Genomic DNA, 72,089 nt, shown 5'->3' with positions numbered 1-72,089 from the left:
TGAGCCCTTTCCTGTGACAACTTCAAGTTGTCCACCACAAGATTCCAGATCCGCTGCAACCTATCCACCACAGAATCCACCCCAGGGCAGTCAGAAGGTTCCACATGACCCGAAGAAAAACGAGGGTGGAAACCAGAGTTGCAGAAAAACGGCGAAACCAAAGTGGCGGAACTAGCCCGATTATTAAGGGCAAACTCAGCTAACGGCAAGAAGGTCACCCAATCGTCCTGATCGGCAGAGACAAAACACCTCAAATAAGCCTCCAAAGTCTGATTAGTTCGCTCCGTCTGTCCATTAGTCTGAGGATGGAAAGCAGACGAAAACGACAAGTCAATGCCCATCCTACTACAAAAGGATCGCCAGAATCTGGAAACGAACTGGGATCCTCTGTCTGACACAATATTCTCAGGGATGCCGTGCAAACGAACCACGTTCTGGAAAAAAACAGGAACCAGATCGGAAGAGGAAGGCAGCTTAGGCAGAGGAACCAAATGGACCATCTTGGAGAAGCGATCACATATAACCCAGATAACAGACATGCCTTGAGACACCGGAAGATCAGAAATGAAATCCATGGAGATATGTGTCCAAGGTCTCTTAGGGACAGGCAAGGGCAAGAGCAAGCCGCTGGCACGAGAACAGCAAGGCTTAGCTCGAGCACAAGTCCCACAGGACTGTACAAATGACCGCACATCCCTAGACAAGGAAGGCCACCAAAAGGATCTGGCCACCAGATCTCTGGTGCCAAAAATTCCTGGGTGACCTGCCAACACCGAGGAATGAACCTCGGAAATGACTCTGCTGGTCCACTTATCAGGCACAAACAGTCTGTCAGGTGGACAAGAATCAGGCCTATCAGTCTGAAATCTCTGCAACACACGTCGCAGATCTGGAGAAATAGCTGACAAGATAATACCATCTTTAAGAATACCAACAGGTTCAGCGACTCCAGGAGCATCAGGCACAAAGCTCCTGGAAAGAGCATCGGCCTTCACATTCTTTGAACCTGGTAAATACGAGACAACAAAGTCAAAACGGGAGAAAAACAATGACCAGCGGGCCTGTCTAGGATTCAGGCGTTTAGCAGACTCGAGATACATCAGATTTTTGTGATCAGTTAAGACCACCACACGATGCTTAGCACCCTCGAGCCAATGACGCCACTCCTCAAATGCCCATTTCATGGCCAACAACTCCCGATTGCCCACATCATAATTTCGCTCCGCAGGCGAAAACTTCCTAGAGAAAAAGGCGCAAGGTCTCATAACAGAGCAACCAGGGCCTCTCTGCGACAAAACGGCCCCTGCTCCAATCTCTGAAGCATCCACCTCAACTTGAAAGGGAAGCGAGACATCAGGCTGGCACAAAACAGGCGCCGAAGTAAATCGACGTTTCAACTCCTGGAAAGCCTCCACGGCAGCAGGAGCCCAATTAACCACATCGGAGCCCTTCTTGGTCATATCCGTCAAAGGTTTCACAATGCTAGAAAAGTTAGCGATAAAACGACGGTAGAAGTTAGCGAAACCCAAGAACTTCTGAAGACTCTTAACTGACGAGGGCTGAGTCCAATCAAGAATAGCTCGGACCTTGACTGGGTCCATCTCCACAGCAGAAGGGGAAAAAATGAACCCCAAAAAGGGAACCTTCTGTACACCAAAAAGACACTTTGAGCCCTTGACAAACAAAGAATTCTCACGCAAAATTTTAAAGACCATCCTGACCTGCTCCACATGCGAGTCCCAATCATCAGAAAAAACCAGAATATCATCCAGATAAACGATCAAAAATTTATCCAGATAGTTCCGGAAAATGTCATGCATAAAGGACTGAAAAACTGAAGGGGCATTAGAGAGCCCAAAAGGCATCACCAAGTACTCAAAATGACCCTCGGGCGTATTGAATGCGGTTTTCCATTCATCGCCCTGCCTAATGCGCACAAGGTTGTACGCACCACGAAGGTCTATCTTGGTAAACCACTTGGCACCCTTAATCCGGGCAAACAAGTCAGACAACAGCGGCAAAGGATACTGAAATTTGACAGTGATCTTATTTAAAAGCCGATAGTCAATACAAGGCCTCAAAGATCCGTCCTTTTTAGCCACAAAAAAGAATCCCGCACCAAGAGGGGAAGAAGACGGACGGATGTGTCCTTTCTCCAGAGACTCCTTGATATATGAACGCATAGCGGTATGTTCAGGTATCGACAGATTAAACAGTCTTCCCTTAGGAAACTTACTGCCAGGAATCAAATCTATTGCACAGTCACATTCCCTATGAGGAGGCAATGCACTTGACCTAGACTCGCTGAAGACATCCTGATAATCAGACAAATACTCCGGAACTTCCGAAGGCGTAGAAGAAGCAATAGACACAGGCAGGGAATCCTCATGAATACCAAGACAGCCCCAACTAGACACTGACATAGCCTTCCAGTCAAGGACTGGATTATGGGTCTGTAACCATGGCAGCCCCAAAACAACCAAATCATGCATTTTATGTAGAACGAGAAAACGTATCACCTCGCGGTGTTCAGGAGTCATGCACATGGTAACCTGTGTCCAATACTGCGGCTTATTTTCTGCCAATGGCGTAGCATCAATACCCCTAAGAGGGATAGGATTTTCTAATGGTTCAAGAATAAAACCACAGCGCTTAGCAAATGAGAGATCCATAAGACTCAGGGCAGCACCTGAATCTACAAACGCCATGACAGGATAAGATGACAATGAGCAAATCAAAGTTACAGACAGAATAAACTTAGGATGCAAATTACCAACGGTGACAGGACTAACAACCTTAGATATACGTTTAGAGCATGCTGAGATAACATGTGTAGAATCACCACAGTAGTAGCACAAGCCATTCCGGCGTCTATGAATTTTCCTCTCATTTCTAGTCAGGATTCTATCACATTGCATCAAATCAGGTGTCCGTTCAGACAACACCATGAGGGAATTTGCGGTTTTTCTATCACATTGCATCACATCAGGTGTCTGTTCAGACAACAACATGAGGGAATTTGCGGTTTTGCGCTCCCGCAACCGCCGGTCAATTTGAATAGCCAGGGACATGGTATCATTCAGACCTGTGGGAATGGGAAAACCCACCATAACATTCTTAATGGCCTCAGAAAGGCCATTTCTAAAATTAGCGGCCAGTGCACACTCGTTCCAATGTGTCAGCACGGACCATTTCCGAAATTTTTGGCAATACACCTCAGCCTCGTCCTGGCCCTGAGACATAGCCAGCAAGGCTTTCTCTGCCTGAATCTCAAGATTGGGTTCCTCATAAAGTAAACCGAGCGCCAGAAAAAACGCATCAATATCAGCCAATGCCGGATCTCCTGGCGCCAGCGAAAAAGCCCAATCTTGAGGGTCACCCCGTAAGAATGAAATAACAATTTTTACTTGTTGAGCAGAGTCTCCAGAGGAACAAGGTTTCAGGGAAAAAAACAATTTACAATTATTCCTGAAATTCCTAAACTTAAATCGGTCTCCTGAAAACAGTTCAGGAATCGGAATCTTGGGTTCAGACCTAGGATTTCTGGTAACATAATCTTGTATACCCTGCACACGAGCGGCAAGCTGGTCCACACTTGTAATCAAGGTCTGGACATTCATGTCTGCAGCAAGCTTAAGCCACTCTGAGGTAAAGGGGAAAAGAAAAAAAAAAAAAGAAAAATGAGAGAGAAAAAAAAAAAAAACTCAAAATTTTCTTTCTTATAATCCCACTTCTGCAATGCAATAAACATTTAATACTGGCCTGGCATACTGTTATGACCCCAGTGGACAGGGTCTCAGAGGAACGTGTAAGTCTGCGAGATACAAAAATCCAGCTCATAGGGCTGTGGTAACTGGGTTGACCAAATAGCTACTCCTAACGCCAACACTAGAAGTAGCCGGGGATCATGCCTACGGTGATCGCTAGATGACTCGCGCCAGCCGGAGAATCTAACTACCCCTAGGAGAAGAAAACAAAGACCTCTCTTGCCTCCAGAGAAAGGGACCCCAAAGCAAGAAACAAGCCCCCCACAAATAATAACGGTGAGGTAAGAGGAAATGACAAACACAGAAATTAACCAGGTTCAGCAAAGAGAGGCCAGCTTACTAATAGCAGAATAAAGCAAGATAACTTATCTGGTCAACAAAAACCCTATAAAAATCCACGCTGGAGATTCAAGAACCCCCGAACCGTCTAACGGTCCGGGGGGAGAACACCAGCCCCCTAGAGCTTCCAGCAAAGGTCAGAATACAGATTGGAACAAGCTGGACAAAAATACAAAACAAAACAAAAGCAAAAGCAATGAAGCAGACTTAGCTTGAAAAACAGGAACCAGGATCAGAGGACAAGAGCACAACAGATTAGCTCTGATATCAACGATGCCAGGCATTGAACTGAAGGTCCAGGGAGCTTATATAGCAACGCCCCTAACTAACGGCCCAGGTGAGGATATAGGAAAAAACAGACGCTCCAGAGTCAAATCACTAATGACCACTAGAGGGAGCAAAAAGCAAAATCACAACAGCAATCCCCCGGTGGGTCCCTGTGTAGATCTGGGCCCCCAACCACCCTGTATGGGCAGTACTTGGCAAAATTCACTTGATTCATTCTGTACAGAAAAAAAACAGCATCTCATCAATCATTACATAGTAACATAGTAACATAGTAAGGCCGAAAAAAGACATTTGTCCATCCAGTTCAGCCTATATTCCTATATTCCATCATAATAAATCCCCAGATCTACATCCTTCTACAGAACATAATAATTGTATGATACAATATTGTTCTGCTCCAGGAAGACATCCAGGCCTCTCTTGAACCCCTCGACTGAGTTCGCCATCACCACCTCCTCAGGCAAGCAATTCCAGATTCTCACTGCCCTAACAGTAAAGAATCCTCTTCTATGTTGGTGGAAAAACCTTCTCTCCTCCAGACGCAAAGAATGCCCCCTTGTGCCCGTCACCTTCCTTGGTATAAACAGATCCTCAGCGAGATATTTGTATTGTCCCCTTATATACTTATACATGGTTATTAGATCGCCCCTCAGTCGTCTTTTTTCTAGACTAAATAATCCTAATTTCGCTAATCTATCTGAGTATTGTAGTTCTCCCATCCCCTTTATTAACTTTGTTGCCCTCCTTTGTACTCTCTCTAGTTCCATTATATCCTTCCTGAGCACCGGTGCCCAAAACTGGACACAGTACTCCATGTGCGGTCTAACTAGGGATTTGTACAGAGGCAGTATAATGCTCTCATCATGTGTATCCAGACCTCTTTTAATGCACCCCATGATCCTGTTTGCCTTGGCAGCTGCTGCCTGGCACTGGCTGCTCCAGGTAACCACGCTACCCAGTTTATTATTATATAGAGATATAGGTAAATTTGTGAACGGGGTAATGTAATATTTGTATGCAGGTGAAAAGGGCCCCCCCAAGTAAGTATTACTGGTGGGCCCTTGGCACCCCAGTCCGACACTGCAGGGCGGGGATCAGTTGAAGTGAAGGAGGCCCAACGTGCTTTGGTAGAGTTTGTCAGGAAGACTTGTGGCCTAGCAGCAAGAACCGGAGACCCTCGCTAGGGCCACTGCTATGGGAGGATTCTGCACAATAGTATTCACAGGAATGAGTATTTACCCTTGTTAGAGGGTCATAAGCATAATCCTCAAGAAGCTTCCCCAATGTTTATATATATATATATATATATATATATGTTTAAAGACTCATTGTATGCCATGTAGTATATAACTTACTTGTGATTACATTGTATCATCTTGATAACTGTTATAACTATTGCCATTTCCTGCCATATCTGAGGAAATAAATAGCTCACTGACTGTTCATGCTTTGTGCCACTCTGCGTGTAACATCCAATCACCTACATTACATTTGACGTAGTTGGCAGAATGCAATATTCTATTGCAGACAGTAGATCAGTTGGTGACAGAGTCTGCAAAGGGAAATATACCCCTGGGAGCTATGCTCCGCAACTTTTGGTAGTTCACAGGAAGCAATTTATTATTTTGGAATTGGGTACAGAGGCTGAGAAGCATGCTGAACGAGAAGCATCTGTCATGTGCAGTGCGAAGTCATGAAGTGGCCACCCCTGGGCTAACTGGGCAAAGAAATACGGGATATCTGAGTATTGCGTAGTGTGAATTGCATAGTATCAAGGGGCCCCCCACTAACGTCACAATACTTGTTCTCAAGGCCCGACACAAAGAAAGGTCGGAACGGGAATGCAGCTTCCCACGTACCTTGCCACGCTGCACCGGTCGGTAATCAGAAGAACGCGTGGTTTAATGCTGGACTTGTGGTGAAAGAAGACACATATTGTGGGACTGTCCAACCCGGGAATGAAGAAGGAGAGGGTGTCTGTTAAACCAACACGCCCCATGGTCGAGGAGGCCACTGTGGGGTTCCGAACTCCAGAGAGAAGAAATGAAGACTCCAGATATATTGTTTCCCGAGACACCCATTCCCTGGCCTGAGTTTAATGGACAATGTATTCTGTGCTTGATGGACACGGGTTCCCAGGTGACAACTAAGCCCAAAGAGTACTTTCAGATTCACTACCCCAAACTTGCCTGCTCCAAGTAGGAGTCAACCAATAGACTAGTGCCGGCCAACCAATTACCCATTCTGGTGGCCGGGTTAGTGTGAATGTCTGTACGGGTGTGCGGAAAAGAGCTGGGCCAAAAAGGGATTGTGTTGGTAAAAGGCTCCAGAGGAGAGGAACACATCGTGACCCTGGGGATGAATATGTTGAGGGAAGTAGAGCGGTTTTTGACTTATGGGCCAGACAAACAGAATAAGAGGGTCCCGTGCCACTCATGATTGTACCAGAAAGAAAGTGTTCCAGCAGCTTGTGCAGGTCAGTCAAATTCAGAAGCTACCAGCTGCCTCTCAGAGCCTCGGCAAAGAGTTAATACGCCCGGAAGCTAGAGTGACTTTACCTGCAGGGCAGACTATACTCACTATATCGGTACTGACCCATGTGTCACTAGAAGGAATGGATGTCCAAATTTAACCTATTGAGAGGGACAAAGCGATCTCTGAACTATTGATTGCTCGCACCCTAGCCACCGTTCGGCAAGGACTGGTACCTGTGCATTGCATAAATTTGAGAGGAGCAAGCCTGCAGCTGACTTCCTGGCAAGATGTGGCACAATTTCACATGATGTCGCAAAATATCAATAGGGCCGATGCTATAGAATTAATGCTTGTGGAGTAAGACCCATGGACCTTATCAGTGTCCTCAATGGTATAAAGGATAGAGGTGAGCCACGAGCCAGCCTCCACCTCTTAGAACACATGGAACCAAACCTCATGGAATTCTCCCTGAAACAAGTTGGTCAGAGGATGGGCTGAAGACTGCATTGTCCTCCCTATGGGCCTTTTTGAATTTAACCAGAAGCCTTGTTCCAGCACCTAATGTAAAGATGCCTAGGTGATCTAAATTTTAAAGTGACCCTGATACATCTTGATGACATCATAATTTACTCGCCCCCATTCAAAGATCATCTTATATGGTTGGAGCAGCTTCAGAGGCACAGGCTAGAGGTCAAACCTCAGAAGTGTTACTTGTTTAAAAGGGAGATTGAATATCTTGGCCACACTGTTTCCAGCATCGGAGTCGATCCCACCATGTAGAAGGTGGCTGCAGTGCAAACGTGGCACACTCCTACCGACTTGAAAGAGCTGAGCGTATTCCTAAGGCTGGCTGGTTACTACCACAGATTAATCAAAAACATGTCTAAAATCATGGCACTGCTCAGCAAGTTCCTAAGAGGAATCGCAGGGGTAGCTAAGCGGTAAGCAATCCAGTGGGGTCTTAGACAAGAGAAAGCTTTTCAGACATTGAAGATGTTGTTGACAGATGCCCCCATATTTGCCTATGATGATTTCTCTCAGCCCTTTGTGCTGTATACTGATGGATGCCTGTATGGACTAGGGGCGGTGCTGGCCCAAGTGCAGGAAGGAAGAGAAAGGGTGATTGCTTATGCCAGTCAGTCGCTTAAAGAGTCCAAAAAGAACCCAGACAACTACAGTTCCTTTAAACTGGAGTTGCTGGTGCTGGTGTGGGCTTTGACCGAAAAATTGGCAGATTACTTGTCTGGGTCAGAGATACATGTGTGGACTGACAGAAATCCTCTGGCTCACCTGGAGAATGCAAAGCTGGGTGTGCTGGAGCAAAGATGGGTCACGAGACTGTCCAAGTATAAGATCTCCGATCGGTCTAAATCTCAGAACCCACATGCAGACGCTCTGTCCTGCGTCACTCAAGCAGGTCCGAAGAAAGGTATGGATTAAGAACTCAAAGATGGCAAGATTCCAGACTTCAGGCAGTTTGCCACAACTGTAAAAGTCGCCCAAGAGTCTGGAGAAGAATCCAGACTCATTCAAATTCTGGGTCTTACCAGAGACGAGTGGGTACACCTTCAGCTGTCTGACCCGAAATAGCTGAGCAGAGTAAGTGGGTCACCCTGGTACACATAGGCCTGACCAGGAGGCAAGGGCCACTCTACCTGCAAGCACCGTGCAGATCTTGGGTCAATGGGAATGACTCTTCATGAGAGATGGTTTATTGTATCGAAGAATCCAGTTCCCTTGAGAATTTGACGTCACCTGAAAAGTGGTGGCTCCGGAAGGGTTGGTGGTGCAGTTAGCCAGAGAAGCTGTAAGGTGGCTGCTAAGGTGGCTACCTGATACATAGTTGATGGTGGGTATGTATCACGGAGATGGTTGTCGTCTGTGATGTAAACCTGGAGTAATGCTCTAGTGCAGATAGTACTAAGAAGCTTATTTGTGCATCTGTGTCAGGTTTACAGACAGCCTGAGATGGATGGGTCTGGCTGCCCACATACCCTACCTGTACGTGTGGTTCGCATGATAAAATGGAGTCTGTTTGATTGACACATGGTCTGTGTGTGCATGTGAGAAAACCTCCTGTGTGATGTCTCCAGACTGAACCGGTATGCTGGATACTATCCAGCCTGTGCGTCCTGGACTGTCTCTAAAGTGACTTTGTTGGAACTGTTTACTTTATTTTGCCTTGGCTTGTGGCATAGTTTATTAAGCATTGTAGCAGCTGGTGAGATTCATAAAACTTAACTTTTAATATTTGTACATATAAAACAACTAGGTAGTATAAAATGAAAAACACTTCCTTTTTTTATATAAACATTAATCAGATAAACAGATAGCCACAGTGGTGGACGTGGTGGACAGTATATCTGTATACACACAAGCCCCTGATAGAAAAACTCCGCAAAAAATACCTGGAAATAACAGTGGTCATATATGGTGCTTGCGAAGTACAAGAGGCAATATCAGCATATTAACATATATCAGATGGAAAAAATGTAAAATCTCTCACCCAGTAGAGCACAGTTGCGAACAGAAAGAACTTCCTCATCCAGTATAAGGTCAAGGCTAAAATGTCCACCTCCACACTATTCTGACAATTAGCCGGGTCACCGAGAGACTGACAGGTTTCCCTTCTGTGTCCTTGTGGGGAATGAAGAGGTAGAGTATCCACTGAGGCTGACATTGCTGAGTTAGGGGTAACCGGCAAAAATTTGGGTCAGCCCAACATCGGAACCTAACACTAAGGGAAGAGTTCAATAGTGTAAACATCAGAAACGAGATGCAGGAGCTGGGGGCTGACACCAGGTTTCCCTATTTTATGTTGAGTGGGGACTTATTCTACCGGGTTACTACGGTGAGGGAGGAGATAGTGGCACAATTTTTGGTACCAAAACATGCCAGAGTTTCCTAAATTATCTTGTACTTTAAAAACTCAGCAGGTTCACCTGATATCACATTGTGTGCACATAACCTTGAACTGGTTTCACAAGTCAGATTTATTTTTCTCATACGTGAAGAGTATTTTTTTTTAGCTTGCTGGATCCATTTTTGGTCCATTTTTCTGTTTTAACAACCCTTGCTGGATTCGTATTTCTCATCCGAAATTTAGTTTCTCCTACCCATTAAAGGGAACCTGTCACCTGAATTTGGCGGGACCTGTTTTGGGTCATATGGGCGGGGGTTTCGGGTGTTTGATTCACCCTTTCCTTACCCGCTGGCCGCAATATTGGATTGAAGTTCATGCTGTGTCCTCCGGAGTACACGCCAGCGCAAGGCAAGATTGCCTTGCGCAGGTGTGTACTATGGAGGACAGAGAATGAACTTCAATCCAATATTGCGGCCAGCATGCAGCCAGCGGGTAAGGAAAGGGTGAATCAAACACCCGAAAACCCCGCCCATATGACCCAAAACCGGTCCCGCCAAATTCAGGTGACAGGTTCCCTTTAAACAGTAAAATACAGACAGCACATGAATGCCATCCGTATGCTGTCCATTTTCTTTTCATGAGTCCATTGACTTGCATTGGAAATCAGCAACAGTAAATATGACTGCTGATTCCCTTACAGAAAATATAGGGATTTACTACTATTGTCTAGCTCCACTGCTACTTTGTCTAAGCAATGTTTCTCCGGAAACAATCACTTAGACAATATACTTATTAGCAATGAAAAGGTTGTCAAACCTTTAGGACCAATTTTTTTCTCTGACCTAAATTCTTGTATTTTTTAGCTAAAACTCATTTTTGTAATTGAATTTCATTAAAAATATTATACTGTTAGTGTATTTTATTGTCTCTTGCTGTACTGTCTTCATTTCTAATGGAACAAAATAGTAAAAATGATTTTTAGCCCACAAATACATGCATTTAAGTTTGAAAGATTTTTCTGATGACTTTATCTTTTTTCCTTTTTCTTACTATCTTTGTTTCTGTTTCCTTTATTATTTTTTAATTTCATATTCATGAAACAAAAAGCAGTATAAAATAGAAAAGTGCAAGGATACTGGATTCCTTGTATGGAGAAACATACAGCACTTGTTAGAAAAAGGTACTTACAAAGAAATACAGTATACCAAAGGTACTTGAATGACAAGTCTACAGTAATTGATAGTACAAAGCGCTGGTTTTCACTTTTTATTAAACACACCAGGAACTGAAGAACAAAAGCTGAAAAGGATGAAAATAAAATGAAATTGAAAATAGAAGAAACAAAATGATTTAGGAGATATTGAAAGATATTTCCTTCATTTCTACAGCAAAGGGATACACATTAGTGGAGAAGGAATAAAATGCTGGAAAATGTAAAAACAATTCCCACGTACCTTCTTATAGTCCAGAAAGTCCAGAATTTGGTTAATCTCATACTCTATGTCAAGATTAGTGACTGAAATGGGTTGCCTTGACAGCAGGGAAAAAGTATTGAAGACCAGAAGACATGGAAAGGAGATATGAAAAGCTTAGAGAACTTTACTATCAAAGATAATTTCAGGCCGAAGGTGACCGGATTGATTTGCTGAATAATCTCAAATAAACCAATAAACTTAGAAGCCAGTATGTTGCAATAAGTTTTAAAAAAAATGTTTTTGGTAGAAATCAAAACCTTATGTTAGGGAAAAGGCAACTTTGTCTCAGCGCCGCGGTCTTCTTCACTTTATCTGCAGTTGACCAAACTGAATTGTACCTCAGTACAAGGTGTCCTGAGTGCCCATGACACTGTTCACAGCACGATTAGGCTCTTATCCTTGCCCTGTGACATTGAGATATTTTCCTAAAGACACAAATTGAATTATTAGCTGAAATTGGGCCCAGGAAAGCAAATACAGCCAACTATCTTGATGGGAGGGAGTTAGAGAAAATTCATAAGTATTATTATATAGACTGATTGATTTTCTCTTCAGTTTCTCCATTACTTTGAGGGTGATAAGCAGACAACAAGTCCAAGTTCATATTTTTAGATCCTTGCAGAGTGCCCTCCAGAACCTGAAAACTAATTGCACAACACTGTCAGACATTACACGAGATAGAAGGCTATGGATCCAGAAAATTTCTTTGAAAAATAAGATTCATCTGTGGAACAGATGGAAATGCTGGTAATGGAACAAATGAGCCACTTTGGAAAAACAGTCCACCATGACCCAGGTGGTGTTGAATCTTTGAGCCTCAGGAAGATCTGTCACAAAGTCCACAGAACTTTCAGTCCAAGGTTCTCATGGTATTGGAAGAGGCTGAAGAGGGATTTGAGGTGTTTGACATCAGGTATTGAAGCAAAAATAAGTTCAGGTTCTATTACATGTGAGGACTCATCTTCAAGGGCATTTCAAGCTCTGCATTTTGTTATTATAGGACGGAAGGTGAAGATGAAGTCCATCCATGAGAAGAAGCATGACATTGATTTAGTTATTCCAAAAAGAGGTTGCCATCACTAAAATCTCTACCAGTAAGTTTGTCCTTGATCTAACTGTATAACTTGACATAGAAGATAAAGAGTGTCTTTGTTCTGGAACTGGAGGGCATAACATCCCATAGAATTAGTCCCTTGCAGTAGCGTAGGTACCGGGGGGGCAGAGGGTGTGGGCGCCCTGGGCCCGGTGCTCAGAGGGGGCCCACCCGGAGCTACGATACGGTAGTGTGGAGTGTGGAGCCAAGAGCAGAGCAAAGTCACAGGATGCAGAGCAAGGAGCAAAGCAAGATTGCAGCGTTTGGAGCCGAGAGCAGAACAAAGCTAGATGGTGTGGAGCAAAGAGCAGTGCAAGGTCACAGAGCCACTGGTTGTGGCAAGCAGAGCAGAGAGGGAAAACACAGAGGTACGAACAGCAGAGAAAGGAAGCCAAGACAGGGATACGAATAAACACAGGAACAGAACTAGGCTAAAACAGGACCAAAAATGGGACAAGGCACAGAAACAAGGACACAGGCCACGGTGCGACGCCCCGCTGGGTGGCAGACACGGAAGTCAGAGAACAGAGGTACAGGCCAGGGTACGATGCCCCACTGGGTGGCAGACACAGAAGTAACAGAAACACAGCCAGGAAGCATGCATTGAGCAGGCAGGAGGCATGAAGCACACAGCATGGCCCGGAGCAGAGAGTAAGTAAATGTGTAAGACAGGTGGGGGATGGGAGGCCATGCAGTGATGCCGGCAGGGTTGTTACAGGCGGACAGGTGATATATAATCCAGCTGTCCTCCCATTTGGAGCACAACACAACCCCAGTCTTCCAGCTACCGATGTCTGCGCTTTGTAGGGAGGTAGCCAGTTGCAGCTATTCTCACCAGTTCTCACTCTCCTGTGCTTCACTTGTACACGCTCACTACAGCTTGTTCTGCGTTCTATTCTATCTCTGCAGGGATTACTTCCGGGTCCAGAGCAGGCGCTGGTAAGTCTGCAGCGCTGTAAGTGCTGTGCAAACTGTCAGATCAGCGATCTGTGATGTCCCCCCCGGGACAAAGTAAAAAAGTTTAAAAAAAAATTCCACATGTGTAAAAAAAAAAAAAAAATTCCTAAATAAATAAAAAAAATATATATATTATTCCCATAAATACATTTCTTTATCTAAATAAAAAAAAAAATAAATAAAAGTACACATATTTAGTATCGCCGCGTCCGTAACGACCCAACCTATAAAACTGTCCCACTAGTTAACCCCTTCAGTGAACACCGTAAGAGAAAAAAAAACAGAGGCAAAAAACAACGCTTTATTATCATACCGTCAAACAAAAAGTGGAATAACACGTGATCAAAAAGACGGATATAAATAACCATGGTACCACTGAAAACGTCATCTTGTCCCTCAAAAAATGAGCCGCCATACAGCATCATAAGCAAAAAAATAAAAAAGTTATAGTCCTCAGAATAAAGCGATGCCAAAATAATTATTTTTTCTATAAAATAGCTTTTATCGTATAAAAGTGCCAAAACATAAAAAAATGATATATATGAGGCATCGCTGTAATCGTACTGACCCGAAGAATAAAACTGCTTTATCAATTTTACCAAATGCGGAATGGTATAAACGCCTCCCCCAAAAGAAATTAATGAATAGCTGGTTTTTGGTCATTTTGCCTCACAAAAATCGGAATAAAAAGCGATCAAAAACTGTCACGTGTCGAAAAATGTTACCAATAAAAACATCAGCTCGTCCCACAAAAAACAAGACCTCACATGACTCTGTGGACCAAAATATGGTTAGTTGAAACACACTAGTTATACCCAGATATCCTAATAAAATATACACAAATATAGCATAAAATTATATAATCATACAATCAAGATGCCTGGGGTCACCAAAAATGTGTCAAATGTTGTAGTATAACACTACAAAGAGTTGAAAAAGATCGTGCTTATAGCATGGAAGGGCCAAGAACAATACACAACAGAGAATATGAACAATTAAAACATTTTATTTATTATACGGTATACAACAATATATAATAAAATATATATTAAAACCATCATTTCATATACATGTGTGTAATATTCGTGCCCATACCTATTTGGCTGCCATTATATTTATTATACATATATCCATAAGGACTCAAAATTACTAAGACACTGTAAAAAAATATATATAAAAAATGCTAGTGCAAAAATTATTATGTGTAAGAGTTCCTAATATAATAAAATGCAACAATGTGCATATAAGGAGGGGAACAAGATAAAGTGCTATAAGTGAAAAAAAGTGCTAGGTGCAAAGAGAGCTTATAATTATAGAGTGGTATAATTGACTCCACAATTGAGATCACTTACTTCTGGATATAAAAATCAAGAGATGGACAGCCACTAGGGTATGGAGCACCCCGACGCGCGTTTCGGACGCATATCTCCTTCGTCATGGGGTGTATAAGCCTAATCAGTATCTGGGGTTTTCTTTTTATACTGCCATGATTATGTATGGCGCCGATGTCTGCAGCTGCAGTACATACGGCGCATGCGCGGCCTGAGTAACCCGGAAGTCAGAAACAGCCGCGCCACATGACCGGAAGCACAGGATGTGTACCTGGCGTTGCCAAGGGCACAGAAGCGCAGCAGCCCCGACCTCAGAATCCCGGCGGCGCATGCGCACAACCAGAGATGCGACATGAGCCCAATAAGCCTATAAAGAACAGGGGGAACTACATTATATTCCGCATGGTATATGTTTAATACAAACGGGGCAGAATCTTATAATTATATAAAATAGAGATATGCGTGTTTCTCATGATCCTGTGCGGTTATACGTGAGCATGTATCACGTGATCGCATCACATGGTCGGCACGTAGAATTAATTTAATTATGTGCTGCTCAGCTATATATAACAGAGTGACAGCCTTTTGAAAACATTGCCTAAGCATTTTAAAATGTTCCATAACTGTGATGCTTCTCTCTTGAAAGTTTTTGGTATTGATAAAATTGAGCTAAATGAGAGGGGTGGAAAAATTAGTACACCCCTGGCCAAACTTGAAACCAAATGGATTTGGTTACTTGACACAGTTGCCCTCAAAGGTTTGAACGAGAACCTAAGCTTTGCTCCATTCCTGTGATATTTGCTAGTAATTTTATAATAATATCATTTTATATGCTTCTCTTTTGTACGTAATTGATTGGTTTTTACATGTGTGGTTTTAGGTCTATATTTTCATTCTCTACAATTTTTAATTTTTAATAAAAAAATGTTTTATTACTTTTATCTATGTATATGTATCTGGTGATATAGATGTTAATTACCACTTCCTCTCTTCTTTTATTCTATATGATTAGATTGATACTTACCATCTTTATGTCCGTGCACTGCGGGATTGTTTGTCGGTCCTTTTGTGTGGTCTGGATCATTCGGCTGCTCGATGCTGTATGCGGATTCATTATGGATTCCCCTTGATGGTCGACTGTGTGTGGAGAAACCGTCTCCCCTGTAAAGGATTGGACACTCAGACGTGCAAGCAACTGTATCAATTTTTAAATTAATGATTATAGATATATATAAAAAAAATATGTGACACTCTATAATAGTGCATATAGCACAGTCCTGAAATCTGAAGGTCTATAATTTTTTACTTCTAACTATATGATCTGCCTTGTCTCCTCTATTTTTTGTTTTTTTTGTTTTTTTGTTTTTTCAGCCTAATTGTATAAGATGTGCATGTATTTTTCACGGCTGAATTTTGGTACTATAGCAGCGTGGGTTTTGGTCACGTGACTTGACTCTTTGCTGATGGAATATATTAATATTAGATATACAGTTATATTACTTTTTACTGCAGTTTTGTTATTAGAGCAGCAAAGATTTTGGTTACGTGACATGACTCTTCATTGATGGTATAGATCAATATCAAATGTGGATTACATTCTAAACTTTTTTTGTTTTTTGTGAACTATATATATTTTGTTATATTATTTTGCCGTTTATATTGCCACCTATATTATATAACATGGTCTAATGAGAATGTTGTCACTCTGTTATATATAGCTGAGCAGCACATAATTCTACGTGCCGACCATGTGATGCGATCACGTGATACATGCTCACGTATAACCGCACAGGATCATGAGAAACACGCATATCTCTATTTTATATAATTATAAGATTCTGCCCCGTTTGTATTAAACATATACCATGCGGAATATAATGTAGTTCCCCCTGTTCTTTATAGGCTTATTGGGCTCATGTCGCATCTCTGGTTGTGCGCATGCGCCGCCAGGATTCTGAGGTCAGGGCTGCTGCGCTTCTGTGCCCTTGGCAACGCCAGGTACACATCCTGTGCTTCCGGTCATGTGGCGCGGCTGTTTCTGAATTCTGGGTTACTCAGGCCGCGCATGCGCCGTATGTACTGCAGCTGCAGACATCGGCGCCATACATAATCATGGCAGTATAAACCCCCCCCCCAGATACTGATTAGGCTTATACACCCCCTGACGAAGGAGCTGTGCGTCCGAAACGCGCGTCGGGGTGCTCCATACCCTAGTGGCTGTCCATCTCTTGATTTTTATATCCAGAAGTAAGTGATCTCAATTGTGGAGTCAATTATACCACTCTATAATTATAAGCTCTCTTTGCACCTAGCACTTTTTTCACTTATAGCACTTTATCTTGTTCCCCTCCTTATATGCACATTGTTGCATTTTATTATATTAGGAACTCTTACACATAATAATTTTTGCACTAGCATTTTTTATATATATTTTTTTACAGTGTCTTAGTAATTTTGAGTCCTTATGGATATATGTATAATAAATATAATGGCAGCCAAATAGGTATGGGCACGAATATTACACACATGTATATGAAATGATGGTTTTAATATATATTTTTTTATATATTGTTGTATACCGTATAATAAATAAAAAAATTTAATTGTTCATATTCTCTGTTGTGTATTGTTCTTGGCCCTTCCATGCTATAAGCACGATCTTTTTGGACCAAAATATGGAAAAATTATAGGTCTCAAAATGTGGAGACGTAAAAACTTTTTTGCTATTAAAAGCGTGTGACAGCTGCCAATCATAAAAATCCGCTATAAAAAATGCTATAAAAGTAAATCAAACCCCCCTTTATCACCCGCCTAGTTAGGGAAAAATAATAAAATTAAAAAAATTTATTTATTTCTATTTTCCCATTAGGGTTAGGGCTAGGGTTAGGGCTAGGGTTAGGGCTAGGGTTAGGGTTAGGGCTAGGGTTAGGGCTAGGGTTAGGGCTAGGGTTATGGTTAGGGTTGGGGGTAGGGTTGGAGCTAAAGTTAGGGTTAGGGTTGGGGCTAAAGTTAGGGTTAGGGTTGGATAGAGTAGAAAAACTTGGCACTCAACTTGGTTATATAGATGGTATTGAATATGCTTTTTATTTCAAATAGCAGTCCCAACAAAATAAACGTTTCGGTCTGCCATAGACCTTCTTCAGTAGACCGACTGCTCAAGAGATAGGTGTGAAGTATGTCTCAGGATATAGTATAGATCCTTATTGGAAGGATACTAGTGGATCAAACAAGGACTGTAATAGTCGCTCAACTTTAGTTTTGGAGGATAGGATTGTTCAGAAGGGATAGATTTCCAATTGTGGTATGGCGTGGCTATTGCAGTACCACTCTATAGATAGATATACGCCAGGATAATACATCTAGTGTAGGCAGTGATAGAGTAGGGTAACCCAGTGGGTGAGGGCTTACACTATGTACCATGTATAAATTACGGCCACAAGACGTTATATGCATCAATAGTACTGCGATCCCCAGAATACTATGGAGTATGAGTGGGTCGTGCCATGCAGGAAGCGTACCTAAGTGTAGGGAGTTGCGTACGCCACACAACGCGGTATCCGCCGCTAGTTGCCACGATCTGCCAGCTGGCAGCTAGATGAGTTGAGGCTAAAATTAGGGTTAGGGTTGGGGCTAAATTTAAGGGTAGGGTTGGGGATAAAATTTAGGGTTAGGGTTGGGGCTAAATTTAGGGTTAGGGTTGGGGCTAAATTTAGGGTTAGGGTTAAATTTAGGGTTAGGGTTGGGGCTAAAGTTAGGGTTAGGGTTGGGGCTAAAGTTAGGGTTAGAGTTGGGGCTAAACTTAGGGTTAGGGTTTGGATTACATTTACGGATGGGATTAGGGTTGGGATTAGAGTTAGGGGTGTGTCAGGGTTAGGGGTGTGGTCAGGGTTACCATTGGGATTAAGGTTAGGGGTGTGTTTGGAATAGGGTTTCAGGTAGAATTGGGGAGTTTCCACTGTTCAGGCACATCAGGGGCTCTCCAAACCTGACATTGCGTCCGATCTCAATTCCAGCCAATTCTGTGTTGAAAAAGTAAAACAGTGCTCCTTCCCTTCCGAGCTCTCCCGTGCGCCCAAACAGGGGCTTACCCCAACATATGCGGTATCAGCGCACTCGGGACAAATTGGACAACAAATTTTGGGGTCCAAGTTCTCTTGTTATCCTTGGGAAAATAAAAATTTGGGGGGTTAAAAATCATTTTTGTGGGAAAAAAAGATTTTTTATTTTCATGGCTCTGCGTTGTAAACTGTAGTGAAACACTTGGGGGTTCAAAGTTCTCACAACACATCTAGATAAGTTCCTTGGGAGGTCTAGTTTCCAATATGGGGTCACTTGTTGGGGGTTTCTACTGTTTGGGTACATCAGGGGCTCTGCAAATGCAACGTGACGCCTGCAGACCAATCCATCTAAATCTGCGTTCCAAATGGCGCTCCTTCCCTTCCGAGCTCTGCCATGCGCCCAAACAGTGGTTCCCCCCCACATACGGGGTATCAGCGTACTCAGGACAAATTGAACAACAACTTTTGGGGTCCAATTTCTCCTGTTACCCTTGGAAAAATACAAAACTGGGAGCTGAAAAATAATTTTTGTGAAAAAAAAAATTATTTTCACGGCTCTGCGTTATAAACTGTAGTTAAACACTTGGGGGTTCAAATCTCTCAAAACACATCTAGATAAGTTCCTTAGGGGGTCTACTTTCCAAAATGGTGTCACTTGTGGGTGGTTTTAATGTTTAAGCACATCAGGGGCTCTCCAAACGCAACATGGCGTCCCATCTTAATTCCAGTCAATTTTGCATTGAAAAGTAAAATGGCGCTCCTTCCCTTCCGAGCTCTGCTATGCGCCCAAACAGTGGTTTGCCCCCACATATGGGGTATTGTCGTACTCAGGACAAATTGCACAACAACTTTTGTGGTCTAATTTCTTCTCTTACCCTTGGGAAATTAAAAAATTGGGGGCGAAAAGATCATTTTTGTGAAAAAATATGATTTTTTATTTTTACGGCTCTGCATTATAAACTTCTTTGAAGCACTTGTTGGGTCACAGTGCTCACCACACATCTAGATAAGTTCCTTAAGGGGTCTACTTTCCAAAATGGTGTCACTTGTGGGGGATTTCAATGTTTACGCATATCAGGGGCTCTCCAAACGCAACATGGCATCCCATCTCAATTCCAGTCAATTTTGCATTGAAAAGTAAAATGGCGCTCCTTTCCTTCCGAGCTCTGCCATGCGCCCAAACAGTGGTTTACCCGCACATATAGGGTATCAGCGTACTCAGGACAAATTGTACAACATCTTTTGGGGTCCATTTTCTCCTGTTACCGTTTGTAAAAGGGAAAGGTCTTTAAAGGGATAGTTTATGTTTGTGACGCCACCTGTGGTATTCGGCCAGGGTGACCGACGCTGCTTTAAGGGTTCTGCTGGGGTGATGTTATGGCAGCTAGATGGTATACCTTCCCACAGGTGAAGTATGTCCCCAGGGCTTCCCTGTGTATAGATGGTGGTATGATGAGAGGCGCAGAGAAGAACGAGGACACAAGGTTGCAGTCTCTTTACCTTTACTGAAGAATTCAGCATCCACATTCCAGGGCACTAGATCACGGGGCAGGCAGAGTCCGGTCAGGTTGGAGGCAAGTCCAGAGTTCCCTTGTCCAGGTGGAAATCAGTAGCCTTCCCTTGCGCTGTGGTGGTGTAGTCCCTTACTGCCTATGGCTTCACATAAGGGTGTCACAGATGTGGTGTTTCGTTCTCTCTGTCTCCCATAGAGGATAGGACAATACCCGTATGACTGGTGACTTGAGCCTGTTTATAGGGTCTCTTAGATAACCCGGCTCTGTAGGTGTCACTGTGCCTCCTGGGTGTAGGTGCGGACAGGTAACCTGCAATTAGCTGTCCTGCCAGTCTCTGAAATAAGGCGTAGAGGTCCTTACTCCCTCGGTGTTCCGGCTACCAGGATTTTGTGCTTCAGAAAGAGACAGCTTGACTGTCGATTTCCTTTATGCTCGCTGCAATACAGTTCTGCCTTCCAATGTCTCTTTCTGGGAGCTGCAGCTCTGAGGGCATGCACAGCTTCTTTAACCTACCATCCTCCTCAGACTCTGGTCTGGAACTAACAGAACTCCTGTCTGGAGCTCTGCCAGGAACTAACTAACTTTCCCTACAGACTACCAGTTATATATGGGGAGTGACCTAATAAATAGGAGCAGAAGCTCCCCCTGGTGGTCTGGAGTGTGAAATGTGCTGCATGTTTGTGATACCTGGATGCAGTTATCCTTCCTTGCCTCCAAACGTAGCATCACTCTCCCTGAGGAAAGCAATACCACTGCGACGACCAGGACCCTGGGGTGCCGCATCCTCCATTGCTGGCGTCTGCGGTAATCGTGCAGCACTCGGATGATATCTGAGTGCTGTCTGATGTTTCACATGCACCCATAGACTTGTGTGGGTACGCGTGATCCGATTCTTGGATGCATCTGCATTTGCAGCATGCTGAGATAATAATTGCAGATCTGCACTACGCCATATTATAACATTGGTCCGTGTACTAGCAGATAAAACATGGGATAGCACTCAGCCGTGTTATACGCCAGTGTCGGTATACTCTCAAAAGTAAAAAAATTCCCATTCCTACATTTTCTACTGGAAAATGACCACTATCTCGATGTTTGCGTTATTTTTAATCTTTGGCTGATTGGGTCTCTCCCTTTTCTACAGCTAGTATTACAAATTCAAAATGTTTTCCTCTGCAGGATTGATAAATGGGTTTGTGTCAATGATTTTCCTAACCAAGCACCTATAAAAAATAATAAATCCTCTGCACTTATTTTAATATCTTTCTTTTACTGCTTACAATGATTACTTCTGATTTTGTAATCAATATGAAATCAGACCTTCCAATGTTCCCTAATGGTACAGTATCTGCACTATTATAATCTTAACACCAACACATAATTACTATACAGACACCCCTTTTGCATACTCACTTATGAGAAATGACTTGAGTTACCGTATATCCTGGAGCCCTCGATGCTCTGCCTATAAAACATCATGTTATTGCTCTCATATCGGTATCCTCCCACATAATGCATATTTTAATGTCATTATGTATATTATTGATTCTGTATAAGGGAATAATGGTTGTCTAGAGTTCTATTTTTGTCAACTTGAAAATCTCTACCCAGGGGCACAGACACACCAGCACTCACCATGTATGGTCTATGCATGATATTCTGGTCTTAGCTACCTGAGAACTATGTGTCATTGTTCCTCTAGGCTATAGGATATTGGTGATTGCAAGGTTACATCGTATATGTTCAAACAGGACCCAAAGCCAAGCTTATTATTGCATTAGTCTTACTTGAACAAGAACCTGCATTGTTACAGTGAGTGGTTTGTCTCTTTCATATCTTACAATGAGGTTGTAATGCATAGGTGTGAAGGAGCAGTAATCAATGTAATACAGGATTCACTTGCCTACCATTGCTGTGTGTAACATCTTTGCACAATCCACACCCTTCTTCATAATAATCTCCAGACAATATCGGATTTCCGGGCCCAATAGAAGGAATGGTTTTGCCTTTTAATTGCATCATAAAATTGCGCCCTACATTAATAATGTAGTAATGTGCTGAAAAGGTGACACATATTTCCAAAATAAGAAAGCTTAACAATAGTGTGTGGTTCATTTTTCAATGTTGTTTTTTTGCAACTCTAATGCCGGCGCCAGTGCACGGTTCTCCTTCCTCCTCCATGCAGTAACGCTGACATACTCACTGCCTTGGCCATGTTGTCACCTTCCTGTCGCTTGGCACGTCCTCAGCGTGCTCTCTGCTTCCTGCCCCTGTGCAATGCGACGCTGTGTTTGCAAAGGCGCACCTAGTGCCCGTGCGGTCCCCTGTTCTTAAAGTGGAAGCACGAGTATTGTGTAGATACCCCCAGACATTAGCTGGGAAGTATTTTGTATAAATTGAATACTTTCCAGTAGGGAGGTGCCAAAGCAACGTTAATTACATAAGTGTGTTGGTGTCCTACTAGTGAGTTGTTAGGTCCCCTGGTCCGTGTGTGGCCAGTGCCTAAACCCAAACCCCGGGTCCTTATGCGGCCAGTGCCGGAACTCGAACCCCTAGTCCTTTTGCAGCCAGTGAACGAATCCGAACCCCTGGTACTTGTGCGGCCAGTGCCTGAACCCGCAACCATGATCCTTTTTTTGTGGCCAGGGCCTGAATCTGAAACTGCATCATTGGTACCTGAACCAGTTTCCGAGACCTGTGTGTCTGAACGTGTACCTATCCCTGCATTCCTCGTTGTCGGGACTGTTAACCAGTTCCCGAATCCAGTCCTGTCCTATTTGTGACGCCGTGTCAGTATCCATCCTAACCAAGGAGTACCTGAGGAGTAGTCTGAACGGAGCCTTAGTCCTTGTCCATGTTTGCATGTGTAACCCCTGGGGTCAGCAGCTGCAGTACCAAGGACTGCCTAGCAGTGGTATCTGGTGGCTATCTGCAGCTCAAGCCTGACTCTATCATCAGGAGCTCCAGTGAACACCAGGTAGCCGCTTAGCTACACACCTCTTAGTCAAGTCCGGCCCCATGGCACAGTGGGTCCACAAACCACGTGTGCCACCTGTGTGCATGATAATTTTGCATCTTATAGAGTTTGCATGGGTGTACATTCCCCACACATGTGAATACATACATACATACGAAACAAGTCTACATGACAAAACACAAGTACACACTACCCCTCCAACTTGGCTTTGACCCCATTTATAAGGTCTATCCTCCAGGTACATTCACGCATACCTCCACGACTAGCTAACCATCAACATCTTCTTAGGCATCAGCAACCCTTCCCATCAGGTTTGATCCTAACTGCCAACACCCCCTCATTGTTAAACTCCCCAAATGAATGGGCTAATGATGCACTCAGCTGTAAACTATCCCTGTGACTTGGACTATTCAATGAATGCTAATCCAAAAGTGACCTTAACAATATGTCAGCTCACAATCCTCTCTTTTGACACTACAGAACCTCTTGAGGTATACCTAATGACTATGGGTCTTCAAAAGTAATTCGGACAACCCATACTACAGCTTCTGCGTACCACTCTATCCATCTCGCTGTAAGCTTTCTCCAGCAAGCAGCCACTCTGGTCTCACTTGTCTTGTATCACTTGCATCACTAAGGAACCTGTCTTGGTGTTGGAACTGGACACACTGGACGACCATCGTACACTCTAGTAGGACAGTTCAATCCGGTCTCTGGATGCCATATTTATACAATCACATATTGAAACACATTCTTACTAGAGAAATCCACACTTAAAGACTATGATTGGCATTATGCAACAATGGATTCAAAGAAAAGAGCAGGCTTTGGGATGAGCTCACCCTTTTACACACACCGCCTAACAGCAATAAGGCTACGTTCACATTAGCGTTAAGCTAATGTGCGTCGGGTTTGCGTCGGCGACGCAGCGGCGACGCATGCGTCATGCGCCCCCTATACTTAACATGGGGGACGCATGCGTTTTTTATTGTTGCGTTGTGCCACACATGCGTCTTTTTTGCTGCAAGCGTCGGACCAAGAAAACGCAACAAGTTGCATTTTTCTTGCGTCCGATTTTCGGCAAAAACCGACGCATGCGTCGCAAAACGCAGCGTTTTTGCGTGCGTTTTGCAGCGTTTTTGCGTGCGTTGTGCGTTGCGTCGTCGACGCAGCGGCGCACAACGCTAGTGTGAACTTAGCCTTACAAGTACATATTGTCACTTCAGTGAAAAGAGATTTTAGCAGCTCTTTCATAGCTTACATAACCTTGTGCTGGGCTCAATAGGCGTGTGCTGCATGTGAAATATGAAACACCCATTGAGCAGCATATGGAAAACTAAGGCTGTGACAGGAACAACAGCTCCATAGAAACTCGCAGCGTCCACCAGTGGAAGCAGCAGTGTGTGATCACTCAGCTGACAAGTGATCTCCGAATTGTCAGCATCTCATTGACTGGGCCTGTACTGCAGGTTTTTCAGGTACCTGTGTTTGCTCACTTTTTACACAACAATGTGCGACAAACAAGTAGGCGTCATCTCACAAGCCAGCCAAACTACTAAAAAGCCTCTTAGTACACCGCCGCTCTTTATGAAATCAAGACGCGCTGGCTGAGTGAGTAAGAGCTGTTCCAGGAGACATATTCTCTCAATATGTAAGTAGATGCTTCTTCTGCACAGTTCTAGGCTCAGGCAGAAAGGATTGTTGTATGGGGAGTGTGGTGGTTAGCAGTAGACTAAAGTTACAGAAAAATTCTCCAGTTTTTCTCAAGTTCAATTTTTTCAATTCACATTTCTGTAATATCGTTGAAATTTTATTTTGACAAATATGGGAAAATATGCCTGTGCAGCACAGTTCAGTATATCGGAAACTAATGTTAGTAGGAAAAGGGAATAGTCCTGCTTTGTGTGCTATAATGAAGACTCATTTTATATATTTGCTGTACTGAGAAATATGCCCAGGAAAACTGAGCACTTAAGAGATGTCATATAGAGGTCACAATGTCATTACATGATTACAGCAGCTTTCGTGTAAAGTTTGCAGCACTGGGGTCCTGGGTACAAATCCCACCAAGGACAACATCTTCAACGACTTTGTATGTTCTGGAGTTTGCGTGGGTTTCCTCCAGGTTCTCCGGTTTCCTCCCACACTCCAAAGACATACTGAGAGGGAATTATTTAAACATGCTATGGGATGTAGAGTTTCCCTTTTATATATGTTTGACTTCAAATAAGCGATTGACTAGACATGACTTACAAGGCGACCAAACCGACCAAGCACTACACCTGCATGGAGTTTGTTTCTGCACGATTTTCCCCCTGGATACTTTAGTTTCCTCTCACATTCCAAATATACTTTTAATTGGCTTCCTATGCTATTGGACATAGTGTGTTTTGTAAAAGATGGGGAAATAAATGGTAAGCTCTATTGTGGACAACAACTGATGATAGTCTTAGTACAGCACTACAGAATAAGCTTGTGCTATATACAGTAAGTATTATTATTTATATAATAATAAGTGAATGGTAATTCACCATGTTTGAAGGGACAATTAGATGGAAAAACACTGATCTTATAACTAAGGACAAAATAATATACAACTACTGCAAAGCAAACTGCACTATTTATTAAAACGCATTGATAGAAACCAAACTTATAATAAACTATGTAATAAATGGTGTACTGGACAGTTAAACACTGTCATTCACAGGTCATAATACTACTATACAAAGTACCAAACACTAGTAATCTAGAGTGAAGTTAAGGCAAAACATGGTAATAATAGTAATAATATATTATATTTTCTTCTGTAATAAACTTTTTTAACATACGAAAATTATTTTCTGCCCTGTTCTTACTAGTTAGGTGTGCTGAAGACATAAATATCAGTGAAAGTATTTCTTTCTTAATTCTGAAATCTTTTTCTCTTTCTTTTTGACAGAATTGGTTTATTAAGATGTTCCTTAAAGGGGTTTTCCCACAAAGAAAGTTAATTTTAATCAACATTTTAATCAATAGATCTTGGAATAATAATAAGTTCGACAATTGGATGTATATAAATAAAACTAGATTGTGGCCCGATTCTAACGCATCGGGTATTCTAGAATATGCATGTCCACGTAGTATATGGACAATGATGATTCCAGAATTCGCGGCAGACTGTGCCCGTCGCTGATTGGTCGAGGCAACCATTATGACATCTACGTCGATACTGTGCCCGTCGCTGATTGGTCGAGGCGAATTCGCGGCAGACTGTGCCCGTCGCTGATTGGTCGAGGCGACCTTTATGACATCACCGTCGCCATGCTGTGCCCGTCGCTGATTGGTCGAGGCCCGGCGGCCTCGACCAATCAGAGACGCGGGATTTCCAGGACAGACAGACAGACAGACAGAAAAACCCTTAGACAATTATATATATAGATGTTCCTGTGCTGAGATAATCTTATAAATGTGCCCTTGCTGTGTACTGTGTAATGGCTGTGTCTGACCATACAGGAACATGGTCTGATCATACCACAGCTCCTGGGCAGGGGAGGAAGCAAGAGAGTATACAGACATTGCTACACAGGATCACAGCTGATTCTTTCTATGAGGTAAAACAAACAGGCAGGGAAATGTTTCACAAAAAAATTAGCTATGATCCCCTGCTGTAATATCTGTATACGTTTTGCTTCTCCCCTGTACAGGAGCTGTGATATGATCAGACAATGTTCCTGCACGGTCAGACACAGCCATTACACAGTACACAGCAGGGGCACGTTTATAAGATTATCTCAGCACAGGAACATTTTATTTATACACATACACATCCAATTGTGGAACTTATTATTATTCCAAGATCTATTGATTACAATGTACGCTGTTTATGGGGAAACCCCTTTAAAGAAACGGGCATGCTACATAGTATGGAAAGCCATCTTCAGTTGTAGAGTTCATAGAATATCCTCCATTGCTTAGAGATGTATAATAATTGCTGAATAAAGTAAAAGTAGTGTATGGAAATTCACAAACAGAAATATTTTAGTAAAAGTTGTCTTTACGAAAACATTTATAGAGTAGACAAACCTACTGGAGAAATTTTGTAACACTCCCAACCAAAATGATCATCAATGAAATCTCCACAATGCAACGTGTAAAGACAGGTTTCATCAAGAGCAGGAGGGATGGTAATGTTTTGATGGCTTTGTTCATTAAGAATAAACTTGGAATTTGGTTTGTGACTCATACCATGTTCAAGTATTGGTAACTGTAGCCGCCTTTGTAAATCTGATATATTTGTGCTTTGTTGTGCATTGTATATGATGCATAACATTTGCAGGGGTGTCAGATTCATATTCACTGAGGGCTATGTTAGCATTATGGTTGCCCTCAAAGGGCCGCTCTTAATTGTAAGGGCTCATGCAGGTGTCCGTGCAACACAGTATGAGCACAGACTGCAATGCATGGACTGGCCAGGGCCTGTAAAACAGCCGTCCCTGGGTATTAGGGTTGAGAGAGCTGTCACTGGCTACTATGGATAAGACCTCTGTCCCTGTGTAGTTGGGCTAAGAATGCTGCCCCTGGGTAGTAGGGATAACAACACTGTTACTGGGTAGTAGGGCTAAGAACACTGCCCCTGGGTGGTAGGGATAACAAAGCTGTCCCTGTGTAGTAGGGGTAAGAACTCTGTCCCTCGGTATTAGGGATAAGAGAGCTGTTCATGGGAACTAGGGCTAAGAGCGCTATCCCTGGGTTGTAGTGGTCAGAGAGATGTTCCTGAGTAGTAGGGCTAAGAAAGCTGTCCCTGGGTAGTAGGGCTAAGAGACCTGTCCCTGGGTATTAAAGCTAAGAGACCTGTCCATGGGTAGTAAGGTGAAGAGTACTTTCCCTTGGTAGTAGGGAAAAGAGAACTGTTCCTGGGAAGTAGGGCTAAGAGCGCTCTCCCTGGGTAATAGGGTTAAGAGTTTTGTCTCTGAGTAGCAGGACTAAGAACGCTGTCCCTGGGTGATAGGACTAAGAACTCTGTCCCTGGGTAGTAGGGCTAAGAGTGTTGTCTCTGAGTAGCAGGACTAAGAACACTGTCCCTGGGTAGTAGGGCTAAGAACTCTGTCCCTGGGTAGTAGGGATAAAAGCTGTTCCTGGGAAGTAGGGCTAAGAGCGCTATCCCTGGGTAGTAGTGGTAAGAGAAATGTTCCTGAGTAGTAGGGCTAAGAAAGCGGTTCCTGGGTAGTAGGGCTAAGAGAGCTGTCCCTGGGTAGTAGGGCTAAGAGAGCTGTCCCTGGGTAGTTGGGCTAAGAGAGCTGTACCTGGGTAGTAGGAATAGGAGAGCTGTTCCTGGAAGTAGGGCAAAGAGCACTATTCCTGGGTAGTAGGGCTAAAAAGCTGTTCCTTGGTAGTAGGGCTAAGAGAGCTGTCCCTGGGTAGTAGGACTAAGAGTCCTTGGCCTGTGGGCCTTGAGTTTGACACCCTTGATTTACACTGTGCTACCAAAAGGTACCTACAATTCACAAATAAGGTATAGCATATATAATGTACCCAATCAATCAGATCTTATGATCAGATTGGTTTGTCTAGGCAACACTGCAGTTTCTTTATTGCTGTCAGTTAAAGGAGAACTCTCCCTTTGATAGCAATGATGTGTCTATGTGTAATGAGTGCAGTAAAAATACCACCACCCTCCAAGACAGCACACCACAAAAGTTAAAGGAAATTCAGGACTATAAAGCTCTCAATATACCCTCGTACTCTGGGGACTGTCCCCGTCTTTTTAAATACGACTCATCTTCATACAACGACGTAATGAATAAGGCCTGGATAGGCCGAAATGTCTACGATTTAATATAGTCGCTTTTGTAACGTGCTCTGTTTTTTTCCTGCAATCTGCCCATTTTTTTGATTCTCCACTGAGTTTAATAAATGTTTTTTCTTGCATCACCAAAATTAGAGTGTGCGGTGAATTCTAATTACATTATCAAGTCAATGAATAGTCATCATCACCAATATTCTGCTGTTTTTCCAAGCCACATCCAAAGAATGAGTTCAGTTCTACTTTGTAATGTCGAAATATGTCACATGATCAACCCCACTGACTTATAATAGGGTCAGTCAGGTTCCATTGTGGTGGTCTTCATTTTGACATAGAGAATATCTCTGTATGATTCTCTAGTCTTCCGATCAAATATTAAGGAATTTGTGATTGAGAGAACTGATAAAGTCTCTAATACACTCCCTAAGAAATATTGGCAGAGGGTTTAAAGAGCGGCATTTACTGATGTCCTTTACAAATAGATAAAATAGAAATTTTTCTAATTGAAAAATAACTCTTCATTTGGTGGAAAAAAGTACAAAATGACTTAAAATATCTTTAAAAATTATGGGGCCTGTTCATGAAAGTTTCATCTGCATCAAACACTTTAAAAAGTCGCAGACGTTTAACTCAACACTAAGTTGCACAAAATTTTGCAACTTTTGACATTTTTATACAACTGCCGACCAGCTCCACCAGAAGGCGTAGAGGGCTCCTGAGGATGTCAGGACATAGGAGAGCTAGGTAGACTCATCGGAAGAATACAGTTGCTACTTACAACAATATAAATGCTGTGAATTGCCTTCTACAGGGTTTTGATATATTATTTCCTCATTATAATACTTAATAATGTAATATCCTTTTCAATAATATCTTAGTTTAACTGTTCCAAAGAGCAGTTTTTACTAAACCTATTCTATAGTAAACTATACTGACGGAATATGTAATACAATCAGCCCTGCAGATTTCCAGTTACCAGTAAGAGTAAAGACGCTCCGATTACCCTTTGTACATACAATTAGCCCTACAACACTTGACTGTACATGGAAAGTATTTTGTTACGTGGGCATTCCATGTCATCGCACAGCAAGTCACAGTCTGTGAATGTATGGAGCAGCATCAGATATGGGACATGTCAAGCTAAGCTCTACTGGGAAGAATTGGAGCATTGACCTGTAAAAGACACAATGAAAAGTGTTACATCATCAGTTTCCATATAACACACTGAATGTGTAACAGACGGCTCTTCTCAATTCACTGAGAAATTAGAAGCAGAAGACAACAATTTTGAGAATTAGGGGTTTTTGTCTCACAAAGTTCATTTTAGACCCTTTTCTGGCACTGTCAGTTTATAGAAGATGATTTCCTCTTCCGATGAACAACAATTGTAACCCAGAGCAGCCAGTGGCTACAAAAAGCGATTCTTGCTGCGGAAGACCCAGGACATCCATTAATTACATAGTAATTCACATTAATTACAGTCATCACATGAATTTCAATGAGGACCAAGTAAAATTGAATTTCCTCTTTGGTGGCAATGCAAAAGTGCACACATGCTGACACTGTACCCTAAGGATTACAGCTGATCGGTCAGGGTCACGAACAAGACATCCTGTGACTTATTTATTCTCAAAAAGTGATTGTTCGAGGTAGACAACCTCTTTAAACTGATAACCATTCACACTTACATCTCATGAAAACAACCTACACTGTAAAGGTATGTGCACATGTTCAGGTTTTTTCGCGATAAAAACGCTATAAAAACTCATTAAAAACGCATACATTATGCATCCTATCATTTAGAATGCATTCTGCAATTTTTGTGCACATAATGCGTTTTTTTTCCTTGAAAAAACGCATCGCGGTAAAAAAAGCAGCATGTTCATTAATTTTGCGGTTTTTTCGCATTTTTGCCGCTATTCTATGCATTGGGAAAAAACGCAAAAAAACCCACATCAAAAATGCATCAAAAACGCGGTAAAATCGCTGTAAAAACGCATGCGGATTTCTGGCAGAATTGTCCGTTTTTTGTCAGGAAAATTTCTGCCAGAAATCCTGACGTGTGCACATAGCCTTAAGAAAGGCACCCTCTATCAGGTAATTGCACAGATCTAGTTCCCCACATCCGCAGATGCATTTACCACACAGTATTACATGCTGTCCAAGTTATTTACCATGTAATGCATAGAAAGGCCAAGGGCACCAGGACAGGAGACACTCTAGTGCCCATGTGCTCTATAGTCTATGAATCTAATGGTGACTGTGTCACTCACTCATCTGCATGAAGGGCACAAAGTACAATTACAGGCATATTTACATGGCATAATCTGCTCAAATTGAGTACTAATCTACAATATGGGAAGTCAGACAGCACTTGTGTGTGTCACAATTCCATTGGTCAGTGTGTCTTGGATGCAGTCACTGACAGCTCAGTCGTCCAATCTAGTACAGGGCCGGGTTGAGCTGTCGGTATTTTGAGTGACAGCTCGCCATCTAATCGGAGACTGGTAGATGCTGAGCTTCCATAAGGTGTTCACTGTTCCTAGTGATTACTCACCTACTTACCTAATCTAATAGCTGCCAGTCATAGCTCTCAGCTCTGTGTGGCTTGTCCTTTGTGCCTTGAACTCTGAATTCTAATAATTTGTTGTCAGACCCTGGATTGGTCTATTGACTAACCATTTGTAAAACCCCTACTGTCTTGATGCACCCTGACCTTGGAATTCTGACTCTGTACTGTGACCTGACTATACCGTTTGCCTTACCCCTCTGTATATGACAAGTCCTCTTGGTATCTGACCCCGGACCTCTTGACTACCTAAGCCTCATAGCTTTTCTGTGAGTAGTGACTAGCATCACAGTGTGTTTCTATTTCCATGGAGATATTATTGATATTTGAATTACATGATTGAGTGGATGTGCTGCTGACAAGAATGATTTTTATGTCCACATAAAAGCTGTGATTACATGTCATTTATTTGATTGGGGACATGGAGGCTTAGACTGGCCCACAGGGGAACAGGTGGGCTACTGGCAGGAGTTGGCAGCACATCTCCCTAAATAATCTGCGTATGGTATGTTACACTTAATGCAACATGTATAGGCAAGGGTAGGAGCTCATCATTCATTTAACATTCTAACCATGTTATTATTATATGGAAACATACGCAAATTTGTGAACAAGTATACAGGTAATATTGCATGTAATTTAACAGTGGCCTGCCATAATCAATGTCACTAGTGGATCCTTGACACTCCAGTATGACACTGGGAACATGTATACATGGGGCACTAATCCCTAACAGATGTTTCATGCTGTATCCTCACTCCATATATATGGGTCTTTATTATGCATCTTACCATACTGTATTCTATTAGATTTGTAGTTAATCAGGTGATGTGTACCGCACAGGTGCATTACATACAGATGTAATTCCAAGATGGAATGGAACTTTCCACTTAGTCAGTTGCTCCTTGTCCGAACTATTACTGCTTCCATCTCAAGGAGATATAGATTGGAGACAGCGATTTCTAGATTTCTGAAAACAGCCACAGGCGTCTCTTAATCTTTTATCACCTAAAATACTTCAAAATCAAATAAATATCAAACCAACAATATATATATAAATATTTTTGTAATTGCAGTCCTATCCGGTACATGAACATTGCCATTAAAGATGAGTTCCCATCAAAAAGAAACCTGTGAAAATGAAGACAACGGCCTGAGCAAGGAGCAGATCGAAATACTGGAATATAATTTCACAAAAGTGTGCAAACACCCAGAACATACTACTCTTATGCTTATAGCAGCTGAAGCTGGACTGACAGAGCAGGAGACAGAGGTATACGCAATACTGCTGCAGGGCCATAATGACAATGCTCCATAGTCCCTTAGTATGTCTTTGTAAGTACGTATTTGTATTTTGTATACAGCGCATAGTACAATATATAGCAAAAACTTATACCGCTATGCAACTGAAGATACTAATGAGCACCGACGGTCGGTTACTTGTGTCACAAAGTTCAGTAGCACACTTGCAGCTTATGAAATACTACATCTGCTAATTCATTCTTGTGCAAGGGATTATGAAAGCCAGATTGCATTATGTTTTTCTCATGTAATGGGAGATTGACATATATATATACTCATGCACATGTATATACAGTGTGTATATATATATATATATATATATATATATATATATATATATACATACATACACTGGGGGAAATAAGTATTTGATCCCTTGCTGATTTTGTAAGTTTGCCCACTGACAAAGACACGAACAGTCTATAATTTTATGGGTAGGTTAATTTTAACATTGCGAGATAGAATATCAAAAATAAAACCCAGAAGATCACATTGTATAAATTATATAAATTTATTTGCATTTTGCAGTGAGAAATAAGTGTTTGCTCCGCTACCAACCATTAAGAATTCTAGCTCCTACAGACCAGGTAGGCCGGCGTCACACTGGCGTGTTTTACGGACGTATGAGAGGTGCAGAAAATATGGATTGCATACGGTACAATGATTCTCTATGGCCCTGCTCCTATCTGCCGTATTTTATGGATCCGTATTATACGGTCTTGTACGGCCGTAGAAAATCACAGCATGCTGCGTTTGTCAGCGTATTGCGCAAAAAATCCACCAATGAAAGTCTATGGGGGCGAGAAAATTACGGATTACACACGGACCATGCGTGTGACTTGCGAGTTCTCTAGAAAAGCCGGCAATTCAGTGCGGTGTACAGTAAAATCACACTGACAGAATAGAATAGAATAGGTAGAATAAATGTGTACACATAGAATACACATAGAATAGGTATATATATATATATATATATATATATATATATATATATATATATATATATATATATATATGTCAGTGAGACACATATACACTATGTTCCAAATTATTATGCAAATGACGTTTTTCTTGGATTTTCCTAAATGGTCGGTACAAATGACAGTCAGTCTAATAAAAGTCATCACCCGTTAGATTGTACATCGAATTTTATTGAAGAAACCTCCCAATGATAACAGGATAATCTCCAAAATGAATGAAACCTCACAATGCACTGTTCAAAATTATTAGGCACAGTGGAATTTCTAAACATTTGATTTGTTTTAACCCCTTAGTGACAGAGCCAATTTGGTACTTAATGTCCGAGCCAATTTTTACAATTCTGACCACTGTCACTTTATGAGGTTATAACTCTGGAACGCTTTAACGGATCCCGCTGATTCTGAGACTGTTTTTTCGGGACATATTGTACTTCATGATAGTTGTAACATTTCTTCGATATTACTTGCGATTATTTATGAAAAAATGGAAATATGGTGAACATTTTTTAAATTTTGCAATTTTCAAACTTTGTATTTTTATGCCCTTAAATCAGAGAGATATGTCACACAAAATAGTTAATAAATAACATTTCCCACATGTCTACTTTACATTAGCACAATTTTGGAAACAAATTTTTTTTTGTTAGGGAGTTATAAGGGTTAAAAGTTGACCAGCAATTTCTCATTTTTACAACACAATTTTTTTTTTTAGTCATTTTTTGAAGTCATTTTGAGGGGTCTATATGATAGAAAATAACAAAGTATGACACCATTCTAAAAACTGCACCCCTCAAGGTGCTCAAAACCACACTCAAGAAGTTTATTAACCCTTTACTTGCTTCACAGGAACTGAAACAATGTGGAAGGAAAAAATGAACATTTAACTTTTTTTGCAAACATTTTAATTTAGAACCATTTTTTTTATTTTCACAAGTGTAAAAACAGAAATGTAACCATAAATTTTATTGTGCAATTTCTCCTGAATACGCCAATACCCCATATGTGGGGGTAAACCAATGTGTGGGCGCACCGCAGATCTTGGAAGAGAAGGAGTGCCGTTTCACTTTTTCAATGCAGAATTGGCTGGAATTGAGATCGGATGCCATGCCATGTTTAGAGAGCCCCTGATGTGCCTAAACAGTAGAAACCCCCCACAAGTGACCCCACTTTGGAAACTAGACCCCTTATGGAACTTATCTAGATGTGTGGTGAGCACTTTAAACCCCCAAGTGCTTCACAGAAATTTATAACGTAGAGCCGTGAAAATAAAAAATCCTTTTTTTCCTAAAAAATGATTTTTTAGCCGGCGATTTTTTATTTTCTCTAGGGTAACAGGAGACATTAGACCCCAAAATCTGTTGACCAGTTTGTCCTGAGTACGCTGATACCCCATATGTGGGGGGGGCACTGTTTGGGCACCCATCAGGGCTCGGAAGGGAAGGAGCGCCGCTTGGAATGCAGACTTTGATGGGATGGTCTGCAGGCGTCATGTTGCATTTGCAGAGCTCCTGATGTACCTAAACAGTAGAAACCCCCCACAAGTGACCCCATTTTGGAAACTAGACCCCCCAAAGAGCTTATCTAGATGTGTGGTGAGCACTATGAACCTTAACTGCTTCACAGTATTTTATAATGTAGAGCCATGAAAATAAAAAAAATCATATTTTTTCCACAAAAATGATATTTTCACCCCCAAATTTTTACTTTCACAAGGGTAACAGGAGAAATTGGACCACAAAATTTATTGTGCAATTTATGCTGAGTAGGCTGATACCCCATATTTGGGGGTAAACCACTGTTTGGGCGCATGGCAGAGCTCAGAAGGGAAGGAGCGCCGTTTTGGAATGCAGACTTTGAAATGGTCTGCGGGCGTTATGTTGCGTTTGCAGAGTCCCCGATGTACCTAAACAGTAGAAACCCCCCACAAGTGACCCCATTTCGGAAACTAGACCCCCCAAGGAACTTATCTAGATGTCTGGTGAGAACTTTGAATGCCCAAGTGCTTCACAGAAGTTTATAATGCAGAGTCGTGAAAATAAAAAATATTTTCTTTTTCCACAAAAAAGATTTTTTAGCCCCCAAGTTTTAATTTTCACAAGGGTAACAGGAGAAATTGGACCCCAAAAGTTGTTGTCCAATTTATCCCGAGTATGCTGATGCCTGATATGTGGGGGTAAACCACTGTTTGGGCACACGGCAGAGCTCAGAAGGGAGGGAGCACCATTTGACTTTTTGAGTGCAAAATTGGCTGTTGCGTTTAGAGACCCCCTGATGTACCTAAACATGGAAACCCCCCAATTCTAACTCCAACCCTATCCCCAACACACCCCTAACCCTAATCCCAACCCGATCCATAATCCTAATCACAACTCTAACCCCCAAAACACCCCTAACCCTAATAAAAACCCCAAATGTAACCCTAATGCCAACCCTAATCCAAACCCTAATCCCAACTCTAACCCTAACTTTAGCCCCAACCCTAGCCCTAACCCTAACTTTAGCCCCAACCCTAACCCTAGCTCTAACCCTAATCCTAGCCCTAAACCAAGCCCTAACCCTAACTCTAAGGCTATGTGCACACGTTGCAGATTTTGCTGCGGATCCGCAGCGTTTCCGCAGCTGTGGGTCCGCAGCAGTTTCCCATTAGTTTACAGTACAATGTAAACCTATGGGAAACATAAAACGCTGTGCCCATGCTGCAAAAAAAACACGCGGAAAAGCAGCGGTTTACATTCCGCAGCATGTCAATTCTTTCTGTGGATTCCGCAGCGGTTTTACACCTGCTCCACAATAGAAAACCTCAGGTGTAAAACCACAGGAGAATCCGCACAAAAACCGTGGTACATCCGCGATAAATCCGCAGGAAAAATGCAGCGTTTTGGCCCTGCGGATTTATCAAATCCGCTGCGGAAAAATCCGCAGAGAACCAATCTACGTGTGCACATATCCTAACCCTAACCCTAACCCTACCCCTAACCTTAACCCTAATCCTTCCCCTAACCCTACCCTAACCCTTCCCCTAACCCTACTTGGAAAATAGAACTGCATACATTTTTTTATTTTATTATTTTTTCTTTACTAAGGGGGTGATAAAGGGGGGGGTTATTTACTGTTTTTTTTATTTTGATCACTGTGATAGGATCTCACAGTGACCAAAATAAAACAAGAGGAAGATTCTTCCTCTGCCGGCCGGCAGATCATGGCGGGCGCACTGCGCATGCGCCCGCCATTTTCTTACCGGAGCAAGAAGCTGGAGGACCCAGGGACACCGGTAAGTATAACAGGGTCCCCGAATCCCCCTATTTCTCTGTCCTCTGATGTGCGATCACATCAGAGGACAGAGAATGACATCGCTTTTTTCTTTTTTTTTGCGGTCGCCAGTAAACAGTTAATTACAGGCGATCGTAAAACAGGGGTCGGTAAAAACCGACCCCGATCATGTTTTTTGGGGTCTCAGCTACCCCCGGCAGCCGAGACCCCAAAGATCTTCCGGGTGCCGGGCAGCGGGCGCACTGCACATGCGCCCGCCATTTTTTTCCCAGAAAAAGATGGCGGCGCCCATCAGGAGCCACGAGGAGCACCGGGGGAGATAGGTAAGTATCGGGGGGCGATCGGGAACCCCATTTCTCTGTCCTCCGATGTGCGATAACATCGTAGGACAGAGAAATTAAATGGCAAATCGCGTTTTTTGTTGTTGCGACCGCCGGTAAACGGTTAATTACTGGCGATCGCAACTTGGGGGTCGGTAAACCCCCCCCGAATCATGTTCTCTGGGGTCTCGGCTACCCCTGGCAACCGAGACCCCAGAGAAAATCCGACTCTGGGGGGCGCTATTCACTTTTTCCACAGCGCCGTTAATTAACGGTGCTGTGGTTTAAGTACCCTTAACTGCCGCCGTCAAAAGGCGTATCGGCGGTCGTTAAGGGGTTAAAGAACTGAAAATGCTAATTTGTGGAATTTGCAGCATTAGGAGGTCACATTCACTGAACAAAAAAGCTATTTAACTCCAAAACATCCCAACAGGCCAAGTTACATGTTAACATAGGAGCATTCTTTGATGTCACCTTCGCAATTCTTTCATCCATTGAACTTGTGAGTTTTTGGAGAGTTTCTGCTTGTATTTCTTTGCCTCCCAGAGCTGCTGTTTTGATGAAAACTGCCTCCCACCCTCATAGATCTTTTGCTTGATGATACTCCAAAGGTTCTCTATAGGGTTGAGGTCAGGGGAAGATGGTGGCCACACCATGAGTTTATCTCCTTTTATGCCCATAGCAGCCAATGACTTGGAGGTATTCTTTGCAGCATGACATGGTGCATTGTCATTCATGAAGATGATTTTGCTCCTGAAGGCACGTTTCTGCTTTTTATACTGTGGAAGAAAGTTGTCAGTCAGAAACTCTATATACTTTGCAGAGGTCATTTTCAGACCTTCAGGAACCTTAAAGGGCCATACCAGCTGTTTCCCCATAATTCCGGCCCAAAACATGACTCCTCCACCTCCTTGCTGACATCGCAGCCTTGTTGGGACATGGTGGCCATCTACCAACCATCCACTACTCCATCCATCTGGACCATCCAGGGTTGCTCGACACTCATCTGTAAACAAGACTGTTTGAAAATTAGTCTTCATGTATGCCTGGGCCCACTGCAATCGTTTCTGCTTGTGATCACTGTTTAAGGGTAGCCGAATAGTAGGTTTAAGCACCACAGCTAGCCTTTAAAGGATCCTACACCTTGAAGTTCGAGGGACTCCAGAGGCATCAGCGGCTTCAAATATCTGCTGCTTTGTAATGGTATTTTGGCAGCTGTTCTCTTAATCCAATGAATTTGTCTGGCAGAAGCCTTCCTCATTATGCCTTTATCTGCATGAACTCTGTCTGTGCTCTGTTTCAGTATTATTGAAATCCACCGCACTCCCTGTGTGGAATATCTTAGAAACAAAAGGATTTTTTGAAACTTGCTAATTTATTCAAGTGGAAAACAGAAATCAATCAAATGTGACAGATCACATAATAGGCACTTATTAAACAATCATACAAGCGACTCAGTGTGATTTTCGACCCTCCTGGGTCTTACTCTAAAGTCGCACTTAATCCAGGATTTATGAGTGGCTCTTATGGTAACGAGGATGTTATCCCTGTAGTGTCAAGGGACAGGTACAGTCTTTTTGATACCAAGTATGGCCTAATAGTTGATTTTTCTCTGAGTATGACCTTGTTGAGGAAAAATCTTTAAATGAGAAGGTGTGTCCAAACTTTTGGTCTGTACTGTATATTAAAAGTATTATTATTACAGACTTACCAAAGGGACCTGGTTGATTCATCATGAATGAGAGTACTGGTCACACTTGTAAGGTACGAGATTAGCAAAGGGGTTTTCCAGATATTGATATTGAGGTGCTATCAATCGGTAGAGGCCAGCAACTGTTTGCAGCACTGTCAGAGGTTGGATGTAAACAGTGTATGGAGCTGATCACCAGGAAAAGTTCCCAGGCTCGAGTTCATATGAGTTCATCCAGCAGAGGGCGCATCACCGCAACTCGAGGTAACTATAGGACATTCCCCTGCATTCCATTCATTCACAAAGTTTTACAGACAGGAGCACAGCTGCATTAGCAGAGCTCCTGGGTGTAAAATGATTTAACCCCTTCAGATGGATTTACAGCGTGGGACAAGATTGATCGACGGAAGGTATGGAATATTGTTGTTTGTTTTATTAAACTTTATTTCAGGTGACAAGGGTCTTCAGGGGGATTGAGAGTATAATAAAATATTAAAACACCCTGTGTCTTTATTTCATTAAAATACTTTTTAATAATGTGTGTGTGTTTTATTAACAATTTCATACTATTGGATTAATAATGGATAGGTGTCATAATTGACGCCTCTCCATTATTAACCTGGCTTAATGTCACCTTACAATAGCAAGGTGACATTAACCCTTCATTACCCCATATCCCACCGCTACAGGGAGTGGGAAGAGAGAGGCTAAGTGCCAGAATAGGCACATCTTACAGATGTGCCTTTTCTGGGGTGGCTGGGGGCAGATGTTTGTAGCCGGGGGGGTCCTATAACCATGGTATCTCCCTAGGCTATTAATATCTGCCCTCTGTCACTGGCTTTCCCACTCTGGCGGAGAAAATTGCACGGGAGCCCACGCCAATTTTTTCCGGGATTTAACCCTTTAATTTAATAGCTAGACACCCCAAATTTTACACAGAGACACTTGTTACATTAGTAAAGAGGAATATGTAAAATAAGAAGGGATATGAGATGGTTTACTGTATGTAAACCATGTCTCATATACTGTCGGGTTTGTGAAGGAGAGAGCAAAAGCCGGCAATTGAATTGCTGGCTTTTCTGCTATCTAGCGCTGAATGAAATATAAATATATATATACACTGTGTTCCAAATTATTATGCATATTGGATTTAAGTGTCATAAAAATTTAATTGTTTTGTTTTTCAAATAAACTCATGGATAGTGTTGAGCATTCCGATACCGCAAGTATCGGGTATCGGCCGATACTTGCGGTATCGGAATTCCGATACCGAGATCCGATACTTTTGTGGTATCGGGAATCGGTATCGGATCCATATTACTGTGTAAAATAAATAATTAAAATAAAAAATATTGATATACTCACCTCTCCGGAGGCCCCTGGACATCACCGCTGGTAACCGGCAGCCTTCTTTGCTTAAAATGAGCGCGTTTAGGGCCTTCCATGACGTCACGGCTTTTGATTGGTTGCATGCCGCTCATGTGACCGCCACGCGACCAATCATAAGCCGTGACGTCATTCTCAGGCCCTAAACTCCTCATTCTAGGAATTTAGGACCTGAGAATGACGTCGCAGCTTGTGATTGGTCGCGTGGCGGTCACATGAGCGGCACGCGACCAATCAGAAGCCGTGATGTCATGGAAGGCCCTAAACGCGCTCATTTTAAGCAAAGAAGGCTGCCGGTTACCAGCGGTGATGTCCAGGGGCCTCCGGAGAGGTGAGTATATCAATATTTTTTATTTTAATTCTTTATTTTACACAGTAATATGGATCCCAGGGCCTGAAGGAGAGTTTCCTCTCCTTCAGACCCTGGGAACCATCAGGATACCTTCCGATACTTGGTGTCCCATTGACTTGTATTGGTATCGGGTATCGGTATCGGCGATATCCGATACTTTTCGGGTATCGGCCGATACTATCCGATACCGATACTTTCAAGTATCGGACGGTATCGCTCAACACTACTCATGGATAGTATTGTGTCTCAGGGCTCAATGGATCACTGAAATCAATTGTAAACACATGTGATAATTAGCTTTCCAGGTGATTCTAATTAAAGAAAAACTACTTAAAAGTAATGTTCCACATTATTAAGCAGGCCACAGGTTTCAAGCAATATGGGAAATAAAAAGGATCTCTCTGCTGCTGAAAAGCGTTAAATAGTGCAATGCCTTGGACAAGGTATAAAAACATTAGATATTTCAAGAAAACTTAAGAGTGATCATCATACTGTGAAGAGATTTGTGACTGAAACAGAGCACAAATATATATAATTTGGCCTGCACTCTAACTTTAGATCGGGGTGCTGGTGAGACAGACCGTAAGGTCTAGTATCAGTATTATTGAAATCCACCGCACTCCCTGTGTGGAATATCTAAAGGTACCTTCACACTGAACAACTTAACAACGATAACGATAGCGATCCGTGAGGTTGCAGCGTCCTGGATAGCGATATCGTTGTGTTTGACACGCAGCAGCGATCAGGATCCTGCTGTGATATCGCTGGTCGGAGCTAGAAGGCCAGCACCTTATTTCGTCGCTGGATCTCCCGCTGACATCGCTGGATCGGTGTGTGTGACACCGATCCAGCGATGTCTTCACTGGTAACCAGGGTAAACATCGGGTTACTAAGCGCAGGGCCGCGCTTAGTAACCCGATATTTACCCTGGTTACCATTGTAAATGTAAAAAAAAACAAACACTACATACTCACCTTCTGATGTCTGTCGCGTCCCCCGGCGTCCGCTTCCCTGCACTGTGTCAGCGCCGGCCGGCCGTAAAGCAGAGCACAGCGGTGACGTCACCGCTCTGCTTTAGGGCTGGCGCTGACACAGTGCAGGGAAGCAGACGCCGGGGGACGTGACAGACACCGGAATGTGAGTATGTAGTGTTTGTTTTTTTTTACATTTACAATGGTAACCAGGGTAAACATCGGGTTACTAAGCGCGGCCCTGCGCTTAGTAACCTGATGTTTACCCTGGTTACCCGGGGACTTCGGCATAGTTGGTCGCTGGAGAGCTGTCTGTGTGACACCTCTCCAGCGACCACACAATGACGAAACAGCAACGCTGCAGCGATCGGCATCGTTGTCTATATCGCTGCAGCGTCGCTTAATGTGACGGTACCTTTAGAAACAAAAGGATTTTTTGAAACTTGCTAATTTATTCAAGTGGAAAACAGAAATCAATCAAATGTGACAGATCACATAATAGGCACTTATTAAACAATCGTACAAGCGACTCAGTGTGATTTTCGACCCTCCCGGGTCTTACTCTAAAGTCGCACTTAATCCAGGATTTATGAGTGGCTCTTATGGTAACGAGGATGTTATCCCTGTAGTGTCAAGGGGCAGGTACAGTCTTTTTGATACCAAGTATGGCCTAATAGTTGATTTTTCTCTGAGTATGACCTTGTTGAGGAATAGCAGCGGTGCATCAGCGTCTTGCTGCTGTTTGCATATGCGATTTTAATAGAAAGTTGGTATGTCACTGGAGACAACCTTATTTGCAGGTGCCAATGTATCAGCCTTAAATTGCGGGTAAGTTGTATGTAGTTTAATGGATTTGCCAGTTCTGGATAAAGTCCCACAGGACGCAGGAGCGCTATCCCCCATCCACTAAGGGTATTAAGCCTACATGTCCACCAGCAAGACGCAGATGCGCCGCTGTTACCCCTCTACAAGGCTTTATCCAGAAGCTCATCAAGAGAATGCCAAGAGTGTGCAAAGCTGTCATCAAAGCAAAAGGTGGCTACTTTGAAGAACCTAGAATATAAGACATATTTTCAGCTGTTTCACACTTTTTTGTTAAGTATATAATTCCACTTGTGTTAATTTATAGTTTTGATGCCTTCAGTGTGAACGTACAATTTTCATAGTCATGAAAATACAGAAAAATCTTTAAATGAGAAGGTGTGTCCAAACTTTTGGTCTGTACTGTACATATATCAAACAATTGCACCGTGTTTCCCGAAAATAAGACTTGCCCCGAAAAAAGCTCCTGATCGCAAGCGTTCTTTCTGCTTCCGATCACCATGGGAGCCAACCGATGTTGGGTGGACCTGACAGTGATGCAGATTTGTGTGTGAGAGACCATCCGCTTGCCAACTCTACTGTAATTGTTTGGGGTCTGGTGAGTGAGATTCTTTTGGGGGTAAAGCAATATTAGCAATCAGTCCAAGTTCATAGAGAATAATAATTGTAAATTTAAGTAGGTAATTTAAACCATAGTAAATACACTATGTACCCACCAGTATATGACTGGTGTCTATGGTTCTGCACCATAAAACCAGCAGATAAGAAAATGTGCAACGGAACCAATAACACTGGTCAACAGCATTTTTGGTGCCAAAGATATTTCATCGAATTTAGGGTATTTTTGGGGTGCTGATTCTGAATATGTCATCAGTTTTGCCAGATTGGCTCAAGTTTTTGAGATTTTTGGTATCTTATTTATAGCACTTGTTGGTAAATGCGACGCATCATCTCATTAATTTCTTTGGATTAGTACTTGAACTGAGCAGTTCTCAATATAGTTTTGTGTTAATTAGTGTTCTAAAAGTTTGTTCATAGCTTGATTTTTGCACTAACTTTATGTTGTTGTCTGTTTTCCAGTGAAAAGCATGAACTCATCAAGAAGAAGTTGTCTTAACGATCCAGACTCATTCTGTTACATTTGTGGTGAATACACACTGCCAAAACATAGAAGAAACATAACAGACTTCGTAAAAAAAGTGTAAAAAAAAGTGTATTTTGCCTATTTTGGGGTTATGCTTGGGGACCAAGACAAGTTTTGGGCACCACACATAGTGTGCAAAGCATGTATCGAATTATTACGAAAATGGAGCAAAGGACAAAGAAAAAGCTTCAAATTTGGTGTTCCAATGGTGTGGAGAGAGCCAAAAAATCATCATGATGACTGTTATTTATGGTAAACACAGGTACAGGCACATCTTCACAATGAGGGACAGGCCTTCTTGCAGATTCCATGTTACTCCCATTTTCGTTTCTTATGCTTATTGAATCCTTGCACTTGCACTGCACAGAAATAACAGTCATCATGATGATTTTTTGGCTCTCTCCACACCATTGGAACACCAAATTTGAAGCTTTTTCTTTGTCCTTTGCTCCATTTTCGTAATAATTCGATACATGCTTTGCACACTATGTGTGGTGCCCAAAACTTGTCTTGGTCCCCAAGCATAACCCCAAAATAGGCAAAATACACTTTTTTGACGAAGTCTGTTATGTTTCTTCTATGTTTTGGCAGTGTGTATTCACCACAAATGTAACAGAATGAGTCTGGATCGTTAAGACAACTTCTTCTTGATGAGTTCATGCTTTTCACTGGAAAACAGACAACAACATAAAGTTAGTGCAAAAATCAAGCTATGAACAAACTTTTAGAACACTAATTAACACAAAACTATATTGAGAACTGCTCAGTTCAAGTACTAATCCAAAGAAATTAATGAGATGATGCGTCGCATTTACCAACAAGTGCTATAAATAAGATACCAAAAATGTCAAAAACTTGAGCCAATCTGGCAAAACTGATAGCATATTCAGAATCAGCACCCCAAAAATACCCCAAATTCATTAAAATATTTTGGACACCAGAAAAAAAAATTTTTTTTGTTGACCTGTGTAATAGGACTAACACAAAATTTATTAACAAAATGTAGATAAAATACAATTTATTGAAAAATGCTAATTAAAATGTAAATATATCAATTACCCAGTAGATGGCACCACATAACAACAACTAATTTATCAAATGATAAGACCTACAATTTCCAAAAGGAACTGATACCACATCTATTTGTTATATACATGTTAGGTAAAATTCCTTTTGGAAATTGTATGTCTTATCATCTGATGAATACTCCACTCAGGGTTACTATGGTATTTTATATGGTCATACCTTTTCCTATTTATTTGCTATGTGGTGCCATCTACTGGCTGACTGATATATTTATATTTTAATTTGCAGTTTGAAAAAAATTGCATTTTATCTAAATGTTGTTTGGGGATTGTTGTTCATGGAACATAAGACATCCCCTGAAAAATAAGCCCTGTGGCAAAGAATTAGACCCCATCTTATTTTCGGAGAAACACGGTATTATGGATTTGTTTATACCTTTTATTATTATTTACAGACCCCTGCATATTTCTCCACACACATTGTCTCATAAAATGTTACAAAAATAAAATGTGTCTGGCTGAAGTCATGACTGCCATCTTATCTCCTGAGCTGTGAACCGGGTGGTACCAGCCTTCATGGCTTTTACAAATAACTAAAGGCACTTTCCTCGGATTGTCATGTGGCCCACTTGTCCTACTCATTGAACAGTAGGCTACACATAGGAAATAAACAGATTACACTTACTCGCAAACAGTTAATATGCAGGCAATAGATGCTCTTTGTACAGTTGTATTATCGGGCTGCAGTTTGCTCTTTCTGCCTTTCCCTGGAAGACCTTGAGGATACATAAAGGCATCAATTGTGTCTCTCCTTTCAGTAGGGAGGGAAACTGATACATTAATGGGTAACAGTGGACATCACCCGGCATCCATCCTCACACTGAGATGCTTGTTCCTGTATTGGCATGAAATCTCGTTTTTAGAAAATCGCTGTCTAGCGCTGCATCTTTCTGCAAGCAATGAATGTTTTATTATTAGTTTATCGAACATGCTAAGGGTATATTTATTTCCTTAAATAAATGTTTGCCACCAGCTATATTACAAAAGAAGTAAACAGAGGCATATATAGAAATCATGGGGTCCCATAGCAGAAGTCCTATTTGCCCCCCCTCCCCAAAAAATAGAATATTTGTGGGAGTCACAGAAAAGCACATCTCACAACCCGTTTTGTGACCCCTATAACGTTTGATGACAACAAACACAATATGGTACCCCCACAGTGAATTCTTCCACAGAACACTCAACACATGCAGCAGCACCCGCAAAGTATGATACCAGAACAGTGATCACAACACAGTATGGTGCCCCCACAGTCCCTTGCACACAGTATGATGACCCCGACACAGCCCTCAACACAACAAGATGTCCCTCACACAGCTCTCCATACAGCATTATGGCCCTCCATACAGTATACTAGTTCTCCATACAGTATAGTGGTCCCCACAACCCTCCACAGAGTATAAAGGCCCCTACATAACCTTCCACATAATACCGTATAATGAGCTCCACACAGTATGATATACCCCACACAACCTTCCACAGGGTATGATGCCCCCTACATCACCTTCCATATAATATAATCAGCTCCACACAGTATGATCGACCGCACACAACCCTCCACACGGTATAATGTTCCATTCACATTATAATAACCCCCACTAGCCCTCCAAACAGAATAATGGCCCCTACATAACCCTTGAAACAGTATAAAGGCAGTCACACGGCCCTACAAACAATATAACTGACCCCTCAAAGCCCTTCAAACAGTATAATGGCCCCACATAGCCCATCAAATAGTATAATGGCCCCCACATTGGCTTCCAAACATATACAGTAATGGTCCCCATATAGCCCTCCAAATAGTATAATGGCCTCCCACACAGCCCTCCAAATAGTATAATGGCCTCCCACTTAGCCCTCCAAATAGTATAATGGCCTCCCACACAGCCCTCCAAATAGTATAATGGCCTCCCACTTAGCCCTCCAAATAGTATAATGGCCTCCCACTTAGCCCTCCAAATAGTATAATAGCTCTCACATAGCCCTCCACGTAGTATAATGGCACTCACAAAGTATTCATTGATTAAAAAAACTGAAAAAATACATCTCCCAGATGCCCCCTCCAGTCTCTGCTTCACGTGGTCTGAAGCTCTGCCTAGCTCTGCACGGAAACATCAGACACACAGGGAGAATGATAAAGCATTTATGAATTTCATATATTCACACTTCCATGTGTCGCAGTCAGAGCATGGACTGGTTGCAGATCTGACCTGAATTTGTCTGATTCATGCATATGAAGCTGTTGCGTTTGCCTCAGGTGAACCGTAGCCGGTCTCTGCATGGCCTATGGCGCACAGACGTGTGAATGTACCCTTACTTAAGGACACACAGCCTGTAGTATATCTCTCATTATATCAATGGCCAGAATTTACTGTGTGATCTTCAATATGGTCCAAATTACATACTGTCTTCACATCTGAAAGCCAAATGTCTTTGAAGACAATTCTGCATTGTGCAGTTTAGATTTTACCTGACTCTAATTTGAATGTGGAGTGCGCTTCACACAACCCCAATCTAATAGATGTTTATAGGGTGTAAAAATCATGTGTCTAGAGGCACATGAGAAAGGAAGGGGAAGAGGAAAGGTGTCCCTCAGCTCATGGTGTAGCGTGCTGTGCATGTCACTGTAAGGTGGCGTGGGGAGGTGTCTGTTGCTCCCCGGCACGTTACATGAAAGTGGATGTGTGGACTTCTGCTATGCAGGGCACATATAACTGATGTTGCTGTTTTGCCAGTTGCACCGTTCAAGGAGGGAGACTACAAATCAAAAATAAACTTTTTACTGAATGGGAACTTGAAAAACAGAGATAACCACCGAATGCTGGAGTCCAAGAAATGGTGTGAAAGAAATTTATTTTATTGTGTTGAATACAGAAACAAGTGAGGTAGGGGTGGGTGGAACCAGGAAGAAAACAAACACATCACAAGGGACAATACATTTTACAAGATATAGTTAGCAGCAGCAAGATATAATATATTAACCCCTTAGCGACAGAGCCAATTTGGTACTTAATGACCGAGCCAATTTTTACAATTCTGACCACTGTCACTTTATGAAGTTATAACTCTGGAATGCTTTAACGCATCCTGCTGATTCTGAGATTTTTTTTTTTCGTGACATATTGTACTTCATGTTAGTGGTAACATTTCTTCGATATTACTTGTGATTATTTGTGAAAAAAATGGAAATATGGCGAAAATGTTTAAAATGTTGCAATTTTCAAACTTTGTATTTTTATTCCCTTAAATCAGAGAGATACGTCACAAAAAATAGTTAATAAATAACATTTCCCACATGTCTACTGTACATGAGCACAATTTTGTCAACAAATCTTTTTTTTGTGACGGAGTTATAAGGGATAAAAGTTGATCAGCAATTTCTCATTTTTACAACACCATTTTTTTTAGGGACCACATCACATTTGAAGTCATTTTGAGGGGTCTATATGATAGAAAATAACCAAGTGTGACACCATTCTAAAACCTGAACCCCTCAAGCTGCTCAAAACCACATTCAAGAAGTTTATTAACCCTGTACGTGCTTCACAGGAACTGAAACAATGTGGAAGGAAAAAATGAACATTTAACTTTTTTTTGCAAACATTTTACTGCAGAACCATTTTTTTTATTTTCACAAGTGTAAAAACAGAAATGTAACCATAAATTTTGTTGTACAATTTCTCCTGAATACGCCGATACCCCATATGTGGGGGTAAACCACTGTTTGGGCGCACTGCAGAGCTTGGAAGAGAAGGAGCGCCATTTGACTTTTTCAATGCAGAATTGGCTGGAATTGAGATCGGACGCCATGTTGCGTTTGGAGAGCCCCTGATATGCCTAAACAGTGGAAACCCCCCACAAGTGACACCATTTTGGAAACTAGACCCCTTAATGAACTTATCTAGATGTGTGCTGAGAACTTTGAATGCCCAAGAAGCCACAGAAGTTTATAATTCAAAGTTGTGAAAATCAAAAATATTTTTTTTTCCACAAAAAAGATTTTTTAGCCCCCAAGTTTTTATTTTCACAAGGGTAACAAGAGAAATTGGACCCCAAAAGTTGTTGTCCAATTTGTCCTGAGTAGACTGATACCCCATGTGTGGGGGGACCACTGTTTGGGTGCACGGCAGAGCTCAGAAGGGAGGGAGCACCATTTGAATTTTTGAGCGCAAAATTGGCTGTTGCGTTTAGAGACCCCCTGATGTACCTAAACAGTGGAAACCCCCCAATTCTAACTCCAACCCTAATGCCAACACACCCCTAACCCTAATCCCAACCCAATCCATAATCCTAATCACAACCCTAACGATAATCACAACCCTAACCCCAAAACAACCATAACCCTAATCAGAACCCTAAATCCAACACACCCCTAATCCTAATCTCAACCTAACCTCAAACCTAACCCTAATCCCAATACACCCCTAACCCTAATCTCAACCCTAATCTTAACCCTAATCCGAAACCTAACCCTAATTCCAAACATAACCCTAATGCCAACCCTAATCCAAACCCTAACCCTAATCCCAACTCTAACCCTAACTTTAGCCGCAACCCTAGTCCTAACATTAGCCCCAACCCTGTTATGACCCCAATGGCGAGGGTCTCAGAGGAACGTGGAAGTCTGCAGAATACAAAAATCCAGCTCATAGGGCAGTGGTAACTGGGTTGACCATATATCTACTCCTAACGCCAACACTAGAAGTAGCCGGGGATCATTCCTACGTTGATTCTAGATGACACGCGCCAGCCGGAGAATCTAGCTACCCCTAGTAGAGGAAAACAAAGACCTTTCTTGCCTCCAGAGAAGGGGACCCCAAAGCTGGATAGAAGCCCCCCACAAATAATGACGGTGAGGTAAGAGGAAAAGACAAACACAGAAATGAACCAGGTTTAGCACAGAGAGGCCCGCTTACTGATAGCAGAATAAAGAAAGGTAACTTATATGGTCAACAAAAACCCTATCAAAATCCACACTGGAAATTCAAGAACCCCCGAACCGTCTAACGGTCCGGGGGGAGAACACCAGCCCCCCTAGAGCTTCCAGCAAAGGTCAGGATATAGATTTGGAACAAGCTGGACAAAAATACAAAACCAAAACAAATAGCAAAAAGCAAAAGGCAGACTTAGCTGATATAACTGGAACCAGGATCAGTAGACAAGAGCACAGAAGACTAGCTCTGATAACTACGTTGCCAGGCATTGAACTGAAGGTCCAGGGAGCTTATATAGCAACACCCCTAACTAACGACCCAGGTGCGGATAAAAGGAATGACAGAAAAACCAGAGTCAAAAAACTAGTAACCACTAGAGGGAGCAAAAAGCAAATTCACAACAGTACCCCCCCCTTAGTGAGGGGTCACCGAACCCTCACCACGACCACCAGGGCGATCAGGATGAGCGGCATGAAAGGCACGAACTAAATCGGCCGCATGAACATCAGAGGCGACCACCCAGGAATTATCCTCCTGACCATAGCCCTTCCACTTGACCAGGTACTGAAGCCTCCGCCTGGAGAGGCGAGAATCCAAGATCTTCTCCACCACGTACTCCAACTCGCCCTCAACCAACACCGGAGCAGGAGGCTCAGCAGAAGGAACTACAGGCACAATGTACCGCCGCAACAAGGACCTATGAAATACATTGTGAATAGCAAACGACACAGGAAGATCCAGACGAAAAGATACAGGATTAAGGATTTCCAATATCTTGTAAGGCCCAATAAAACGAGGTTTAAATTTGGGAGAGGAGACCTTCATAGGAACAAAGCGGGAAGAAAGCCATACCAAATCCCCAACGCGTAGTCGGGGACCCACACCGCGGCGGCGGTTGGCAAAGCGCTGAGCCTTCTCCTGTGACAACTTCAAGTTGTCCACCACATGATTCCAGATCTGCTGCAACCTATCCACCACAGAATCCACCCCAGGACAGTCAGAAGGCTCCACATGACCCGAAGAAAAGCGAGGATGGAAACCAGAGTTGCAGAAAAAAGGCGAAACCAAGGTGGCGGAACTAGCCCGATTATTAAGGGCAAACTCGGCCAACGGCAAGAATGTCACCCAATCGTCCTGATCAGCAGAGACAAAACACCTCAAATAAGCCTCCAAAGTCTGATTGGTTCGCTCCGTCTGTCCATTAGTCTGAGGATGGAAAGCAGACGAAAACGACAAATCAATGCCCATCCTACTACAAAAGGATCGCCAGAACCTGGAAACGAACTGGGATCCTCTGTCTGACACAATATTCTCAGGGATGCCGTGCAAACGAACCACGTTCTGGAAAAACACAGGAACCAGATCGGAAGAGGAAGGCAGCTTAGGCAAAGGAACCAAATGGACCATCTTGGAGAAGCGATCACATATCACCCAGATAACGGACATGCCCTGAGATAGCGGAAGATCAGAAATGAAATCCATGGAGATATGTGTCCAAGGTCTCTTCGGGACAGGCAAGGGCAAGAGCAAACCGCTGGCACGAGAACAGCAAGGCTTAGCTCGAGCACAAGTCCCACAGGACTGCACAAATGACCGCACATCCCTTGACAAGGAAGGCCACCAAAAGGACCTGGCCACCAGATCTCTGGTGCCAAAAATTCCCGGGTGACCTGCCAACACCGAGGAATGAACCTCGGAAATGACTCTGCTGGTCCACTTATCCGGGACAAACAGTCTGTCAGGTGGACAAGACTCAGGCCTATCAGCCTGAAATCTCTGCAACACACGTCGCAGATCCGGAGAAATAGCTGACAAGATAACTCCATCTTTAAGAATACCAACAGGATCAGCGACTCCAGGAGCATCAGGCACAAAGCTCCTAGAAAGAGCATCGGCCTTCACATTCTTTGAGCCTGGTAAATACGAGACAACAAAATCAAAGCGGGAGAAAAACAATGACCAGCGGGCCTGTCTCGGATTAAGGCGTTTAGCAGACTCGAGATACATCAGATTTTTGTGATCAGTCAAGACCACCACACGATGCTTAGCACCCTCGAGCCAATGACGCCACTCCTCAAATGCCCATTTCATGGCCAACAACTCCCGATTGCCCACATCATAATTTCGCTCGGCAGGCGAAAACTTCCTAGAGAAAAAGGCACAAGGTTTCATAACAGAGCAACCAGGGCCTCTCTGCGACAAAACGGCCCCTGCCCCAATCTCCGAAGCATCCACCTCAACCTGAAAGGGAAGTGAGACGTCAGGCTGGCACAAAACAGGCGCCGAAGTAAACCGGCGTTTCAACTCCTGGAAAGCCTCCACGGCAGCAGGAGCCCAGTTAGCTACATCGGAGCCCTTCTTGGTCATATCCGTCAAAGGTTTCACAATGCTAGAAAAATTAGCGATAAAACGACGGTAGAAGTTAGCGAAGCCCAAGAACTTCTGAAGACTCTTAACTGACGAGGGCTGAGTCCAATCAAGAATAGCTCGGACCTTGACTGGGTCCATCTCCACAGCAGAAGGGGAAAAAATGAACCCCAAAAAGGGAACCTTCTGTACACCAAAGAGACACTTTGAGCCCTTGACAAACAAAGAATTTTCACGCAAAATTTTAAAGACCAACCTGACCTGCTCCACATGCGAATCCCAATTATCAGAAAAAACCAAAATATCATCCAGATAAACAATCAAAAATTTATCCAGATACTTCCGGAAAATGTCATGCATAAAGGACTGAAAAACTGAAGGCGCATTGGAGAGCCCAAAAGGCATCACCAAGTACTCAAAATGACCTTCGGGCGTATTGAATGCGGTTTTCCATTCATCACCTTGCTTAATGCGCACAAGGTTGTACGCACCACGAAGGTCTATCTTGGTGAACCACTTGGCACCCTTAATCCGGGCAAACAAGTCAGACAACAGCGGTAAAGGATACTGAAATTTGACAGTGATCTTATTTAAAAGCCGATAATCAATACAAGGTCTCAAAGATCCGTCCTTTTTTGCCACAAAAAAGAATCCCGCACCAAGAGGGGAAGAAGACGGACGAATATGTCCTTTCTCCAGAGACTCCTTGATATATGAACGCATAGCGGTATGTTCAGGTACCGACAGATTAAACAGTCTTCCCTTAGGAAATTTACTGCCTGGGATCAAATCTATAGCACAGTCACAGTCCCTATGAGGAGGCAGTGCACTGGACTCAGACTCACTGAAGACATCCTGATAATCAGACAAATACTCCGGAACTTCCGAAGGCGTAGAAGAAGCAATAGACACAGGCAGGGAATCCCCATGAATACCACGACAGCCCCAACTTGAGACTGACATAGCCTTCCAGTCCAGGACTGGATTATGGGTCTGTAACCATGGCAGCCCTAAAACAACCAAATCATGCATTTCATGTAAAACCAGGAAACGTATCACCTCGCGGTGTTCAGGAGTCATGCACATGGTAACCTGTGTCCAATACTGCGGTTTATTTGCTGCCAATGGTGTAGCATCAATACCCCTAAGAGGTATAGGATTTTCTAATGGTTCAAGAGTAAAACCACAGCGCTTAGCAAATGAGAGATCCATGAGACTCAGGGCAGCACCTGAATCTACAAACGCCATGACAGGATAAGATGACAGTGAGCAAATCAAAGTTACAGACAGAATAAATTTAGGTTGCAAATTACCAACGGTGACAGGACTAACAACCTTAGCTATACGTTTAGAGCATGCTGAGATAACATGTGTAGAATCACCACAGTAGTAGCACAAGCCATTCCGGCGTCTATGAATTTTCCGCTCATTTCTAGTCAGGATTCTATCACATTGCATTAAATCAGGTGTCTGTTCAGACAACACCATGAGGGAATTTGCGGTTTTTCTATCACATTGCACCGAATTAGGTGTCTGTTCAGACAACACCATGAGGGAATTTGCGGTTTTGCGCTCCCGCAACCGCCGGTCAATTTGAATAGCCAGTGCCATAGTATCATTCAGACCTGTGGGAATGGGAAAACCCACCATAACATTCTTAATGGCTTCAGAAAGGCCATTTCTAAAATTAGCGGCCAGTGCACACTCGTTCCAATGTGTCAGCACGGACCATTTCCGAAATTTTTGGCAATACACTTCAGCCTCGTCCTGCCCCTGAGACATAGCCAGCAAGGCCTTTTCTGCCTGAATCTCAAGATTGGGTTCCTCATAAAGTAAACCGAGCGCCAGAAAAAACGCATCAAGATCAGCCAATGCCGGATCTCCTGGCGCCAGCGAAAAAGCCCAATCCTGAGGGTCGCCCCGTAAGAACGAAATAACAATTTTTACTTGCTGAGCAGAATCTCCAGATGAACAGGGTCTCAGGGACAAAAACAATTTACAATTATTCACGAAATTCCTAAACTTAAACCTGTCTCCGGAAAACAGTTCAGGAATCGGTATTTTAGGTTCTGACCTAGGATTTCTGATAACATAGTCTTGTATGCCCTGCACACGAGTAGCCAGCTGGTCCACACTTGTAATCAAGGTCTGGACATTCATGTCTGCAGCAAGCATAGCCACTCTGAGGTAAAGGGGAAGAAGAAAAAAAAAAACTCAGAATCTTCTTTCTTATAATCCCTCTTCTGCAATGCATTAAACATTTAATCAGGGCCTGGCAAACTGTTATGACCCCAATGGCGAGGGTCTCAGAGGAACGTGGAAGTCTGCAGAATACAAAAATCCAGCTCATAGGGCAGTGGTAACTGGGTTGACCATATATCTACTCCTAACGCCAACACTAGAAGTAGCCGGGGATCATTCCTACGTTGATTCTAGATGACACGCGCCAGCCGGAGAATCTAGCTACCCCTAGTAGAGGAAAACAAAGACCTTTCTTGCCTCCAGAGAAGGGGACCCCAAAGCTGGATAGAAGCCCCCCACAAATAATGACGGTGAGGTAAGAGGAAAAGACAAACACAGAAATGAACCAGGTTTAGCACAGAGAGGCCCGCTTACTGATAGCAGAATAAAGAAAGGTAACTTATATGGTCAACAAAAACCCTATCAAAATCCACACTGGAAATTCAAGAACCCCCGAACCGTCTAACGGTCCGGGGGGAGAACACCAGCCCCCCTAGAGCTTCCAGCAAAGGTCAGGATATAGATTTGGAACAAGCTGGACAAAAATACAAAACCAAAACAAATAGCAAAAAGCAAAAGGCAGACTTAGCTGATATAACTGGAACCAGGATCAGTAGACAAGAGCACAGAAGACTAGCTCTGATAACTACGTTGCCAGGCATTGAACTGAAGGTCCAGGGAGCTTATATAGCAACACCCCTAACTAACGACCCAGGTGCGGATAAAAGGAATGACAGAAAAACCAGAGTCAAAAAACTAGTAACCACTAGAGGGAGCAAAAAGCAAATTCACAACACAACCCTAACCCTAACTTTAGCCCCAACCCTAACCCTAACCCTAAATTTAGCCCCAACCCTAACCCTAGCCCTAACTTTAGCCCCAACCCTAACCCTAGCCCTAAATTTAGCCCCAACCCTAACCCTAACCCAAACCCTAAATTTAGCCCCAACCCTAACCCTAAATTTAGCCCCAACCCTAACCCTAAATTTAGCCCCAACCCTAACTTTAGCTCCAACCCTAACCCTAACCCTAACTTTAGCCCCAACCCTAACCCTAACCCTAATTATAGCCCCAACTCCTCTAGCTGCCAGTCGGCAGATCATGGCGGGCGCACTGCGCATGCGCCCGCCATTTTCTTACCGGAAGAAGAAGCCAGCGGCCAGGAGATGACACAGGAGGACCCAGGGACACCGGTAAGTATAACAGGGTCCCCAAATCCCCCTATTTCTCTGTCCTCTGATGTGCGATCACATCAGAGGACAGAGAATTACACATTGCTTTTTTTTTTTGCGGTCGCCAGTAAACAGTTAATTACCGGCGATCGCAAAACAGGGGTCGGTAAAAACCGACCCCGAACATGTTCTTTGGGGTCTCGGCAACCCCCGGCGGCCGAGACCCCAAACATCTTCCGGGTGCCGGCCGGTGGGCACACTGTGCATGCGCCCGCCATTTTTTGGCCGGAACAAGATGGCGGCGCCCATCGGGAGCCACGAGGAGTACCGGGGGAGACAGGTGAGTATCGGGGTTCTATTGGTGGCGATCGGGAACCCCATTTCTCTGTCCTCTGATGTGTGATCACATCGGAGGACAGAGAAATTAAATGGGAAATAGCGTTTTTGTGTTTTTTTGCGACCCCCGGTAAACGGTTAATTACCGGCGATCGCAACTCGGGGGTCGGTAAAAAAACCCCGAATCATGTTCTCTGGGGTCTCAGCTACCCCCGGTAACCGAGACCCCAAAGAAAATCCAGCTCTGGGGGGCGCTATTCACTTTTTCCACAGCGCTGTCAATTAACGGCACTGTGGTTTAAGTACCCTTAACTGCCGCCTTTAAAAGGCATATTGGCAGTCGTTAAGGGGTTAAATGGATAGTAAACTGCCTATGTGCAAAGTTGCAGGCATGCGGCCTGATAGTATCAGTTTATATGTATAATTAATGTCTTGATGCTGTGTAGGTAAAACAAAACAATAAGAGGTGGTAAATATGTGCAGGTATAGGTGAGAGGACAAGGGTAGAGAGATAAAGTGCCAATGCAGAAAGTAGTTGAAAGTGTTTTGGCTGAAGATATTTAAAACACCAATAGAAAAGACATGATTATGAAAATAGTGCAATATGCATACATAGTACATAGGTGGTAGATGAATCCTCTCATAGGTACCTGATGCACATGCAGAGAGTCCCTTTGATGCGCCCTCCCCGACGCGCATTTTGACGTCTGCCTTCATCAGGGAGCCATTTTTTTCATGTGTACTTTGCCCTTGAGGCCTCTATTTAACCTGAATGGGAACTTGGTAGATAATATATACAAGAGATAGTGGGTACACAGTCTTATGAACATTTCCTTAACAACTAAAAGCATTTTTCACAACTCCCTTCCTTCTTTTCTCTTTTGTATCTTCAGCTTTCTTCTTTTCTCTCTATTGGTCCTCTTTTTCCATTGTTTATCACTAATTCACCACAACCCAGATCAACACTACAGTCCTGGTTAGGAAGAGTCATGTTGTAATAATTATAGGGGATAACTCAGGAGACTCTTTGCGTGGAACAAGACAACTACAGGACACAGTTTTATAAGTGGTAAAGTCTATATTATCACACGGTGATTCAAACAGGTGCAGAGAGAAACTCAAGTCCACAACACTTGGTGTAAATATTAAACGCAGCTTAGCAGTCTATAGGAAACTTCAGAGGAAAATGGAATCACGCAGAAAGTCTATGAAGCACAATTATTCTTGAGGATACTTGGCATGAATAAGTCCTTGCTTAGTCCAAAACACAGATAGATATGCTTATAAGGCAGTTCAAATAATATCTTAGCTCAACCAGGGAGGCCTGGGTAATAGTCTCAGGTTCTTGCAGAGCAGCAACAGCTTACATGTCCAGCAAATGCAGATGGAAGTAAACACGAGCAGCAGATGAAGGATTACTGGAACTGGTGTATGCAGCAGGAACTCAGAGCAGAGTAGCAGGATAACCCCACAGGTTCACAGGAGCAGGTATATAGCCAGGGAGTAACCACAGGTCAGGAGCTGGATGCAAGGCAGAATACTCTAGCACAGACTGAAGGCTGGGGTGGAGTTTTATAGCAGGAAGACACAGTGCACATGAGACCAAAGATGCCATCTTGGAAAAGGGTAGTAATGCACAAAAGGTAATAAAAAATGTTCAGAGTCCTGACACATGTACTCATCCCTCCGTTCTACATCTTCTTTCCCCTAAGCGTGCCAGTATGGCCGGTACTTATCTTCTCTAATACTGACGTTCTGAATCTGGGGCACTTTACTCAAGTACTCAGTCCTGTTTAGGCCCATTACCTTTACAAATTATAAACTCTGCCTTGTAGCTAGGCATCCTCTCCCAGGACCCATCTCCAATAGATCACTCGGTCTCTTAGTCACTTCTGCTCTGGATCTTGCTATCTCTTTTGACTTTCTTTTCGGTCTCCTCTCGCTTAGGGACACTCAAAATAGGCACTTCTCACATGGGACCTCATGTCCTCTTACTATACACTCCAGGCCCTACCTGCCTTACTAGCAAGAAATTGTCATTTTCCCATTTACTTAGACCCTCGCAGTCTGGGTTAGTCACAAACATTAATTCTCATTAATCCTACTGTCAGACTACACACGTTATCAACATTACTAATTACCTTTTAAAGAACATCACCATTCACATTATGCATCACAGTTCAAATTACACCACACAATATATCACAGCAAAAAAATTTTTCTTCAAGGGAGCAACATGTCCATCTCCTGACATCACCATAGGATGTCATAGTGGCTATTAAAGAATGAGGAGAAATTTGACATGTACAGGCAGAGGACTAACGCTAAGTTCTTGCACCCTAATAGAAACTTTCTAACAGGTCTCCCATCTTCCATGTGTCATTTATAATACTGGTGCCTTATGTGGCAGAGGGGCCTCATACCTCCTGAGGCACAAGTGCTGGATGTAACTACCCCTGCAAACCCTTATAGCAAAGTTCCCTAAGCTTTTTATACCCCTTGAGTTACAATGAGTGATGTCAGGAGCCAAATTGAAGTAAAAAATGTGAACATATTAAACTTTTAGAAATAAAATACGATAATTTATATTTTGAAATTTTATGCACTTTCTAATATACAGTATTAATAAACTAAACTGATTATTCTCTGGGTATAAAATGTAGCTATACTACTGTTAGGTTATGTTCACACGCAACATTTTTGTCACATTTTTTTCTGCAGCCAAAACCTGCTCTCTTGCCAGTAAAAATGCTGAGTTCAAATCGTCCATTTTTCAACATTTTCACAGCATTTTCGACGCTCCTTTTTGTATTTTTTTGGGTGCAGATTACATCTGTGCTTTGTCTGAAGTTCATGTTTAATAAAATTATTATTATTATTCACCAAAAACACTTAAAAATACACTAAAAACACTGTGAAAAACACTGTTGCGCTTTTTTGCAGCGTTTTTTCACTTTCTCATTACTTTCTATGGGTTAAAAATACTGCAGACATAAAAAATTCTGCAATTCTCAAATTCAATAATGATAATTAAAAAACAAGTGTGCGCATGAGATTTCTGAAACTTCACAGCTTTTGCTGGTACTGGAAAAAGCAGTTTTTAATTTGCAGAAAAAGAACAACAAAAAATGCTGCATGTGAACATAGTCCTAATGTTATTGTCAGTGCATCTGGCCATAATTCAAGGCTACTGTGGAGAGCCACACAGCGGAGTTCACAAATCAAGCTTCCGTCACAGTGTACAGCTGCCTAATACTAGACTATTTCTTATTGTGCAATGATAGGTGAACATTTGCTTAGAAGAACAGTATGAACTGATATGCAACCTCATTTGGCCATAAATTCAAATATTAACCTATTAGTAAGCTATTCTTACTACCATAGTGGCAGATAATTTGAGAAGTGACATACTGTATAAAATAATTATTTAACCACTCAAAAATCAGTTATACAGGGAAATGAATGTTATTTTCTTCTTTTCCCTTGTTGTTCTAGAAATGGTTCAAAGTCCGGTTATCTAAATGGAGAAGATCGGAGGGCTTACCTTCAGAGCTTGGCTCAGTCATGGACTAGAGGAGACTTTTTTTTCACACATTATATTTTTTTTTCTACCCCATTATATAATTATAAAATAAAGGCACTTATTGAAAGCAGATGTAATAAATATTACTTATCTAAATATTGTGTATATATATATATACTAGTGTAATATATTTTAAATGTATACTCTAAAATATTGCTTGGTTTATGACGAATAAATAAACTTCTATCTAACATATATGGCAATCATACTTATTTTGTACTACATACAGAGGGCCACCTGCATATTCCTCCAGGAGCTTTTACGACAGCATGTTCTAAATGTTAAACAAGCGTGATCGACAATATTGAAGCTGTTCGATGCTTATCTCACAATCTCTTTACACGGGCTGAGGAAGAATGATGGCCACAGAATGATCACTAATAGACCAATTTGTCCCCATACAGTATCAGCAGCATATGTGCACTTTTGACTGGGCGATGTGCTGCTGAGAGCAATGAATAGGCAGCATTTTGCTCATTTAGTATAATGTGCCCCGTAGTCCTCCATATAGTATAATACACTAACCATAGTCCTCTGTATAGTATAATACACTCCCCGTAGTCCTCCATATAGTATAATGCACACCCCATAGTCCTCAATATAGTATAATGCACTTCCCATAGTCCTCCATATAGCGTAATGCACTCCCCATAGTTCTCTATATAGTATAATACACTGCCCACAGACCTCAATAGAGTATAATGCATCCCATAATCTACCATATTGTATAATGTACCCCCCATAGTCCTCCATATAGTATAATGTACACCTCATAGTCCTCCATACAGTATAATGCACTCCCCATAGTCCTCCATATAGTATAATGCACCCCCCATAGTCCTCGATACAGAGTAATGCAGCATCCCATATAGTACATACAGTATAATACACAGCCTATAGCCCTTAATTCAACATAACACAGCCTCCATATAGTATAATGCAGCCTCCATATAGTACATACAGTATAATACACAGCCTTTAGTCCTTGAAGGAGGTGATACTGGGGGCCACCATACAGTGTTTGTGTGTAAGGAAATAGTGGGTGGCACCATACAGTGTGGGTATGGAGAAATACTGGAGGAGACCATACAGTGTGGGGAGAAATACTGGAAGCTACCATACAGTGTGTGTGTCTGAGGAAATACTGGGGGCCGCTATAAAGTGTGGGTGGGGGGAATACTGGGGGGCACCATACAGTGTATGGGGAGACAATACTGGGGCCAGTATACAGTGTATGGGGGATACTGAGGGCCACCATACAGTATGGAGGAGTGAAATACTGGGGGCCTGCATACAGTGTGTGGAGGGGGGATACTGGGGGCCACCATACAATGTGTGTGGGGGAAATACTGGTGGCCACCATACAGTGTTAGGTGAGAAATACTGTGAGCCACCATACAGTGTGAGGGTGGGGAAATACTGGTGGCCACCATACAATGTGTATGTGGGTGGGATAAATACTGGAGGCCACTATACAGTGGGTGGGGGAGAGGAAATGCTGAGGGCCACCAGTATGTCTGGGGGGATACTGGGAGACTATCATATAGTGTGTGTGTGTGTGGGGGGGGGGGAAAGAATACTTAGAGGCACCATACAGAGTCTCTGGGGGGGAAATACTGGGGACCACCTTACAATATGTGAGGGGGAAATACTGAGGGGTGACTATACAGCATGTGGGGCTGGGGAATATTGGAGACCACCATAATTTGTTCGGGGGGAATACTAGTGGCTACCATCAAGTGTGTGGGAGAAATACTGGGGGCCACATACAGTGAGGTGGAGAGGGGAATTCTTGGGGCCCCCATACAGTGATGTGCAGAGTTATACTGGGGACCCTCATACACTGTGTGGAAGGGGAAATATTGGGGACCATCACAAAGTGTGGGTAAGACTACTGGGGGCCATTATACAGTGTCAGGGGAATACTGAGGGCCTTCATACAGTGACCAAAAGGCTACTGTGTGACATCTTACAGTGTGTGGGAGACGACTGGGGGCCATTTTACAGTGTGGGTGAGACTACTGGGGGGCACCATACATTGTAGAGGAGGCAATGGGAAGAACACTGTTGTCCATTATATAGCGTGAGGGAGGCCACTGGGGCCCATTGTACAATGTTGGGGAAGATACTGGGGGCCATCATACAGTGTGAGGAAGGCTACTGGATGCTATCGTACTGTGTGTGGGGATGGGGGCTACTGGGGGCGATTACACATTGTGGGGGTCTACTGAGGGCCATCATTTAGTATGTGGGGGCTATTAAGTGCGATCATTGTTATGACCCCAATGGCAGAGGGTCTCAGAAATAATTACTAAGTCTGCAAACACAAAAAACCAGCTCATAGGGCAGTGGTAACTGAGCTGACCATATATCTAATCCTAGCACCACAAATAGCAGCAGCCGGGGAACGTGCCTACGTTGGTTCTAGACGTCTCGCGCCAGCCGGAGAACTAACTAACCCTAGAAGGGAAAAGAAAGAACTTTCTTGCCTCCAGAGAAAAGACCCCAAAAGTTGGATACAAGCCCCCAACAAATAATAACGGTGAGGTAAGAGGAAAAGACAAACGTAAGAATGAGCTAGGTATTTAGCAAAGAGAGGCCCACTAGCTAATAGCAGAATATAGTAAGATGACTTATATGGTCAGCAAAAACCCTATCAAAATATCCACGCTGGATATTCAAGAACCCCCGAACCGTCTAACGGCCCGGGGGGAGAACACCAGCCCCCTAGAGCTTCCAGCAAAGTCAGGAATAACATTTAGTCCAAGCTGGACAAAAATAAGAGCAAAGCAAATAACCAAAAAACAAAGAAGCAGGACTTAGCTTAATTTTGCACGAACCAGGACCAGCAGACAGGAGCAAGCAGAAAGGATCTGATTACAATGATGCCAGGCACTGGACTAAGGATCCAGGAAGTTTATATAGCAACACCCCTGGACTAACGACCCAGGTGGGTGCCAAACTGAGGAAAGACAATCCCAGAGTCATATCACTAGTAACCACAAGAGGGAGCCAAAAAGTCTAATTCACAACAGTACCCCCCCCTTAAGGAGGGGTCACCGAACCCTCACCAAGACCACCAGGGCGATCAGGATGAGCAGCGTGAAAGGCACGAACTAAATCGGCCGCATGCACATCAGAAGCAACCACCCAGGAATTATCCTCCTGACCATAGCCCTTCCACTTGACCAGATACTGAAGCCTCCGTCTGGAGAGACGAGAATCCAAGATCTTCTCCACCACGTACTCCAACTCGCCCTCAACCAACACCGGAGCAGGAGGCTCAACAGAAGGAACCACAGGTACAACGTACCGCCGCAACAAAGACCTATGGAACACGTTGTGAATGGCAAACGACACCGGAAGATCCAAGCGAAAGGACACAGGATTAAGGATTTCCAATATCTTGTAAGGACCGATGAAGCGAGGCTTAAATTTAGGAGAGGAGACCTTCATAGGAACAAATCGAGAAGACAGCCATACCAAATCCCCAACACGAAGTCGGGGACCCACACCGCGGCGGCGGTTGGCAAAACGCTGAGCCTTCTCCTGTGACAACTTTAAGTTGTCCACCACATGATTCCAGATCTGCTGCAACCTATCCACCACAGAATCTACCCCAGGACAGTCAGAAGGCTCCACATGTCCCGAGGAAAAACGAGGATGGAAACCAGAGTTGCAGAAAAATGGCGAAACCAAAGTAGCGGAACTAGCCCGATTATTAAGGGCAAACTCAGCCAACGGCAAGAAGGTCACCCAATCATCCTGATCTGCCGAAACAAAACACCTCAAATAAGCCTCCAGAGTCTGATTAGTTCGCTCCGTTTGTCCATTAGTCTGAGGATGAAAGGCAGACGAAAACGACAAATCAATGCCCATCCTAGCACAAAAGGATCGCCAGAACCTGGAAACAAACTGGGATCCTCTGTCAGACACAATATTCTCAGGAATGCCGTGTAAACGAACCACATTCTGAAAGAACACAGGAACCAGATCGGAAGAGGAAGGCAGCTTAGGCAAAGGCACCAAATGGACCATTTTAGAAAAGCGATCACATACCACCCAGATGACAGACATGCCCTGAGACACCGGGAGATCTGAAATGAAATCCATGGAAATGTGTGTCCAAGGCCTCTTCGGCACCGGCAAGGGCAAGAGCAACCCGCTGGCACGAGAACAGCAAGGCTTAGCTCGAGCACAAGTCCCACAGGACTGCACAAATGACCGCACATCCCGTGACAAGGAAGGCCACCAAAAGTACCTAGCCACCAGATCTCTGGTGCCAAAAATTCCCGGATGCCCTGCCAACACCGAGGAATGAACCTCGGAAATGACTCTGCTGGTCCACTTATCAGGAACAAACAGTCTGTCAGGTGGACAAGAGTCAGGTCTACCAGCCTGAAATCTCTGCAACACACGTCGCAAATCCGGAGAAATGGCTGACAAGATAACTCCCTCTTTAAGAATACCAACTGGTTCTGCGACTCCAGGAGAGTCAGGCACAAAGCTCCTTGAAAGAGCATCAGCCTTCACATTCTTTGAACCTGGTAAATACGAGACCACAAAGTCAAAACGGGAGAAAAACAATGACCAGCGGGCCTGTCTAGGATTCAGGCGTTTAGCAGACTCGAGATACATCAAATTTTTGTGATCAGTCAAGACCACCACACGATGCTTAGCACCCTCGAGCCAATGACGCCACTCCTCAAATGCCCACTTCATGGCCAGCAACTCCCGATTGCCAACATCATAATTCCGCTCAGCAGGCGAAAACTTCCTAGAGAAGAAAGCACATGGTCTCATTACCGAGCAACCAGGGCCTCTCTGCAACAAAACGGCCCCTGCCCCAATCTCAGAAGCATCCACTTCAACCTGAAAGGGAAGTGAGACATCAGGCTGGCACAAAACAGGCGCCAAAGTAAACCGGCACTTCAACTCTTGGAACGCCTCCACGGCTGCAGGAGCCCAGTTAGCAACATCAGAACCTTTCTTGGTCATATCCGTCAAAGGTTTAACAACGCTAGAAAAATTAGCGATAAAACGACGGTAGAAGTTAGCAAAACCCAAGAACTTCTGAAGACTCTTAACTGACGTGGGTTGAGTCCAATCATGAATAGCTCGGACCTTAACTGGGTCCATCTCCACAGCAGAAGGGGAAAAAATAAACCCCAAAAAGGGAACCTTCTGTACTCCAAAGAGACACTTTGAGCCCTTAACAAACAAAGCATTCTCACGCAAAACCTGAAACACCATCCTGACCTGCTCCACATGTGAGTCCCAATCTTCAGAGAAAACCAGAATATCATCCAGATAAACAATCATAAATTTATCCAGATACTTCCGGAAAATATCATGCATAAAGGACTGAAACACTGAGGGAGCATTAGAGAGCCCAAAAGGCATCACCAAGTACTCAAAATGACCTTCGGGCGTATTAAATGCTGTCTTCCATTCATCTCCTTGCTTAATGCGCACAAGGTTGTACGCACCACGAAGATCTATCTTGGTGAACCACTTGGCACCTTTAATCCGGGCAAACAAGTCCGACAACAGAGGCAAAGGATACTGAAATTTAACAGTGATTTTATTCAGAAGCCGATAGTCAATACAAGGTCTCAAAGATCCGTCCTTCTTGGCCACAAAAAAGAATCCCGCACCAAGAGGGGAAGAGGATGGACGGATATGCCCCTTCTCCAGAGACTCCTTGATATACGAACGCATTGCGGCATGCTCAGGTACAGACAGATTAAATAGTCTTCCCTTAGGAAATTTACTACCTGGAATCAAATCTATGGCGCAGTCACAGTCCCTATGAGGAGGCAGAGCACTGGACCTGGACTCGCTGAATACATCCTGATAATCAGACAAATACTCAGGAACTTCCGAAGGAGTAGAGGAAGCAATAGACACCGGCGGGGAATCAGCATGAATTCCCTGACAGCCCCAACTTGACACAGACATTGCCTTCCAATCCAAGACTGGATTGTGGGTCTGTAACCATGGCAGACCCAAAACGACCAAATCATGCATTTTATGCAGAACAAGAAAACGAATCACCTCCCGATGTTCAGGAGTCATGCACATGGTTACCTGCGTCCAAAACTGCGGTTTATTTTCCGCCAATGGCGTAGCATCAATACCTCTAAGAGGAATAGGATTTACCAACGGTTCAAGAACAAAACCACAGCGCTTGGCAAATGACAGATCCATAAGACTCAGGGCAGCACCTGAATCCACAAACGCCATAACAGGGTAAGAAGACAATGAGCAAATTAAAGTCACAGACAAAATAAATTTAGGTTGCAAATTACCAATGGCGACAAGACTAACAACCCTTGTTAGGCGTTTAGAGCATGCTGATATAACATGTGTAGCATCACCACAGTAAAAACACAACCCATTCTGACGTCTATGATTTTTCCGCTCATTTCTAGTCTGAATTCTATCACATTGCATTAAATCAGGTGTTTGTTCAGACAACACCACCAGAGGATTAGCGGTTTTGCGCTCCCGCAAACGCCGGTCAATTTGAATAGCCAGCGCCATGGAATCATTCAGACTTGTAGGAATGGGGAAACCCACCATCACATTCTTAATGGCTTCAGAAAGGCCATTTCTGAAATTTGCGGCCAGAGCACACTCATTCCACTGAGTAAGCACGGACCATTTCCGAAATTTTTGGCAATACACTTCAGCTTCATCCTGGCCCTGAGAAATAGCCAGCAAGGCTTTTTCTGCCTGAACTTCAAGATTGGGTTCCTCGTAAAGCAATCCGAGCGCCAGAAAAAACGCATCAATATTTGCCAATGCCGGATCTCCTGGCGCTAGCGAGAAAGCCCAATCCTGAGGGTCGCCCCGTAAAAAAGAGATAACAATTTTAACTTGCTGAGCTGAATCTCCAGATGAACGGCGTCTCAGAGATAGAAACAATTTACAATTATTCCTGAAATTCCTAAACTTAAATCGGTCTCCAGAAAACAGTTCAGGAATAGGTATTTTAGGTTCAGACATTGGACTACTGGTAACAAAATCTTGTATGCCCTGCACACGAGCAGCAAGCTGGTCTACACTTGTAATCAAGGTCTGGACATTCATGACTGCAGCAAGCACAAGCCACTCAGAGGTAAAGGGGAGGAAGAGAGGGAAAATAAAAAAAATAAAAAAAACTCAGAATTTCCTTTCTTATTATCCCACTTCTGCAATGCATTAAACATTCAATGTTGGCCTGGCATACTGTTATGACCCCAATGGCAGAGGGTCTCAGAAATAATTACTAAGTCTGCAAACACAAAAAACCAGCTCATAGGGCAGTGGTAACTGAGCTGACCATATATCTAATCCTAGCACCACAAATAGCAGCAGCCGGGGAACGTGCCTACGTTGGTTCTAGACGTCTCGCGCCAGCCGGAGAACTAACTAACCCTAGAAGGGAAAAGAAAGACCTTTCTTGCCTCCAGAGAAAAGACCCCAAAAGTTGGATACAAGCCCCCAACAAATAATAACGGTGAGGTAAGAGGAAAAGACAAACGTAAGAATGAGCTAGGTATTTAGCAAAGAGAGGCCCACTAGCTAATAGCAGAATATAGTAAGATGACTTATATGGTCAGCAAAAACCCTATCAAAATATCCACGCTGGATATTCAAGAACCCCAGAACCGTCTAACGGCCCGGGGGGAGAACACCAGCCCCCTAGAGCTTCCAGCAAAGTCAGGAATAACATTTAGTACAAGCTGGACAAAAATAAGAGCAAAGCAAATAACCAAAAAACAAAGAAGCAGGACTTAGCTTAATTTTGCACGAACCAGGACCAGCAGACAGGAGCAAGCAGAAAGGATCTGATTACAACGATGCCAGGCACTGGACTAAGGATCCAGGAAGTTTATATAGCAACACCCCTGGACTAACGGCCCAGGTGGGTGCCAAACTGAGGAAAGACAATCCCAGAGTCATATCACTAGTAACCACAAGAGGGAGCCAAAAAGTCTAATTCACAACAGATCATACAGTATGGGTGAGGCTACTGAAGGCCATCATACAGTGCAGAGGATGTTACTGAAGGTCATGCTAATATTTTCCAGGACTCAATTTTACCATCTAGAGCAGGGGTGGGGAACTTGAGGCCCGTGGGTAATGACCTTTTCTCTGGCCCCCAGGCAGATTCCCAGCAGATTTCTGCTCTGGCCGGCAGCTGCATTTTGACGGCTTCCGGCCCTTTAATCTCCAATTACTCTGCGAGAACAAATTTCGAATTACTCTGCGAGGACATGGATGCTGCATTCACTACAGGATACTGTGGCACTTATAATGGAAGATTAAGTCATTCAGGACATACGCTGTGGGTGGATTAAGGGCACAATGGGCTCCCGCCCCACACATGACGACAGCAGCAGCGTCTCCTTTGATGTGTACGCCCCAGTCCAGTGTCTCCAGATATGTATATGCCCAGCCCAGTGTCTCCAGTGATGTATATGTCCAGTCCAGTGTCTCCAGTGATGTATATGCCCCAGCCCAATGCATCCCATGAAATATATGCCCAGCACAGTGTCTCCAGTAATGTATATGCCCCAGACCAGTGTCTCTAGTGATGTATACACCCCAGCCCAGTGTCTCTAATGTATATGTCCCCCCCAAAAAAAAACAAAAACAAAAAACCCCCCACAAATCTTGAGCTTGGTTTCAGTTGGTATACAGTACAGGCCAAAAGTTTGGACACACCTTCTCATTTAAAGATTTTTCTGTATTTTCATGACTATGCAAATTGTAAATTCACACTGAAGGCATGAAAACTATGAATTAACACATGTGGAATTATATACTTAACAAAAAAGTGTGAAACAACTGAAAATATGTCTTATATTCTAGGTTCTTCAAAGTAGCCACCTTTTGCTTTGATGACTGCTTTGCACACTCTTGGCATTCTCTTGATGAGCTTCAAGAGGTAGTCACCGGCAATGGTTTTCATTTCACAGGTGTGCCCTGTCAGGGTTAATAAGTAGGATTTCTTGCCTTTTAAATGAAGTTGGGACCATCAGTTGTGTTGAGCAGAAGTCTGGTGGATACACAGCTGATAGTCCTACTGAATAGGCTGTTAGAATTTACATTATGGCAAGAAAAAAGCAGCTAAGTAAAGAAAAACGAGTGGCCATCATTACTTTAAGAAATGAAGGTTAGCCAATCCGAAAAAATGGGAAAACTTTGAAAGTGTCCTCAAGTGCAGTTAGAAAAACCATCAAGCACTACAAAGAAACTGGCTCACATGAGGACCGCCCCAGAAAAGGAAGACTAAGAGACACCTCTGCTTCTGAGGATAAGTTTATCCGAGTCACCAGCCTCAGAAATTGCAGGTTAACAGCAGCTCAGATTAGAGACCAGGTCAATGCCACACAGAGTTCTAGCAGCAGATACATCTCTACAACAACTGTTAAGAGGAGACTTTGTGCAGCAGGCCTTCATGGTAAAATAACTGCTAGGAAACCACTGCTAAGTACAGGCAACAAGCAGAAGAGACTTGTTTGGGCTAAAGAACACAAGGAATGGACATTAGACCAGTGGAAATCTGTGCTTTGGTCTGATGAGTCCAAATCTGAGATCTTTGGTTCCAACCACCGTGTCTTTGTGCGACGCAGAAAAGGTGAACGGATGGACTCTACATGCCTGGTTCCCACCGTGAAGCATGGAGGAGGAGGTGTGATGGTGTGGGGGTGCTTTACTGGTGACACTGATTTATTCAAAATTGAAGGCATACTGAACCAGCATGGCTACCACAGCATCTTACAGCGGCATGCTATTCCATCCGGTTTGCGTTTAGTTGGACCATCATTTATTTTTCAACAGGACAATGACCCCAAACACATTTCCAGGCTGGGATCGAGATGGTTTGGGGTGAGCTGGACCGCAGAGTGAAGGCAAAAGGGCCAACAAGTGCTAAGTATCTCTGGGAACTCCTTCAAGATTGTTGGAAGACCATTTCCGGTGACTACCTCTTGAAGCTCATCAAGAGAATGCCAAGAGTGTGCAAAGCAGTCATCAAAGCAAAAGGTGGCTACTTTGAAAAACATAGAATATAAGACATATTTTCAGTTGTTTCACACTTTTTTGTTAAGTGTATAATATTACATGTGTTAATTCATAGTTTTGATGCCTTCAGTGTGAATTTACAAATTTCATAGTCATGAAAATACAGAAAAATCTTTAAATGAGAAGGCGTGTCCAAACTTTTGGTCTGTACTGTACATGCAACACATAAAAGCATGTTCACATTGGCCATAAATCATACAAAACCTAGAACAAACAAAATGAGAAAAAACCCTGTAAAAAGCAAAAGTGCATTTAAATAACACAGGATTCCTAGTAATACTGTTTTTGATCAAAAATAGCACAAAAGCCATCCAAGGTGACCCTGATCGGGAAGGTCCTACGCTGTCTAATATTAAAAACCTTATCTGGGAAAGCCTTTAAATGTAATTTCCATCTCAGGAGAGGGAGGCCACATCACGGCTTGCCCAGAATTCAAATATACAAAGAAAAAACACAAAAATTGAGCTTGGTTTCAGTGGTATACATGCAGCACATAAATGTATAATAACCCCTTAACCCCCAAGGGTGGTTTGCACGTTAATGACCGGGCCAATTTTTAAAATTCTGACCACTGTCCCTTTATGAGGTTATAACTCTGGAACGCTTCAACGGATCCTGATGATTCTGACATTGTTTTCTCATGACATATTGTACTTCATGATAGTGGTAACATTTCTTTGATATTACCTGTGCTTATCTGTGAAAAAAAATGGAAATTTGACAAAATTTTTGAAAATTTTGCAATTTTCCTACTTTGAATTTTTATGCCCTTAAATCACAGAGATATGTCACACAAAATACGTAATAAGTAACATTTTCCACATGTCTACTTTACATCAGCACAATTTTGGAACCAACATTTTTTTTGTTAGGGAGTTATAAGGGTTAAAATTTCTCATTTTTACAACACCATTTTGTTTTTGGGACTACATCACATTTGAAGTCACTTTGAGGGGTCTATATGATCGAAAATACCCAAGTGTGACACCATTCTAAAAACTGCACATATCAAGGTGCTCAAAACCACATTCAAGAAGTTTATTAACCCTTTAGATGTTTCACAGGAATTTTTGGAATGTTTTAAAAAAAATGAACATTTAATTTTTTTTCACAAAAAATTTATTTCAGCTCCAATTTGTTTTATTTTACCAAGGGTAACAGGAGGAATTTGACCCCAAAAGTTCTTATAAAATTTGTCCTGAGTAAGCTGATACCCCATATGTGGGGATAAACTACTGTTTGGGCACATGGCAGAGCTTGGAAGGGAAGGAGCGCCGTTTGACTTTTCAATGCAAAATTGACTGGAATTGAGATGGGACGCCATGTCGCATTTGGAGAGCCCCTGATGTGCCTAAACATTGAAACCCCCCACAAGTGACACCATTTTGGAAAGTAGATCCCCTAAGGAACTTATCTAGATGTATGGTGAACACTTTGACCCACCAAGTGCATCACAGAAGTTTATAATGTAGAGCCGTAAAAAAAAAATCATATTTTTTCACAAAAATGATTTTTCACCCCCAATTTTTTATTTTCCCAAGGGTAACAGAAGAAACTGGACCCCAAAAATTGTTGTGCAATTTGTCCTGAATATGCTGATACCCCATATGTGAGGGTAAACCACTGTTTGGGCACATGGCAGAGTTCGGAAGGGAAGGAGCACCATTTGACTTTTCAATGCAAAATTGCCTGGAATTGAGATGGTACACCATGTCGCGTTTGGAGAACCTCTGATGTGCCTAAGCATTGAAACCCCCACAAGTGCCACCATTTTGGAAAATAGCCCTCCTAAGGAACTTATCTAGATGTGTGGTGAGCACTTTGACCCACCAAGTGCTTCACAGAAGTTTATAATGTAGAGCCGCAAAAATAAAAATTTATATTTTTTCAAAAAAATTATCTTTTTGCCCCCAATTTTTTTTTTCCAAGGGTAACAGAAGAAATTTGACCCCAAAAGTTGTTGTAAAATTTGTCCTGAGTAAGCTGATACCCCATATGTGGGGATAAACCACTGTTTGGGCGCATGGCAGAGCTTGGAAGGGAAGGAGCACCATTTGACTTTTCAATGCAAAATTGCCTGGAATTGAGATGGTACACCATGTCGCGTTTGGAGAACCTCTGATGTGCCTAAGCATTGAAACCTGTTGTGGATTCTGTTTGTGGGCTCCCTCTGGTGGTTACTGCTGGTACTGGGTGACTTTGGTGGGTTGCGGCCTTTGGTTTCCACCTGTCCATCAGAGGCTGGGTGTTTCCTATTTTACCTGGCCTTTCTGTCATTCCCTTGCCGGCTATCAATGTATTCAGATGTGCTCTGTTTGGTTCCTGCCTACCTGCTCCCAGATCTTTCAGGATAAGCTAAGTGCTGATTTTCAGTTGTTTGGTTTTTTGTCCAGCTTGCTTATTATGTCTCTATGCTAGCTGGTAGCTCTAGTGGACTGAGGTTCTCCCCATGTGCCATGAGTTGGCACATGGGTTCTTGTAATCTCAGGATGGTTTTTTTGATTAGGGTTTTTTGCTGACCGCTCAGACCCCTTTTGTATCGTTCTGCTTTCTAGTTTACAGCGGGCCT

At 43.0% G+C, this 72,089-nt stretch overlaps 1 protein-coding gene across 2 annotated transcripts; it reads left to right on the top strand.

Moving 5' to 3' along the window:
* Positions 1-24,459: 24,459 nt before the first annotated feature.
* HOPX (HOP homeobox) lies at positions 24,460-59,638 on the top strand. Of its 2 annotated transcripts, none has more exons than XM_077280984.1 (3): positions 24,460-24,615; positions 32,565-32,761; positions 59,356-59,638. In XM_077280984.1, the coding sequence occupies exons 2-3, from the start codon at positions 32,597-32,599 to the stop codon at positions 59,431-59,433; spliced, it is 243 nt and encodes an 80-aa protein (XP_077137099.1). In that variant the 5' UTR covers positions 24,460-24,615; positions 32,565-32,596; the 3' UTR covers positions 59,434-59,638. The 2 variants fall into 2 exon arrangements, with proteins under 2 accessions (XP_077137099.1, XP_077137091.1); XM_077280976.1 differs by lacking the exon at positions 24,460-24,615 and adding an exon at positions 24,633-24,788.
* The last annotated feature ends 12,451 nt before the right edge of the window (positions 59,639-72,089 follow it).

The sequence above is a fragment of the Ranitomeya variabilis genome, chromosome 1 (genome assembly GCF_051348905.1).
Source record: "Ranitomeya variabilis isolate aRanVar5 chromosome 1, aRanVar5.hap1, whole genome shotgun sequence".
NCBI classification, from domain to species: domain Eukaryota; kingdom Metazoa; phylum Chordata; class Amphibia; order Anura; family Dendrobatidae; genus Ranitomeya; species Ranitomeya variabilis.
Note: the sequence above shows the minus strand (reverse complement) of the source record. Positions and strands in the feature narration are given on the sequence as shown.

Bases quoted from the DNA above. Each gene is read 5' to 3' on its own strand.
- HOPX (XM_077280984.1), top strand. From the start codon at position 32,597: ATGAGTTCCCATCAAAAAGAAACCTGTGAAAATGAAGACAACGGCCTG. The intron at 32,762-59,355 runs GTATACGCAATA...TTGTTGTTCTAG, and splicing joins TGACAGAGCAGGAGACAGAG to AAATGGTTCAAAGTCCGGTT.